This window comes from Bufo gargarizans, chromosome 3 (genome assembly GCF_014858855.1).
Source record: "Bufo gargarizans isolate SCDJY-AF-19 chromosome 3, ASM1485885v1, whole genome shotgun sequence".
Lineage (NCBI taxonomy): Eukaryota > Metazoa > Chordata > Amphibia > Anura > Bufonidae > Bufo > Bufo gargarizans.
The window spans coordinates 548,584,530-548,656,618 of NC_058082.1; the positions used below are offsets into that span (position 1 = coordinate 548,584,530).

Here is a 72,089-nt window from a genome sequence, read left to right on the forward strand (position 1 = left end):
GTGAGGACGTGGAGATTAGGGAAGATAGGGTCATTGTGCGGATTCGCAGGTCTAAGACGGATCAGGAGGGCAGAGGTCGACAGGTTACTTTGTTTTCTGTTACGGGTTGTGGTATGTGCCCTGTTCAGTGTTTAGGGAGGTACTGGTCAGGCAGGGAGACGGATGCGTTGCCGTTTTTTCGTCATGAGGACGGTTCGTTTCTGTCGAGATTTCAGTTCTTAGCAGTGTTTAAGAAATGTTTGAGGAGTTTGGGGGTGCATGATAAGGATTATTCTGGTCATTCGTTCCGGATTGGTGCTGCGACTGAGGCGGCAAGATTGGGGGTCAGTGATGAGGTAATTATGAGGATTGGGCGTTGGGAGTCGGCGCGATTTAGGTCCTATATTAGGCTGGGTCTTCTGTAGTTGTTGATCAGTAGTTGGGGGGCTGTGTTAATTTTGTTTTTGTTTGTTTGCAGGTTTTCCGGATGGCCTTGGTCTGGATTTTAGGACATTCATATGTGTTCTGGGGGGCGATTAGAGCGGATGTTAGGCCGAATGGCCGCCAGCTGGGGTTGAGCTCGGCGGTTGCTACGGTCAGGTGGTTAGGGGTCAGAGGAATGTTGTGGGGAGGGGTTTTGCGGGAGGTGCAGCGGTTTGCGCGGTTGGACAGGCCTCCGGATGTGTTGGTACTTCATGTGGGGGGCAACGACTTAGGGAGGCGGCCATTTAGGGAGTTGGTGCGAGATGTGAAGTTCGACCTGCTGAGGATTTGGGCGTTATTTCCGGGTGTTGTTACAGTGTGGTCTGACATTGTACCGCGTAAGTCATGGAGGGAGGCTAGGTCGGTGGAGAGCATTAATAAAGCCCGGATCAAGGTGAATAGGGCAGTGGGCAGGTTTATGGCACGGAATGGGGCTGTGGCGGTACGTCATGAGGAGTTGGAGAAAGGAGTTGGTGCATTTTGGAGAACGGATGGGGTGCATTTGAATGCGGTGGGGACTGATCTGTGGTCTTTGGGGATCCAAAATGGAGTGGAGATAGTGTTACGGATGTGGAGGGACGCGCAGTCTTGAGGAGGTCAAGCTGCGCGTTTTTGGAGGCGGGGGAGGTCCCGAAAGTGGAAAATATGGTGGTATCTGAGGATGGGAGGGCCCCGCGGTAGGGGCTGGACTCTCATGGAGGAGCCGTACTAACGAACTAGGCGTCCATCAGTTGCTGCCTCCGAGCTGGGTTCAACGGCTGGGGGCAAGATGGAGTCGCAGGTTTGTTACGGTGTTTATGAGGTCATTGGGGCTTCTAGGACCTCCCTCGTCATTGGTTAATTTATTAAGTTATGTTATGTATTTATTTAATAAACGGCTGCTGTGGCCGATTAAATCCAAGCAGTTGTGTTGTGTGGTCATTTATATGGGGCTGGGAGGGAGTTACGTATTATGTGGGGATAAGGGACTGAGCATATAGCCAATTCCCTCTTCAAGTGCATCATGAAGCAGTGTTAACGGGAATAAAAGCCAGTGAATATCAGATCAGTGAAAAAAACTGTAATTAATTAAAAACACTATACAGATGCCAGATTCCTATAAACGTCACTAGGATCTTCTACAAATTCCCCACATGGAAATCAAGATTTATTCCAAAGGGCTGGAGTGCCCTCGATTCGAAGATCCACTGCAGTTCCTTTTTCCGCAGCATCCGATCCCTGTCACCCCCACGTCTCAATCTATGATTCGGAACCGAAGCTGGTTGACCGAGTGTCCACGCTCCAAAAAATGTTTTGCCACAGCCTTGTCTACTTGGGTCCTTCTAATATTACTTTTGTGGGAATTGAAATAAAGGGTGAAATAAATAGTGCGGATTTATGTGCAGTTTTTATGCCGTTTTTATCAAGGATTTCATGCTGATTTTCTACATACAAATCTGCACCGTGTGCTAATACCTTCAGGCTACAGGAGCAGAAAAGCTGCAGGTATTTCCATGTGGATTTCTGTGTTTCCACACACAATCTGCGCCAAATAATGCATGTGTTACTTGTGGTTCTTGGTGCAAATTTGATGCGGGTTTTCTTTGCAGATCTCTCTCCTCATTTGAAAGTGTGAAATACACACAAAAAATCTGACACAGAATGGACGTAATGCAGATATCCCCACAGCAGATCAATGTCTGCACGGAAGAAACAAGAAAAGCGTCCGTGACGTTTGTGTGATCTCATACACTCTGCCGGCGCTGTACAAGAATCTGCAAGGAAAAAATATGCTGCGCCCATAACATGTGATTTATCCGCAGTGCTTTCCTCTAATCAATCGCTTTTTGCAGGTTTTTTTTTGCATTTTTACCACTTTTCTTGCAAAATACAATAAAGAGGACGCTCTCCAGGATTATCTGATGAATCTCATGTTGTGGGCCCTTGGGCGATAAGGTCTCAGTGGGCCCCCTTACACAGTGATAACTCGCTGAGTACAGATAATATTGCAGATATCACCTGCAGTCCTATGTAACAGCACAGATAACACAGTCATGGCTATCTGAGTACAGAAAAGGTAGTAATGTTACCTGCAGTCCTATGTAAAACCACAGATGACACTAGTGTAGATTATGTGGTAGTGTTACCTAGGTCCTTAGTGTGCCTCCCTATGTCTCTCCCACGGACTCCATGCTGGCGGCGCTGCCTCCTCCTTTTCTTCTTGCCCTGCACAGAACGTCCTGATGCAGCTGCGTCAGGAGAAAGGAACACTGTGGGCATGGTGATGGTGACAGACAGCGAGACACACACAGGGAGACACACACAGGGAGAGACACACACACAGGGAGAGACACACAGAGGGAGAGACACACAGGGAGAGACACACACATGGAGAGAGACACACACACAGGGAGAGAGACACACACACAGGGAGAAAGACACACACACACAGGGAGAAAGACACACACACACAGGGAGAAAGACACACACACACAGGGAGAGAGACACACACACATGGAGAGAGACACACACACAGGGAGAAAGACACACACACACAGGGAGAAAGACACACACACACAGGGAGAGAGAGACATACACACAGGGAGAGAGAGACATACACACAGGGAGAGAGAGACATACACACAGGGAGAAAGACACACACACACAGGGAGAAAGACACACACAGGGAGAGAGAGACACACACACAGGGAGAGAGAGACATACACACAGGGAGAGAGAGACATACACACAGGGAGAAAGACACACACACACAGGGAGAAAGACACACACACACAGGGAGAAAGACACACACACACAGGGAGAGAGATACACACACATGGAGAGAGACACACACACAGGGAGAAAGACACACACACACAGGGAGAAAGACACACACACACAGGGAGAGAGAGACATACACACAGGGAGAGAGAGACATACACACAGGGAGAGAGAGACATACACACAGGGAGAAAGACACACACACACAGGGAGAAAGACACACACAGGGAGAGAGAGACACACACACAGGGAGAGAGAGACATACACACAGGGAGAGAGAGACATACACACAGGGAGAAAGACACACACACACAGGGAGAAAGACACACACACACAGGGAGAAAGACACACACACACACAGGGAGAGAGAGACACACACACAGGGAGAGAGAGACACACACACAGGGAGAAAGACACACACACACAGGGAGAGAGAGACACACACAGGGAGAAAGACATGCACACAGAGGGAGAGACGCACACCGAGGGAGACACACACACAGGGAGAGACACACAGGGAGAGACACACACATGGAGAGAGACACACACACAGGGAGAGAGACACACACAGAGGGAGAAAGACACACACACAGGGAGAGAGAGACACACACAGGGAGAGAGAGACACACACAGGGAGAAAGACACGCACACAGAGGGAGAGACGCACACACAGGGAGAGACACACACAGGGAGAGACACACACACAGGGAGAGACACACACAGGGAGAGACACACACACAGGGAGAAAGACACACACACAGAGGGAGAGACGCACACAGGGAGAGACACACACAGGGAGAGACACACACAGCTGGTTCAATTTGCCATTAACAGTGAAGTTTATTTTTCACAACTTATTTTATGTTGCATACATGATCCAGTGGATGCCCATATATAAGAGTCACACTACATAAGTACCCAACGTTTCGCCCTATCTCGGGCTTCCTCAGCGGCATATGATCTGTGGTAACATAAACATTTTGTAAGTGACACGAAACATGGACTGGATACTCAAAACATCTCTGAATTCACACAGGGGAGAAGCCATTTTCATGTTCTGAATGTGGGAAGTGTTTTAGCAGCAAATCAAGTTTTGAGGAACATCAGAGAATTCATACAGGAGAGAAGCGATTTTCATATCCTGAATGTAGGAAGTCATTTAAATGTAAGCATCATCTTGAGACCCATCTAAGAACTCACACAGGAGAGAAGCCATTTCAATGTCCTGAATGTGAGAAGTGTTTTATTGAGAAATCAAGTCTTGTGAGACATCTGAGAACTCACACAGGGGAGAAGCCATTTTCATGTACTGAATGTGGAAAATGTTTTACTGAGAAATCAAGCCTTGTGAGACACCTAAAAAGTCACACAGTATAAAAGACATTTTAATATACAGAATGTAGGAAATGTTTTAGCTATGGATCAAGTCTTGTAAAACATTTGAAATTTTTTATGAGGGAATACCCATTCCCTTAACAGTAATCTCCACAGTACCCCACTCCCTGAACAATGACCTCCAGAGTACCCCGCTGCCTTAACAGTGACCTCCAAAGTCCCCTGCCCCCTTAACTGTAACCTCCACAGTTCCCACCTCTTTAACAGTGACCTCCACAGTGGATCGCCCTCTTAACCACTTCCAGACCAGGCCATTTACCCCCCTTTCTGACCAGCCCTAATTTAGCAAATCTGACATGTGTCACTTTATGTGGTAAAAACTTTGGAACGCTTTTAGTTATCTAAGCCATTCAGAGACTTTTTTCCCGTGACACATTGTACTTCATGTTAATGGTAAATTTGAGTCGATAAGTTTTACCTTTATTTATAAAAAATTCAAAAGTTAACAAGTTAATTTTAAAAAATGCACTGTTTTCTAAATTTGAATCTCTCTGCTTTTAAGACAGATAGTGATGCCTCATAAAATATTCATTAATTAACATTCCCCATATATCTACTTTATGTGGGCATCATTTTGGTAATGTAATTTTTTTTTACGACGTTAGAAGGTTTAGAATTTTTAAAGCAATTTTTGAAATTTTTAAGAATTTCCAAAGTCGAATTTTTTAAGTACTAATTCAGTTCTGTAGTCACTTTGTGGGGCTTACATAGTGGAAACCCCCCATAAATTACCCCATTGTAGAAACTATACCCCTCAAGTTACTCAAAACTGATTTTACAAACTTTGTTAACCCTTTTTTTACTTTCAAATATAAACTTTATTACATAATATCAAAATCAACATACAGTGAATTAATAAAATCAATTACAAATTGCAGTACAGATAAGCGCTATGTATGGTAGTGCCCCAACCAGACACAGAGTCTGCACTGCCCCATCATCTAGGATCCCCTTACATACATAAATGGGGTAGTGTTATGTATAAGCAGTGAGTTATCCAGATAAAAGTGTATCTCTAAAAACACCTGATGCAGAATCTTATGTACATCCCCTGTTATAGCTGAATCCCAAAATATTATATAGTCTACAGTGCAAAAAATTTTCACATAATAATAAGCATCAAAATATGGTCCAACAGAGGCATAGACATGCTAAATCAAGGTATAACTACCAAACACAGGTGGACTTTTTACCGTCTTTCCTCATGAGGCATATCCGTTTAAACCATTCCCACACTTTTATACATCCTGAAAATTTTGTTAACCCTTTAGGTGTTCCACAAGAATTAAAGGAAAATGGAGATAAAATTTCTAAATTTCATTTTTTTGTCAGATTTTCCATTTAATCAATTTTTTTCTTTAACATATCGAGGGTTTACAGCCAAACAAAACTTTATATTTATTACCCTGACTCCGTGGTTTATATAAACATCCCACATGTGGTCGTAAACTGATGTAAGGGCACACGGCAGGGCGCAGAAAAAAAGCAGCGCCATATGGTTTTTGAAAGGCAGATTTTGCTGGACTGGTTTTTAGATGCCATGTCCCTTTTGAAGCCCCACTGATGCACCATTACAATAGAAACTCCCAAAAAGTGGCCCCATTTTGAAAACTAGTGGATAAGGTGCCAGATTTATTGATACTATTTTGGGGTACATATGATTTTTAATTGCTCTATATAAATTTTTTTGTCAGGCAAGGTAACCAAAAAATGCCTGTTTTGGCACTGTTTTATTTTTTATTTTTTACAACATTCATCTGGTATATTATCTGCTATTTTTATAGATCAGGTTGTTACAGATGCAATTATGTAAAATATATCTACTTTCTGTTTGTTTGTTTCAGTTTTACATAACAAAGCATTTTTGGGAAAAAAATTATGTTTTTGAGTCTCTATTTTCTGAACGCCATATTTTTTTTCTGCTGATTGTCTTTTGCAGGGGCTTGTTTTTTTAAGGAAGAGTTGACATTCTGATTGGTACCATGTTTTGGTACATATGATTTTTTGATCATTCATTATTACACTTGGTGACCAGAAAATTGGTTGTTTTAGCACAGTTTTTATTTATTTATTTTTACAGCATTCACCTGAGGGGTTAGGTCATGTGACATTTTATAGAGCAGATCATTACGGATGTGGCAATACCTATTATGCATACTTTTTCGTATTCATTTGAGTTTTACACAATAATAGCATTTTTTAAACAAAAAAAATGATGTTTTAGTGTCTACATAGTCTGAGAGCCATAGCTTTTTAATTTTTTTGACCAATTGTCTTAGTTAGGCTCTTATTTTTTGTAGGATGAGGTGACGGCTTGACTGGTACTATTTTGGGGAGCATACGCCTTTTTGATTGCCTTTTTTTGGCAATGGTTTTATTTAATAATTTTTTACGAAGTTCATCTAAGGGGTTAGGTCATGTGACATTTTTATAGAGCAGATCATTACGGATATAGAAATACCTAATATAATAATGTATACTTTATATTATTTATTTAAGTTTTACACAGTAATAGTATTTTCGAAACTAAGAAAATTATATTTTAGTGTCTCCATAGTCTAAGAGCCATAGCTTTTATAATTTTTGACCGATTGTCTTAGTTAGGGGCTCATTTTTTGTGGGATGAAGTGACAGTTTCATAGGTACCAAACTGCGGGACATACCCCTTTCTAATCACTTGGTGTTGCACCTTTTGTGATGTAAGGTGACAAAAATTGCTTTTTTTGACACAGTTTTTATTTATTGTATTTTATGGTGTTTATCGGACAGGTGGCTCACGTGATATATTTATAGAGCCGTCCGTCACGGACGCTGTGATACCTCAGATGAGTTATTAAGAGTAAAATATTTGTGCAGAGAGATGCTGAATAGAGAGAAGTATCAAGTGTTATTCAAAATTGATATATTTAATCTCCACGGAGCTCGCGAGGGAGAATATTGTAGGTTAATGAGTATAGAGTTAGGGGCAAGGCATTTATCTAACAGCGGATGTCCAACAACCACCGCCAAGACATGACCTATTGGATGTCCCAACAGGCAACCAACAGCTCGTACATGGGGGAGTCTCCGAAGGACTATAACATTTGTGTGTTTGTAGATATATAGATGGGTCAAGAGTGGAGGAAAGCAGACCCAATGTGAAATGGTGTAGGCAGGTAACCTACCTTACATGGTTGGCGCCTATGGAGGTTATCATTTTGCAGATTTTATCACTGTCCATCCATGGGTCAGAGTGCGTGGCTTATGTTTCCCTGGAGATCTAGCCCCCTCTCGTGGCTGGAGTAAGGACCACCTCTCCAGAAGCTTGAGATGGAAAAAGTTAAATAACGTTAGCGCCATTTCTACTGACAATACGTTTCACTGGCAATCCACAGTGATATGGGATTCAATTCTTTCTCAGGATTGTGGTATATTTAGCAAACTCCCTCCTCCTGGCTAGAGTTGCTGGAGAGAGATAAGCATGGAAAGAAACTTGTTTAAAACGTTTAGGAATTATTGCCTACATAAGCCACCTTGCCTATGCTCTTCGGTTTACACCGATCTTGATATGTATCTATTGCCTGTATATGTGATTATTAACTAGTTATCCTTATTTGATACTATGCAATATATGGCTACTTTTAATTTAATTTCTTGACAAAACAATAAAAATTGTCAATTAATAAAAAATAAAAAATAAATGTTTAGGAAAGTCTTTCTTTCTTTATGCTTTCCTAAAAAGCTTGTTTTTAAAATGGAAGAAGTGAAGGCGGCTAGTACATCCCTTGGCGTGCTGGCCGACATAGATTTAGGATTAGGGACACTGTGCGCCCTATCTATAAGTAAATCCCTCTCTGGGGTGTCCGGCATAAATTGACATAAAGAGATCTATCAGATAATCCTGGAGAGAGTCCTCTTTAATGTCTTCAGGGATATTTCTGAGTCTGATATTATTCCTTCTAGACCTATCCTCAAAGTCTACTAATTGCAGTTTCATGGCAGCAGCCTCATACTGTGTCTCATTATAGGAATCCACTAGGGCAGTGATGGTGAACCTTTTACAGACCGAGTGCCCAAACTGCAACATAAACCCACTTATTTATCGCAAAGTGCCAACACATCAATTTACCTTGAATACTACAGTCTAATATAGTATATATTCCATGTACTTTATCATTTATCTACAATATCCTGCTACATTCAGTGCGCTGCCTGTGCTGTTCATGGTGCACCCTGTGCTAATGACTGACAGGAGAAGTCTAAGGCATATTGGTACAACATAGACGTTTTCCAGGGTGTGGGTGCCCACAGAGAGGGCTCTGAGTGCCACCTCTGGCACCCGTGCCATAGGTTCGCCATCACTGCACTAGGGAGTTGTGTGTTTCCTTAAATTCCTCCATCTTTTCCTCAAGGTGATCAGAGCGATCCCTAATGGCCGTGATGTCTGCCCTTATAGTGTTTAAGGCTGACTGCATATCTGAGTGTATAGAACTTTTCAGGTCTGCCATTAAATCTTGCATAGCAGACAGGGTGATCCTATCATGTTCAGAGCTTGTATTAGGACTCATGTTAAAGTCAGACTTTGCCCCTGCTGGAGAGCTTTGGGCAGACCACCCACTCACATTACTAGTTTTACTTGCAAGGAAAATATGTCCTACCAGCTCCTCATGGACCTGCTGCCTCGTGGTGTGCTTGTTGCTGGAGTTCATTGGTGCCTGTGCTGCCTCCTGCATGTGCCGGGGGCCATCTTGGATCGGTGTGAAGAAAAAGGTAAGTTTTGTGGGGGCGCTTTATAATGCTGCACTTGGCTGTGGCTGCTGGAGCTCAGCTATGCTGCTTCTGATTAGCTCTGCCCTGAATTTCTCTATATTTTTGAGTCGCATTAAATTATATGATTTCTAGCTGAAAAGTATCAGCCTGACACCCCTATAAACAAGAAATGTAAAATCAAAGAGGGTTCGTTATTTTAAGCCTCATGCACACAGCTGTTGCCCGGCCGTGGCCGTATTGTGGCCAGCAAAAAGCGGGTCTGCAATATGTGGATACCGGCCGTGTGCTCCCCGCATCACGGATGCAGACCTATTTCCTTGAATGGGTCCGCATTCTGGAGCTGCGGTGCGGAACAGAGGCACATAACCTCACGGAAGCACTACGGAGTGCTTCCTTGGTGTTTCTGTCCATGCTTCAGCACCGTAAAAAAAATAGAGCATGAACTACTTTTTTTGTAGTGCGGACGGATGACTGCCCCATTCAAGTTGAATGGCTCTCGATCCGTCCTGTCCGCCGTACGGACGTTGCGCGTGCATTAGGGACTGCAAATTGCGGTCTCCAATGCATGGAACGGCCACACAACGGCCATATGCATGAGGCCTTAGTGTAGATCATCCTCTAGGTGACATCTGTAAGGATTAAGGATTTGAATAATGACAGTCTTATAATCTGTTCTACTGGATATAATAAGGAGTATGTCATATATTTGAATTATAGATGGAGAGTCATGTGGTTATATGTCTGGATGGAATGTATCTCATCAGGATGTAAAATGCTCATTGTTTACACTGATTCTCATATGAAAAGGTCTCGGAGTCTCCCAGGAATCTCTTACAGATGCTAAATAGAAGTGTGAACAATAGGTCTCTACCCTGCAAATACAATGTGTAAATGAAGGACCATCTCAGGAGCCAGAAAATGCTAAACTGGTTGATGAGAAAGTGGGGACAGTATTTTTCCATTGTATATGGTAATGAGGGAAGTCAGATCTGATGATGAAAGTTTTCAATGATTAATTATGAAGGTGCAACTGGGCGTCTCCTGGGGGAAGAGGAGGAGCAGATAGTTATAGCCACCAAAGGGGTATAAAAGACCCAAGCATGGCTCAGAAAGCTAGAATTCACCAAGGGAATTCACTTGGATCACTGACTTGCTGAGGAGAAGACACTGACAGGAGATCAAATCCTGAGTGTGTGGAGGGTCCATGTCTGGTAAGTGTCACTGAACTGACTGTAAGTGGATGGAATTATAAGATATTGTAATATGTGCTGTGTATAAGGACAATGTGTCTCTGTCTGTAATCTCTCCTGTGTACAGTAAAGGCCAAAAGTTTTGAGAATGACACAAATATTAGTTTTCACAAAGTCTGCTGCTAAACTGCTTTTAGATCTTTGTTTCAGTTGTTTCTGTGATGTAGTGAAATATAATTACACGCACTTCATACTTTTCAAAGGCTTTTATCGACAATTACATGACATTTATGCAAAGAGTCAGTATTTGCAGTGTTGGCCCTTCTTTTTCAGGACCTCTGCAATCCGACTGGACACGCTCTCAATCAACTTCTGGGCCCATTCCTGACTGATAGCAACCTATTCTTTCATAATCACTTCTTGGAGTTTGTCAGAATTAGTGGGTTTTTGTTTGTCCACCCGCCTCTTAAGGATTAACCACAAGTTCTCAATGGGATTAAGATTTGGGGAGTTTCCAGGCCATGGACCCAAAATGTCAACGTTTTGGTCCCCGAGCCACTTAGTTGTCACTTTTGCCTTATGGCACGGTGCTCCATCGTGCTGGAAACTGCATTGTTCTTCACCAAACTGTTGTTGGATTGTTGGAAGAAGTTGCTGTTGGAGGGTGTTTTGGTGCCATTCTTTATTCATGGCTGTGTTTTTGGGCAAAATTGTAAGTGAGCCCACTCCCTTGGATGAGAAGCAACCCCACACATGAATGGTCTCTGGATGCTTTACTGTTGGCATGACACAGGACTGATGGTAGCGCTCACCTTTTTTTCTCCGGACAAGCCTTTTTCCTGATGCCCCAAACAATCGGAAAGAGGCTTCATCAGAGAATATGACTTTGCCCCAGTCCTCAGCAGTCCATTCACCATATTTTCTGCAGAAGATCAATCTGTCCCTGATGTTTTTTTTGGAGAGAAGTGGCTTCTTTGCTGCCCTTCTTGACACCAGGCCATCTTCCAAAAGTCTTCGCCTCACTGTGCGTGCAGATGCGCTCACACCTGCCTGCTGCCATTTCTGAGCAAGCTCTGCACTGGTCGCACTCCGATCCCGCAGCTGAATCATCTTTAGGAGACCATCCTGGCGCTTGCTGGACTTTCTTGGACGCCCTGAAGCCTTCTTAACAAGAATTGAACCTCTTTCCTTGAAGTTCTTGATGATCCTATAAATTTTTGATTGAGGTGCAATCTTAGTAGCCACAATATCCTTGCCTGTGAAGCCATTTTTATGCAACGCAATGATGGCTGCACGCGTTTCTTTGCAGGTCACCATGGTTAACAATGGAAGAACAATGATTTCAAGCATCACCCTCTTTTTAACAGGTCAAGTCTGCCATTTTAACCCAATCAGCCTGACATAATGATCTCCCGCCTTGTGCTCGTCAACATTCTCATCTGAGTTAACAAGACGATTACTGAAATGATCACAGCAGGTCCTTTAATGACAGCAATGAAATGCAGTGGAAAGTTTTTTTGGGGATTAAGTTAATTTTCATGGCAAAGAAGGACTATGCAATTCATCTGATCCCTCTTCATAACATTCTGGAGTATATGCAAATTGCTATTATAAAAACTTAAGCAGCAACTTTTCCAATTTCCAATATTTATGTAATTCTCAAAACTTTTGGCCACGACTGTATGTCTCCATGTAGATCTCCATATAACTGCCATCATAACTGGACACTGATTTTACACCTTTTACAATACACATTTTCTACACTTCTTCTTGTATTTTATTTCTTGAACTGAACCTTAGAATCAGACCCAGTAAGAGGGAGGAAATTCTTACAATGGTTATAACTCTTTCCTGGAGGTTCAGTGATGGCAGCAGTGACTGGTGATTGTCCGCACAGTAGTGTGTAAGTGATTGTACACGCAGTGTCCATACATGTGATAGTACATACCTGTAACTGTGCAGGAAACACGGGCAATCGCCGATCCTGACTGCCATCACTGGATCACACCAAATTACCAATAATAGATGGAAAGAGGCTTAGTGATAGGGATAATCTATAATATATTGTCTGGTTTGTTCACATGTTATTTTTACAGTAGATACTTTTATTTCCAGCATCTCTGAAGGTATCTGTATATAGTTTTATAATGAAGGTCTCTATACAGAAAGCACCCATAACAGTGTATATACTGCAGTCCTAAAATCAACAATTGGATATTATATTTAAAAATGACCAGAAAGCAGCCCAGAATGTTGCCTTTTCATTTAAACAAATTATTAAGAACAGGAGCTACTGAAGACTACCGTATTTTTCGCTTTATAAGACGCACCTGATGATAAGACGCACCTAGGTTTTTGAGGAGGAAAATAAGAAAAAATATATTTTCAACCAAAAGGTGTGCTTTTGGTGGGGTTTGAACTATTGGTGGTCTGTGGATGACACTATTATAGGGGATCTGTGGATGACACTGTTATGGAGGGGATCTGTGGATGACACACTTATGGGGTATCTGTGGATGACACACTTATGGGGGGATCTGTGGATGACACTCTGTTATGAGGGATCTGTGGATGACACTTATGTGATTATAATACCCATCATCCTAAGGATGAGGGGAGTTATAGTCAGATTAAATATAAACTCTATCCAGGGACTGTTCTGTAATTGGCATGTGTTTATATTAAATATGACTATAACCCCCCTCATCTGCAGTACATGGGTGGATTCCTATGGATGAGGGGGGTTATAGTCATATTTAATATAAACACATGCCAATTACAGAACAGTCTCTGGACAGTGTTTATATTAAATACTATAACCCCCCTCATCCATGGAAATCCACTCATACACTGCAGTACATGTGGGATGTATGAGCAGAGAGCAGCAGGGCTAGCAGGCACAATAACAGAGGCGCTGGAGCGCACAGTGTGACAGGCATCCAGCACATAGACGAGAAGACCGGGACCCTGGAGCTCAGGTCAGTGCCGGGGTCCCCTGGCAGCAGCTGGAGGGGACAGGGGGGAGAAGATTATACTTACTGGAGCTTCAGGCTCCGGTCCCGGGTGCGCACCAGAAGTGCGAGCTGGCGGCCGAAGGAGGGGGAAAAATTTTCACTTACAGGAGCTGAAGACTCCGATGCCGGGAGCGCACCGGATGTGCAGGCTGGCGGATGGGGGAGGGGACAGGGGGAAAACATTTTTACTTACTGGAGCTGAGGACTCCGGTGCCCGGTGCGCACCAGACGTGCAGGCTGGCGGCTGGGGGAGGGGACAGGGGGAAAACATTTTCACTCACTGGAGCTGCGGGCCCCCGTCCCTGGCGGCAGCGGAGCATAATAAGCGAAGCCGCCAGCCTGCGCATCCCTGGTGCGGTCTTGTTAAGGAAGCGCGGGCTGGAGGCAGAAGCCTTCAGTGAAGCCGCCAGCCCACCCAACAGTTGAATGGCCACCTAATTTGCATCGCATTCGTTTTATAAGACGCAGTGACTTTTTCCCTCCCCTTTGGAGGGAAAAAAAGTGCGTCTTATAAAACGAAAAATACGGTAATCTCCCAATTTGGAATTATATAAAACTAAGGTAAAAAGTAAATGACGAAATGGGCTTCATGGTGATTATTATTACTATTATTATTATTATTAATAATTGATTTAGATTCCATCCTGACACTAGACCAATCTGATAGAAAACATATATAAAATGGCGTACATAACCAAATTAAATCAGAAAACAGCTTGTAGTGATTTTCTAGTACAACATTATATTTCAAAGCCTCATTTCTCCACCTATAGTAGTTGTCCCTATTGGGTCCATGTACCAGTCTCTAGGGGCTGTTGGGATCCTCATCGTCCAAAATTAATAAAATAAAATGATTGAGAATACTGAAATATTACTTTATTATAAATCCATTACCAGATCCCTCTCATTATTTATAATAGCAGTGTGTGATCTGGGTTCCTCTCTTCATCTCTTCATGAGCTCCATTCCTAGCTCAGATCTCACCAGTTGTATCGAGGATGTAGATTACTAAGGCCCCTTTCACACGGGCGAGTTTTCCACGCGGGTGCGATGCGCGAGTTGAACGCATTGCACCCGCACTAAATCCTGACCCATTCATTTCTATGGGGCTGTGCACATGAGCGTTGTTTTTCCCGCATCACTTCTGCATTGCGTGAAAATCGCAGCAGGGTCTATATTCTGCGTTTTTCACGCAACGCAGGCCCTATAGAAGTGAATGGGGCTGCGTGAAAAACGCATTGCATCCGGATGTACTGCGTTGCGTTTTTCACACAAGTAACTTAGCAACACTCATGGGATTTGAAGACAGGAAGTAGGCGTTTCTCAGCGTCCGGCTGTGTCTGTTTTGAGCCTGAACAAGAGGGAGAAAGTTGGCAGCATCAACTTTTCAGCCCTTGTGGAGCCCAAAAGAGAGAAAAATGCCCAAAACACCACACGTCATTGAGGTTGAAAAGCTCATTGTCCTGGTGCAGGAGAGGCCCTGCATCTGGGATCTTCGGTCTGGGGAGTACCAGGACCGTTATAAAAAGGACGCCGCCTGGGTGGAGGTTACCCAGGATATTTTTGCCCCAATCTGGGAAAAGACAAAATGCCAAAGTCGAAAGAATTTAAGTAAGTACACAATGTATACATGTTTGAGCCTTTCGGTACTCCCTAGTATATAGTCGTAGTTATACGTTAGTGTTCCTAGTATATAGTCGTAGTTATACGTTAGTATTCCTAGTATATAGTCGTAGTTATACGTTAGTGTTCCTAGTATATAGTCGTAGTTATACGTTAGTGTTCCTAGTATATAGTCGTAGTTATACGTTAGTGTTCCTAGTATATAGTCGTAGTTATACGTTAGTGTTCCTAGTATATAGTCGTAGTTATACGTTAGTGTTCCTAGTATATAGTCGTAGTTATACGTTAGTATTCCTAGTATATAGTCGTAGTTATACGTTAGTATTCCTAGTATATAGTCGTAGTTATACGTTAGTGTTCCTAGTATATAGTCGTAGTTATACGTTAGTATTCCTAGTATATAGTCGTAGTTATACGTTAGTATTCCTAGTATATAGTCGTAGTTATACGTTAGTGTTCCTAGTATATAGTCGTAGTTATACGTTAGTGTTCCTAGTATATAGTCGTAGTTATACGTTAGTGTTCCTAGTATATAGTCGTAGTTATACGTTAGTGTTCCTAGTATATAGTCGTAGTTATACGTTAGTATTCCTAGTATATAGTCGTAGTTATACGTTAGTGTTCCTAGTATATGGTCGTAGTTATACGTTAGTGTTCCTAGTATATGGTCGTAGTTATACGTTAGTGTTCCTAGTATATAGTCGTAGTTATACGTTAGTATTCCTAGTATATAGTCGTAGTTATACGTTAGTGTTCCTAGTATATAGTCGTAGTTATACGTTAGTGTTCCTAGTATATAGTCGTAGTTATACGTTAGTATTCCTAGTATATAGGCGTAGTTATACGTTAGTATTCCTAGTATATAGTCGTAGTTATATGTTAGTGTTCCTAGTATATAGTCGCAGTTATACGTTAGTGTTCCTAGTATATAGTCGTAGTTATACGTTAGTGTTCCTAGTATATAGGCCTTCTTTTACAATTTTTTATGTCTAGATTTTGAAATTTATACATGTTCCTTTCATGTCTTTGTATTACCAGTTGAAGAGGTCAAGAATCGTTGGCCGAGCTGCCGTGACCAGTTCCACAAAGAAATTAAACAGCGTGGGCGGAGCGGGGCTGGTCCCCCCAAGAAAAGGCCCTATCTTTTCCGGGAGCAGCTGATGTTCCTGCGCGATGTCATGGATCTGCGTCCGTAAGTCCATTTTACTGAGACTGAAATGGTCATTGGAGTTGTATTTATGGTATGGACATATAGGTTACAGATGTAGCAGGGTAAACACACATGCTTTATGAGACGTGTGATGTTAACTAAATGCTAATAAATGCATTATGCAATAGCTTTTCTAGGCATTTTACTTAAAGATAACATGATGATTATAGACATTCAAGTTAAAGAGTGTGTGTGTTATTCCTGCTATATCTGTACTTATAATATAAATAAAGTAGTGAAATTACAACATATGTTTTTTAATTTTATTATTTTTTTAGAACTGAGGACAACCTAGAGGATGAAGGTGAGGAGTGGGCCCCACACCATTCAAGTGCATGTGAGGAGGACACGACATCAGCACAGCATGATAGTGGACCTGGACCAAGCATAGCACCATCAAGGCCTCCTGCAGCATCTGGTGCCGATTCCCCCCCCCTGGCTCTACCCAGCAGGGCCAGACGACGGGCAATGCCTCCTGCCGACTCCAACATTAATATGCAAGTTCTAGATTATTTATCTAGAGCACGGCAGGAGGATCATCATGACATGTTTGCCCGTAGTCTGGCCCATTTTATGCATCAGCTACATCCAGATCGAGTTTTGAGAACGCAAACTGCTCTTGAAATCGTTCTGGAGGTAGCAAATCGCCCACAAGAGCCAACAGAAATGTATGATGCGCTTGAAAGCCTGTGCTGTCATGGGAACATGTTTATCCCCCACCACCCCCCAGGTAGTCAGCCCTCACAGGGCTCCCAACACTTTCCTCCCCAAAGGGATCAGTATGGGCCACCAATTGCGCCATATGTGCCCCAGTATCAGGGGGAACCCAGCTATAGTCAGCAGGGCCCATCGTCCAGTCAACCTGGTCCAAGCCAATACTCTGGTCCCCCTTCCCAGCAACAATTCACTGGACCTCCTTATCAGGGCCCATCGTCCAGTCAACCTGGGCCTAGCCAATACTCTGGGCCCCCTTCCCAGCAACAATTTTCAGGACCTCATTATCAGGGACCCTCGTCCAGTCAACCTGGGCCTAGCCAATACTCTGGGCCCCCTTCCCAGCAACAATTTTCAGGACCTCATTATCAGGGACCCTCGTCGCCATCACGGCGTTATGTTAATTTATAATTTATTGGTTTACTGAGTATTTTATTTTGAAAACCCAGAGTATATTTGAATATAGTGTGCAATAAACCACTTTTATTTTTCAAGTTCATAATTGTTCACATTTGTGTTTATGTTGCAGCAACACACACAATACAATATAAATTTATGCTTTGTGTAAAACATCATTAGCCACAAAAGAGCCATAAATGTAAAAAATTTTAATCACAATCAGTAAACACACATTAATGTATCGGATTTTCAGGTCCTAGATTAAAATGTTTAGAAAAATTTATGGACATCATGCTTTATTACACATATATACATAACATGTTAGACATACCAAAATTTACTCAAAGTACACAATATAAACAATTTTTCTAATGAATTTTATTCGCTATTACACATATACTCATATTTGGTTACTAATGAGAATGAGACCCACCTATTATACTTGACAAATTTTGAAAATTAAAAACATGCATTCCTTTGGTAAACTAATTTCCGATACATATAAAAATGAGGTATTGGTACATATTTCACATACTGTGTTGAATAAACTATGTGTACGCAAAATATGTAAGCTCGCAACCCACGTCAAGGGTCCTCATTATCTTACGAGTTCCTAACTAAAAAATGAAAAAAGTAACTAAACTCAAACCATCCAGGTTAGGAAAATATAATGGCAAACACAAAAGTCCATGAATAGAGGACTACTGCTGAAAAGGAAAAGAACCGATAGGGGACATAAAATAATCAGATCCAGATCGTCCAAGTAGTAAAGCGTCTCTTGCTGATGGTGTACTGTAGACTTGGGCGTCTTCATCAGGTGTGGCCTCATAGGTGCGTATGTAGTTATGCAGCACTACACACATGCCTTGATGACCACATTGACATTTTGTGGTGCCAGCTGTATTGCCGACTGGAAAACCCGCCATTTATTAGAAAAAATACAGAATGTGCACTCCACAAACCTTCTGGCTCTACTTAACCAATAATTTAAATTGCGCCTCTTGGCATCCAAACCGCTTCGAGGAAAAGGACACATCAGGTGGCTAGAAAGGGCAAATCCCTCGTCCCCTACAACCACATAAGGCGCTGGTGGCCCAGTAGAGCCAGGAAGGTTTGCTGGCTGTGGTACGTCAAGTTGGTTGGACTTAAGCCAGCGACCCATTCTGGAAGCCCTGAAGATGCGAGCATCTGCAGAACTTCCATAGGAGCCAATATCTACAATTATAAACCTGTAGTTTGTGTCAGCCAAGGCCAACAAACTACAGAGAAAAACTGCTTATAATTATAGTATTGGGACCCTGAGTTCGATGGCTTCTTAACCCGTATGTGCTTCCCGTCAAGGGCACCAATACAATTTGGAAATTGAGCCCTCTCCTGGAAGCCATGGGCTTTATCAAGCCACTGCTGCCTGGTTGGTTGTGGCAGCACTGAAGCCTCCAGTGTCAACCAAATGGCGGCACATGTAGCCCGTACCACGCCAGCAATTGTGGAGGTGCCCATTCGAAAATCAAAATGTAAAGACGAAAAAGAATTTCCAGTCGCCAGATATCTGAAAAGAAAAATGAATTATAATTATACACTTTCATAAAATATGTTTATAAATCTAGCACATTACTTGACATTATTTAATGGCAATGTGGCTGGTGGGTATAAATGAAACGAGCACATAGTGGTAGATTTGTTAAACCTATGCTTTATATTCTTAGATAAAACTAAATAAGGAATAAAGCTTCATAAAGTTCTAGACAATTAACATATACACACAGGTGAAGTGTCCTCATCATTACAGGCTACATTTTAATTATTAACCCCTGCGGAACTGGATTCTGGTGTGACTAATCTAACCACACACAGTTTATCAATAAAAATAAAGGAGTTTAAATACAGGTCTACTAAATTTACGTACTTAGGCATATAAGATGAAAAGTTTCGAAGACATAGGCCATTGACCTAACAACGATGTATTTGAAAACAGGGTGTCATTCAAGTATTAGTCAGAGAATATATATAGTCTTACCTTAAATTATTAATAAGCCGTTCTTCAGGTGACACAATCCGCCACATATTGGTGTCCTGGAAAGTTAGGGAAGGCCTTAACTCCTCCAACAGCAGATCAAACGTAGACACCGACATGCGGCAATGATTGAAGAACTTTGGAGGGTGCGCACGGAGGTCAGCGTACAAGCCAACAAAGAGACCTTTGCTGGCCCGCTGCGAAAGTATAGGATGCACCCACATGCGCTTCCTCCGCGGCTCCTCCTCAATCATTTCTGGCTGCTCTCCAAAACAGTGGGAGACCAGCCAGTGCAAAAAGACATGGTCAGTTGATGACAGGGTGAAAGTGGACATCCTGCAAAGGATAACAAACACACACACACACACCAACCACACAAAAACCACTCCACAAAAAAATGGAGCTGTCCAACAAAACACTGCATGCTGGGGGTATTTATATTTTGTTTGCAGTTACAAAAACTGCGTGTTTTTTCTCTGTAATCTAATTGCAGTTGCCTGCCAGCGTGTGTGTCAGGCTCACAGCGTATACTGTGCCCACTTGCCCAGTGCCAACACTCATATCTGGTGTCACACACAGTAGCTTGCATTTAAGAAAAACAACAATTTTGACTGTAATATAATAGCAGTTAGTTGTCTGCAAGCGTGTGTGTCAGGCCTACAGCGTCTACTCTGCCAACTTCTGCCAGTGCACAGTGCCACTCATATCTGGTGTCACAGTAGCTTGCACGCATAGTACAACTAAACTAAACTAAAAAAATGACAGGCAGAGGCAGGCCACCCCGCAGGGGCCGTCGTTGTCGTGGTGCTGTGATTCCCTTTGGCCCTAGAATAATGCCCAGTGTTCAGAGGCCACGTACCCTGAACTCGAAAAGTTCTGAGGACATAGTTGACTGGCTAACACAGGACACCCAATCTTCCACAGCTTCCGCTCGGAACCTTGACGCACTATCCTCCTCCAGCTCAGCTTCAGGCACCTCTCAAGTTACCACTCGCCCGCCTGCCGCCACCACCAACACTAGCACCACAGCTGTTTCACTTGATCTGGTCTGTCAGAGGAGTTATTTACACATCAGTTGGAAGAAATGAGTGATGCACAACCATTATTGCCAGAGGATGTAGATAACAGGGATATGTCTCAGTCAGGCAGCATTACACACATGGACGTACGGTGTGATGATGATGATGATGATGTTGTACCCGCTGCTTCCTTTACTGAGTTGTCAGATACAAGTGAAGCGGTTGATGATGACTATGTGTCCGTGGATGTCACGTGGGTGCCCACTCGAAGAGAAGAAGAAGAGGGGGAAAGTTCAGATGGGGAGACAGAGAGGAGGAGGAGACGAGTTGGAAGCAGGGGGAGGTCGTCGCAAGGAGCTAGTGGCACAGTCAGACAGCATGTATCGGCACCCGGGGTCAGCCAGACAGCACGCCAATCAACGCATGCTGTTGCCACCACCAGAATGCAGTCATTGCAAAGCTCAGCAGTGTGGCATTATTTGTGTGTGTCTGCCTCTGATAACAGCGATGCCATTTGCAACCTGTGCCAAAAGAAACTGAGTCGTGGGAAGTCCAACACCCACCTAGGTACAACTGCTTTGCGAAGGCACATGATCTCACATCACAAACGCCTATGGGATCAACACATGAGTACAAGCAGCACACAAACTCAAAGCCACCATCCTCCTCCTGGTCCAGCATCTTCAGCCACATCAACCACTGCTGTCCTCCTTGCCCCCTCTCAACCACCCGCCACTCCGCCTCTCGCAGTTCCTGCTCATCTGCCCACAGTCAGGTGTCTGTCAAGGACATGTTTGAGCGTAATAAACCAGTGTCAGAGTCACCCCCTTGCTTGGCGTCTGACAGCTGGCTTGTCGGAACTCTTAGCCCACCAGATTTTACCATACAAGCTGGTGGAATCTGAGTCCTTCTAAAAATTAGTAGCTATTGGGACACCGCAGTGGAAGGTACCCGGCTGAAATTTATTTTCACAAAAGGCAATCCCCAACCTGTACTCTATTGTGCAAAAGGAAGTCATGGCATGTCTGGCACACAGTGTTGGGGCAAGGGTCCATCTGACCACTGATACCTGGTCTGCAAAGCACGGTCAGGGCAGGTATATCACCTACACTGCGCATTGGGTAAACCTGCTGACGGCTGCCAAGCATGGAATGCATAGCTCTGCAGAGGAGTTGGTGACACCGCCACGACTTGCAGGCAGGCCTGCTGCCACCTCCTCTACTCCTTCTACTCCATCCTCTTCGCTAACCTCCTCGGCTGAGTCCTCTTCTGCTGCTACCTCTTGCTCCACATCAACTGTACACCCCCAGCTCCCCAGGGGCTATTCCACATCCCGGATACAACAGTGTCACGCCGTCTTGGGGTTGACTTGCCTGAAAGCAGAAAATCACACTGGACCAGCACTCCTTTCCACCCTGAACGCACAGGTGGATCAGTGGATGACTCCGCACCAACTGGAGATCGGCAAAGTGGTGTGTGACAATGGAAGCAATTTGCTGGCAGCATTGAATTTGGGCAAGTTGACACGTGCCGTGCATGGCACATGTGTGTAATCTGATCGTACAACGCTTTGTGCATAAGTACCCAGGCTTACAGGACGTCCTCAAGCAGGCCAGGAAGGTGTGTGGCCATTTCAGGCGTTCCTACACGGCCATGGCGCACTTTTCAGATATTCAGCGGCGAAACAACATGCCAGTGAGGCGCTTGATTTGCGACAGCCCGACACATTGGAATTCAACACTCCTAGTGTTCGACCACCTGCTCCAACAAGAAAAAGCCATTAATGAGTATTTGTATGACCGGGGTGCTAGGACAGCCTCTGCGGAGCTGGGAATTTTTTTGCCATGTTACTGGACGCTCATACGCAATGCCTGTAGGCTCATGCGTCCTTTTGAGGAGGTGACAAAGCTAGTCAGTCGCAACAAAGGCACCATCAGCGACATCATGCCATTTGTTTTCTTCCTGGAGCGTGCCCTGCGAAGAGTGCTGGATCAGGCCGTAGATGAGCGTGAAGAGGAAGAGTTGTGGTCACCATCACCACCAGAAACAGCTTTATCAGCATCGCTTGCTGGACCTGCGACAACGCAGAGAGAGGAGTCTGAAGAAGAGGAGTCAGATGAGGAAGGTGGCTTTGAGGAGGTGGAAGACCAACCACAGCAGGCATCCCAGGGGGCTTGTTGTCACCTTTCGGGGACCCTTGGTGTTGTACGTGGCTTGGTGGAGGAAGAGACCTTCAATGACGTCAGTGAGGACAAGGAACGGGACATAGCTAGCTTGGTATCCAACCTTGTGCAAATGGGGAGTTTGCGGTTGTGCAAAAGGACTGTTTGCGGTTCTTTGCGGTGCGTTAAACGGGGAGTTTGGTCTGTCAGAGTTTGGTCTGTCACTGTAAAGCGGGCATAACCCTTGCACTACCTGATCGATACAACATCATACCTGATAGTATACACAAACTGGATGTTTTAAAGCACGTTTTTCCAAATAATTTAGGAATGTTAGGTGATTTATGCCCTTTATAGATTAAAACCCGACTCTGCGTCAACTATGTAATTTTCCATGGGAGTTTTGCCATGGATCCCCCTCCGGCATGCCACAGTCCAGGTGTTAGTCCCCTTGAAACAACTTTTCCATCACTATTGTGGCCAGAAAGAGTCCCTGTGGGTTTTAAAATTCGCCTGCCTATTGAAGTCAATGGCGGTTCGCCTGGTGCGCCCGTTCGCGAACATTTGTGAAAATTCGCGTTCGCGAACTGAAAATTTTCTCTCTACCAGTGAAGTCCAGTGACTATCTTCAGAATTAGATCACGGTGATCTATTGCATTATGAATATACAGTACAGCTATGTTTATAACTATGCCTCTATCTTTCAGTGGCTGTATGTGATTCACTGCACTGTGCTCTCAGCTAGCTTTTAGTGCATTGTATATACACAGCCTGGCTTATACATGGATAGTGGTGTTGCCACCCACTAAAAAGAAATTTTGTGGCTGATTGAGGCCTGACACTTAATATCACGTTATGACTCACAGGAGATTTGGTACGCTACCCTGTGTATTAGTGTAATGATTATCTATAAGCTTGATTAATGAAACTGGACAACCCCCAAAAAATTCGAACTGTGTAGAAAAATAAATAAATGGAAACGGATGATTGAGACATGATGTTTAATATCATGTTTTCACTCAAAGATAATTTGGTGCGCTACCATGTGTATTTGTGTAATGATCACCAATGTGCTTGTTTAATGAACAAAAAAAATAAATAAAATTTGAACCATTAGGAGATAGAAATAAATGGAAACAGATTATTGAGGCCTAACGCTTAATATCACATTATCACCCACATATAATTTGGTGCGCTACCCTGTGTATTGGTGTAGTGATCACCTATATGCTGTGTGGTAAGGTGTATGGTAAAGTGCTAGAAGGGCTGTATATTTCATCCCGAAACCTCAGCTGGGTGAGATAAATGAAATCCAGAAAGCTGCACTGGTTTCAGCAGTGTAGTTTGTTGAGACAGGTTTGCTTAGATTCTGTTCTGGGCTAAATTTTTTGACTGGTGGGTAGGTTTGGAAGAGAGACCTGTCTGTCCACACCCTTCCAGCATGCCTATTTCCCCTAACCTGAGGTGATCCCAGGTGTGGCTGCTGGGATCATTACTGGTGAATAAAAAGAGGTCTCAGACTGTCAGTCAAGGTCAGAAAGCCTGGGAAGCTAGCTGACCTGTTAGATCCTGAATCCCCCTGTGTGAACTGCACAGTAACCGTGACACAGAGACGACTTGTCTAGGTAGTGCCAAGTCGGGCAGGAGTTTATTTTGTTGTTTATTTTATGTTGGTGCCATAGCTTCACCCCACCAAGTGAAGTTATAACTTGGATGCTGCTTTGTATCTGTGCTACGTACCAGAAAATAAACAGTTTGGACTTTTTAACCTACTGTCTCTGTTAAAGTCTGCCACTGCCGACTCACCACTTGTCCATTTTTTCCAGTAATAAAGCAAGGGTTGACAGCCAAACAAAACTTAATATTTATTACCCTGATTCTGCAGTTTACAGAAACACCCCATTTGTGATCGTAAACTGCTGTATGGCCACACGGCAGGGCGCAGGAGGAAAGGAACGCCATATGGTTTTTGGAGGGCAGATTTCACTGGGATAATTTTAAGTTGCCATGTCACATTTGAAGACCCCCTTATGCACCCCTAGAGTATAAACTCCAAAAAAGTGATCCCATTTTGTAAACATCGGGATAAGGGGGCAGTTTTATTGGTACTATTTTAGGTACGTATGATTTTTGGTTGCTCTATATTAAACTTTTTGTCAGGCAAGGTAAGAAAAAATTGCTGTTTTGGCACTGTTTTTATTTTTTGTTATTTACAATGTTCATCTGACAGGTTAGATCATGTGCTATTTTTATAGAGAAGGTTGTTACGGACCCGACAATACCAAATATTAAATTTTTGGGGGTTGGTTGTTTCTGTTTTACATAATAAAGCATTTTTTTTTTTTTTTTGTGTCTCCATATTCTGAAAGCCATAGATTTTTGTTTTTTTGGGCGACTGTCTCATGTAGGGGCTAATTTTTTTCAGGATGAGATGACGGTTTGATTTGTACTATTTTCGGGTGTATATGACTTTTTGATCACTTTAGCATCTCCATAGTCTGAGAGTAATATTTTTTTTTTATTTTTTGGGACATTGTCTTAGGTAGAGTATAATTTTTGCGGGATGAGATGAGATGCATATGACTTTATGATCGCTTGCTATTACACTTTTTGTGATGTAAGGTGACAAAAAATTACTTTTTTGACACCGTTTTTATTTTTTTATTTTGTTCACCTGAGGAGTTAGATCATGTGGTATTTTTATAGAGCAGGTTGTTACGGACGCAGCGATACCTAATATGCCTACTTTTTAATTTTTTTACATTTAACCCAATAAAAGCATTTTTGAAACAAAAAGAAAAAAATCATGTTTTAGTGTCTACATAGTCTGAGAGCCATAGTTTTTTATTTTTTGGGTGATTGTCTTAGGTAGGGGCTCATTATTTCTGGGGTGAGGTTACTGTTATATTGGTACTATTTTGGGGGGCATACGTCTTTTTGATCGCTTGATGTAAGGTGACAAATAATGTTTTTTTTTAGCACAGTTTTTATTTTATTTTTTTGACAGTGTTTATCTAAGGGGTTAGGTCATGTAATATTCATTACGGATGTGGCGATACCAAATATCTCTGTTTGTCTTTTTACAATTTTATGTGTTTTATTTTGGGAAAGGGACAAATTTTTTTTTACTTGAAACTTTTATTATGGAAAACAGTTTTTTTACTTTTTATTTTTGTCCCACTCTGGGACTTCAACCTCTGGGGTCTGATCCCCTCTACAATGCATTACAATACATTGTGTATTGTAATGCATTGCATGTACCTGCCTGCAAGACACAGCCTAAGGGCTGGATCACACAGGCTTCCGTAGAAGGCAAGCCCCGATGCCTATGGAAGGCATCGGTCTGCGTTCTCTGCTATCGGGTCCCCGCCACTGCAGTACCCTCCGCATACCTCATGCATGCTGCGGTCAGCTTTGACCGCGGCATAGAAGGGGTTAAAACGCTGGCATCTGTGTTTTCACCGATGCTGGCGTATGCAGCAGGGGTCCGGCTGTGACTGTCGGACACCTAACGCGGATCGTACATGCATTTTGCTGCTTGCCCTGTAGCTGTTGGGGACCCACAAGGAGGAATTGCCATGGAGGAGGTGGAGGAGGAAGATGAGGGCTGATGGAGTCAGAGTGGAGGATGATGATCAGGACATTGACTATGTCTACAACACCCAATTGTCTCAATGAGGCAAAGTTGGAAAGAACTGGTTCCTCAGGCACTCTGGCCAGAATGGTGACTTGTAAGGTCACTTTCTTACTTAGTGGAAGGCGGATTAGTGACATCATGCAGTCTGGTGATTACTCCATAGCCATGCTTTTAGACTCTCACTATCAAACCAAACCTACACTCTGGCCAGTCTCTGGCGCATACCCTGTTTTCTGACCCCATGGATCTCTGGGCAGGCAGACTGGAACAGTGGCCCGAATTGCCAAAGAGCTCTTTCTTTTTTCTTTCTTGCCTAGCCTCTAGTGTAATTTCAGAGAGGGTTTTCAGCGCTGCAGAGGGTGTGGTGACACCAAAATGGACCAAGTTTTCCTCTGCCAGTATCAAAACATCACTTTTGTCAAAATTAACCAAGCCTGGATTCTAGAGGATTTTTACACTCCTTCTGCTGAGGCCAAATCTTGGCTTTGATGACGGTGCCCCATCTTGCCACTATGGTTGCCTGCCTATCATGTTTCCTACCTTCTATTATGTTCCATATGGTTGCTGCTGCTGCCTCCATCATGCCACTGCTGCCTTCATACCACTGCCTAACTACCATGATGTTTTGTATGGCTGCTGTCTCCATCATGCAACTCCTGCCTTTATGCAACTACTGCTGCCTAACTACCCTCCTGTTTCGTGTGGCTGCTGCCTCCATCATGCCACTGCTGCTGCTTGTCTACCAACATGTTCCGTATGGCTGCTGCCTCTGTTGTGCCACTGCAGTTGCCTACCTACCATAATATTCTGTAAGGTTGCTGCTGCCTCAAGGCATTGCTGCCATCATACCACTGCTGCTGCCTGCCTACCATAATGTTTCATATGGCTGCTGCTACCTCCCTCATTCTGCTGCCTGCCAACATGTACCATATTGCTGCTGCTGCTGCCTTAGCTTTTGCTGCTTTCTGCTAATCACCTACTGCCACCACTATTAACGCAAAGCATCTGACCCTACTACTACAACCCATAGACAGCCATCCTACTGGCTTGTATATTTCATGCTATGCTGTTTCTGCTTCCACATGCCACTATATTCGTACCCTTTCCACATCCACACTGCAATGCTGCTGCTCCCAATTAAAAGGGAGATTTTTTTATAGGCTCGTTCACAATGAGCTACTTTTTCTTCTGACAATCAACACTTGTGCGTGTCATATAGGCAGACATACTGACCCTTTGAAGGCATAATGTTTGGATGTTTGGTCCTCCAGCAATTTTTGGGTATGCTATAACACTGTGTTTAAACACCATCTGTCGTCGATAAGGGACAATGATTGGAAGCTTTGGAATATGTAAAAGCAGAACACATGTACCAGCACTGTGTGTTATTAAACATGCTGTATGTTAATGGCGTCAAACGTGCATTTACCCATATCTATATATGTCAGTGTCACTCAGACATGATTAATTATTGCTGCTATTGCGATCAAGAGCTTAGGGAGGAGGGTGGGGGTGGAGAAAAAGCAAAAATTCATAAAAATAAACTAAACGAGATAGCATGTTTTCTTACAAGTTCTGAGTCCTAAGAGACTAATGGGTGTTGTATACCAATTTCCAGGGCAATTGGAGCCAATCTGATTTGGGCAAACCAAACTTTTAGAAGAATTTGATGAACTTGAACTGAACCGAACCTTGATAGTTAAAATAAATGTGTTAAAGGGAGTTTCCCACAGTTTTGAAATTCAATTTTGTAGTTTATATTGTTTTCTATGAACATTTCAGCCAAGAGATGTTACTCTGACAGTATTCACTTTTTGTAAAATGTATTATCAAAGAAGTTGAAAGAAAAAATTAAGAACACATCATAAAGGTAGCAAGTCCTACTATGGAGCTCCAAACATTCGACATTTCATACAATCTGTACATTACAATGGCTTCTGACTTGTCAGCTCTGACAAGCTCCAATTTTATGCCACTGTTTCCTGATATTATGAATACTCATGGCTACTTCTATATGTGAACCTTTAGATGATTCAAAAGACCTGTTTTGTGAGTAAAACATTTCCCACATTCTGTACATGAAAATGGCTTCTCTCCTGTGTGAGTTTTCTGATGTTCAACGAGATTTGACTTCTTACTAAAGCACTTTTTACATTCAGGACAGAAAAATGGCTTCTCTCCTGTGTGAATTCTCTGATGTTCAATGAGATTAGATTTCTGACTAAAACACTTCTCACATTCAGAACATGAATATGGCTTCTCTCCTGTGTGAATTCGCTGATGTCCAACAAATGTTGATTTCTGACTAAAACACTTCTCACATTGAGGACATGTAAACAGCTTCTCTCCTGTGTGAGTTTTTTGATGTTTAACAAGATTTGATTTCTGACTAAAACACTTCTCGCATTCAGGACATGAAAATGGCTTCTCTCCTGTGTGAATTCTCTGATGTTTCACAAGATGCGATCTGCATTTGAAACAATTTCCACATTCTGGGCATGAATATGGCTTCTCCCCTGTATGAATTCTCTGATGCTCAACAAGAATTGATTTCTGAAAAAAAGACTTCTCACATTCAGGACATGAAAACGGCTTCTCTCCTGTGTGAATTTTCTGATGTTTAACAAGATTTGCTTTTCTAGTAAATGATTTTCCACATTCAGAACATGTAAAAAGCCTTTCATCTTTGCCAATTTTCTTAGATTTCTTTTCAAAATGTGTCCTACATTTAGAACTTGCAGACATTTCACCCAGTCTATGTCCAGTTTTATTATTGACAAGTCGTACTTTATTATCTTCTACTTCATAAGACGAAGAGAAAAAATATCTCTGGTAGCCTCTTATCCCGTCCTCACCTGGAGAAAGAAGAACATATAAGATAAAAGGTCCTTATTTTCTTTGGTACTAATTAATTAATGCTACAAATACATAAATATATGTAACCTGCTTCCCCACACTTATCACTCTGACATCCCCCGACAAAGCTCCACGTTTCATCAGTCATACACATGGATAAGAGCTCCATGCTACACCAGGTCATTACACACCTCTTCTTGAATGGTCTTGTATGGAGATTTTCTCTCATTGAATGTCACATTCAGAGACTTATGTTCCTCTATTTATTTTTGCACTTTACCTCTTTAGCACTTTGGTTGATTATAAAGCCTGCAGTCCAGTCTATACCATTATGTTCACATAAAGGTGTTTGTTGCCCTGTAACATTATTTGTATATGAACTTTACACTTTGGCCCATGTGCTATGCAGTGTTATCCAGGACTAGTACCATGATACAGACCTTGATTCTATTTTTTATGAGATGGCTTATTTAAAAAATCATGTTCTTCGGTATAACATGAGCAATCAGGACAGGTCACAGGATAGTTCATGGCTAAAAAGTGAATTAAAATGATCCAGGAAAAAGGAAGAAATAGAAGAAAGAAAAGGGACAGCAAAGCATACACCATAAGCACCTCCTGGACAACGTGAAGTCCAAGCACCATACAAAAGCCTTAGACAACAGTGTGATAAGCATCATACCATATTCTCAAATATTAACCTTGACACCCTGAGGTAGGTAACTCATTGTACACCCCTAACCCTTTCTGTAAAGCTCTTATAGGACTGATAGTCCCATATCCAAATATCCTAGCTAAGGATTTCTCAGGTACCGTATCATACTTTTGTTAATGGCTATGCCTAATATTACAACTCAGTCCCAGCCACAGCCACCACTACAAGTAGTCCCTTCAATCAGCTGATCAACAGGAGTGTTGAGATTGAGATCCCCACCAATCTGATGGCCAATTTTCAGGACAGTCCAGCAATTTTGTAGTCCCGGAGAGCTGTCTTAATGTAAAAGGTCATTAGCTATATTTGAGCAGTGTTTTGGTGTCCGTCTCAAAAGCGAAACGGAGGTCAAACGCAGCCAAACGTATGCATTCTGAACGGATCCTTATCCATTCAGAATACATTGGGGCTAAACTGATCCGCTTGGGGCCGCTTGTGAGAGGCCTGAAACGGATCTCACAAGTGGACCCAGAAACGCCAGTGTGAAAGTAGCCTAATTTAGATTACTGCCCCCTACTGTTACCACAAAGGCACCACCATAAGTAGCAATGTTAAAATGAAACACTTGCCAAAATTGAGTTATTTCCTTATCTTCTCTGTAGAACTGCTAAAAGTATAATAGCTTACCTTTAGTAAATACTTGTATTCTCAATAACACTTTTATAAAATATTGAACCTTCGACACTCACTAACAAAAAAAAATCTTTATTGAATAAATGTAAATTATAAATTATGTACACGGTAGTGGAAAAGACACAAGTTTCTGATATATGAGAGGGAAAGCCCAGTATACACGAGATTCTCAGCAATATATATGCGTTGTCTAACAGGTACTCTTTCTAATTATAGGCAGCCTCTAGTATGTGGAGTACAAAAGTGCATTATTGTAGGCTAGGTGATGCCCCTCTGTACTTCTGGTAAATATGCCAAGAGATGTTAGACATGACAATTTGCATATATTTTCCCTAGATATCAAGAGGAGCATTGTCAAGCCTACAATACACGTATATCAATTGGTCTACGTAATAGAAATAGTACCTGTATACTTTTATACCAATGCCTTAAAGGGGTTGTCTCACTTCAGTAAGTGGCATTTATCATGTAGAGAAAGTAAATACAAGCCACTTACTAATGTATTGTTATTATCCATATTGCTTCCTTTGCTGGCTGGATTCATTTTTGCATCACATTATACACTGCTCATTTCCATGGTCACAGACCATCCTGTAATCCATCAGTGGTGGTCGTGCTTGCACAATATAGGAAAAAACACTAGCCTATGTGAGCTCCCATGGTCCCGGCCAACAGAGAGGCTGACGCTTTTTCCTATAGTGTGCAAGCACGATCACCACTGATGGATTGCAGGGTGGTCTGTAACCATGGAAACGAGCAGTGTATAATGTGATGGAAAAATGAATCCAGCCAGCAGAGGAAGCACTATGGATAATCACAATACATTAGTAAGTGGCTTGTATTGACTTTCTCTACATGATAAATGCAATTTACTGAAGTGAGACAACCCCTTTAAGCTTTCTGCCAACTAAGATAAAGGTAATGAGCAACCTGATAGAACTTGTGCTCCTCTACTGAGGTTGCGCAGCCAGCACACTTTCTCTTCAGCCTTAAATGTTATGCACACACCTTTTTTTGTTTGAAGAGGTATAAAAGCTTTACCCATTTATGAGGGATTCCAGTATTTGTGACTTTGTGTATCTGGCAAGAAACGTCTGTCCCACTTAACAAGATGGAAGGAGGGAAAAGTGTGTGTGAAAAATAACCAGAAGGAAATTTCCATGCTGAAAAAGTATGCTGGGGATGTGGAAAAGTCTTTGGAAACTGATAAGGGAACCTTCCATGAAGAAGGGTGCCAAAAGGGGCTTTATCCCGAACACACCATAGACTCATCACGCGATACAAGAGTGAATGAATCCCATCATAAGTTAGGGACCACCCGAGTGACTCTATAGTGCTCTATGTAGTGAGTCTATTTGGCTGTGTTTCAAAATCAAGAAAGAGCCACTAAGGAGGGATCCATTGTTGTGGTTGCCATAGACTTAGTGTTTGATCGGGGTGGTCTGTGTAAAAGGTGAAGATCCAACGGGAGTAGCAAAAAGGTCAGTGCTGAGACACTATTGAGGAGGTGTCCTGTCCCGGTCTACCCAAACACGAGCTGTACCAGAAGGGTAGGGTAATAAAGTGCCCCATGAACTAGATCTAACTGAGTGAGGAAGAGCTAGAGAGCTGAACCAGAAGAGTAGGGTAATAAAGTGCCCCATCAACTAGACCTAACCGAGGGAGGAAGAGCTAGAGAGCTGAACCAGAAGGGTAGTGTGTTAAAGTGCCCCACAAGCCAAACCTATCTGAGGCAGGAGGAGCAAGGAAACGTGTGCCCAGGTTCTTAGGGTGTTCAAGTGCCCAAGAGCCAGACCTAGGGATTGTGGGTCACACGGAGCAGATTATGGGGAATCTGTTGGGTGGACTGGGAAGAATCCCGAAAGGGAAACCTGCCTGACAGATTGTGATGGAAAGAGAAAGTAGAGATACAGTGAATAGGATATGGCAAGTTGTTGAAAAAGGCTGGAAAGCCAAAAGATGGAAGTTTGGATGTTGAATAAAATGAATGACACAGTTAGGGATACATCGTATTAAGGTTTCCCTGAACTAAGAAGCTCATTGCAAGTGCCATGTGCCTGAGGAGACTTAGGTCTGTCTCAATAAGTGAGACTCAAGTAGATAAAGATTCGGGCAGACTTTGTATATCCGATTTTGTCCCAGCATGTAACTTGGTTGAGCGCTGTCACGAGGGTGTCACAACCTATCGCTGACCCTGTTGTGCCTGGGGTCAGAAGGTGGCAGCGGATGGCTACGTGCTTAGTTTCTCTAGGGATCGCTCCATGACATAATGATGAGAATGAATTCCGGTCCAGGTTTTCCTGCTTAGGTTTGCGATCCATTTTGTCCCATTTAGGAATCTGTAGCTTTTCCTTTCAGCTGTTCTCTGTCAGCCGCTCCCAGCTACTATATATTCTCCCTTTCTGATTCCCTTGTTGCCAGATACAGACCTTCCTTCCAGATCTTCTATTCTGACCTCAAATGGACAACTGTTGCTGTGGAGCCGTTGGAACTGGAGCTGTTGGATCTCCTTTTCACTCCTGTTGTTGTTGTCTCCCTTCGGGGTTTGTTGATTGTGTTGTTTGTCCTTTCCCTGTTGTTACCCTAGGTGTCAGTGGTGAGGACTACTGCTCCCACCGCCCTATTTACTACCTAGGGCTTATTTCAGGGTAAGCCAGGGACGAGGCACGTGATCAGCATACGGGTTAGCAGCCCATCTAGGGCCATCAGGGCAGCCAGGTGCCAGTGCCAGGTGAGCTAGGAGTCACCACTCCTCCCTTTCCCTAGTGGCAGGGTACTCCTCTTCCCTCTCCTCTGCGCCGCACGTCTGTTACCTGCCATCTCAGACGTGATAAGCTCACGATAGGAAAACAGCAGTGGAAGGTTGTGAAACAATGATGGGAAAGTAGGTGAATACGTAGTGATGAAGTAAGTGATTAAACGAAGATTAAATCATTAGGTCACGTGGCATTGTATTGATCTTGTTATTCTGTTCTATGCATTTTTAATGTCCTGTCTGGATTTGCAACTTTTTGTTTGTAGGAGAGAAGATAAGAAGAATGTGCATTATTGGCCAAAAACGGGCAATTTGTTAATAAGATGTCTCTCGCTGTGGGTGAATACGTTGTTGAGTTACAGGAAAGCTAGGTACTTGTATGAAGGCGGAAAATCGGGGCAAGGAGTGATATCACAGCGGGGGAACGTGATAACAAGCGGAGTGTGTGCAATACTAAGAGATAACAGGGCAATTTAACAGCAAGTGAAATTTATAAAATTGAGGTTCTGAGTGTCTGGAGAGAAATCACATGTTTTATGTGTTTTTATATTAAGCATAAGGAGCTCCAGGAGAACTTCTTTGGTTATGAGTTCAAAGGACTTGTGTGTGTGTTTATGTATTGGAAACATTTCTGTTATATCTGTCTGTTTCTATAACAGTACTTTATACACAAATCCCCCCATAACAGTGCATCATCCAGAGATCCCCCATAACAGTGCATCATCCACAGATCCCCCATAACAGTTCATCATCCAGAGATCCCCCCATAACAGTGCATCATCCACAGATCCCCCCATAACAGTGCATCATCCACAGATCCCCCATAACAGTGCATCATCCACAGATCCTCCATAACAGTTCATCATCCAGAGATTCCCCCCATAACAGTGCCTCAACCACAGATCCCCCATAACAATGTGTGCCCAAGTACTTTGGCTTGTAAGTGTTCCAGCTTTCCCGAGATTCATTATATTTCTCTTGCTTATGTGGGCCCCTCCATATGCTTGACCATAGTTGATCTCCACCAAACCCTGCATACAGCCGACCACAGTGGATCTCTGCCAAACCTTGCATGTGGGTGATCCCAGTGCTGGAGTTACAGACACGCTGCTCATTACTGCTCTATAAAGTAATCCATGCGGTTGCTGCTTATGAGGGTGTGCTGCACAGAGACAGGGCAGCAAGATCTTCTGCTTTCTATGTGGGCTATGTATAGGAGATATCACAGCAGCTAGTCCTTGCCTATTTCAATCACTTATATAGCACTGACATATTCCGCAGCGCTTTACAGACATTAGTATCTTATTGTCTCCAGTGGGGCTCACAATCTGTATGTCCCTATCTGTATGTCTATATGTCCCTATCTGTATGTATTTGGAGTGTGGGAGGAACCAGAGAACTCGGAGGACACCCACTAAATATGTGGAGAACATACAAACTCCATGTAGACAGCACTGGAGTTTGCTGTCTACATGGTGAACAGAGTTATCATCGAAGACTCTAATAACTTCCGCCATTGATTTTTAAACTTTAAAAGCATTTTAAAACAGATCCGAAATCGGTTTTTGTACCGGCTGTTACCTAGGTACTGAAGCGGACTTTGGATACATGTTTTAAAAAACACTTTTTTTTACTTTTTATTTTTGTCAATAGCTTGTATGCTGACAGCCTGCCTGTGAGACCCAGCCTAAGGGCTTCCATAGAAGGCAAGCCCCGATGCCTATGGAAGGCATTAGGCTGCCTTCTCTACCATCGGGTCCCCGTCACTGCAGCACGGGGAACCAATAGAGATGCGAAGGGCACCCATACCCTCTGCAAACCCTCTGCATGCCGCGGCCAGCTTTGACCGTGGCATACAAGGGGTTAATACGCCGGCATCAGTGTTTTCAGTGTTTTTCCCCTGTGAGAATTCTCTGATGTTTAACAAGATCTGACTTCAGAGTGAAAAATTTTCCATATTCTGAACACGAATACGGCTTCTCTCCTGTGTGTGTTCTCTGATGCTCAACAAGATGTGATTTCAGAGTAAAACACTTCCCACATTCTGCACATAAAAATGGCTTCTCTCCTGTGTGAATTCTCTGATGTTCAACCAGATGCGATTTTCTAGTAAAAGATTTCCCACATTCTGAACATGAAAATGGCCTTTCATCTTTATGGATTCTCTCGTGCTTCAAAAGATACGATTTCTTTTTAAAATGTTTCCCACATTCTGAACATGCAATCATTTTACCCAGTCTATGTCCAAGTCTTTTTTTGTCAATCTGTGACTTTCACTTTATAAATAGGAAATAAAAGGAGATATCCATGCGAGTTTCTCATCCAGTCTTCACCTGGAAAAGTAAACAATTCTTTTCCCAAAAAGACCTCAACATTTTTTTTTCTTTATTTGAAATTGATAAAATGCTGTGGAAAATCCATACAATGAGCAAGACATGTTTCCTAGTTATACAAAAAAAAATAAATTAACAAATCATACACTAGCATGCAGATTTATATAAAAACAAAAAGTTTAATGAAAATGGGGCATATACAGTAACCAGTTCAAGACCAGGCCATTTTCATTATTTTTTTTAGTACATGTGTCTTTGAACGCCAAAACTTTTTTTCAGTTTGGTTAAGTATCATATTTTTCGCTTTATAAGATGCACCTGATTATAAGACACACCTAGGTTTTTGAGGAGGAAAATAAGAAAAAAAAAAAATTTTGAACCAAAAGGTGTGCTATTGGTGGATTTTTGAACTAATGGTCTGGGGATGACACTGTTATGCGGGGGGGGGGGGGGAATCTGTGGATGATGCACTGTTATGGGGGGGGATCTGTGGATGATGCACTGTTATGGGGGATGTGTGCTGTGACACATAGGGCCATGAGGGGGGCCAGCATAAGATGCTATATGTGTGGGTGACACACATATAGCATCTTATGCTGGTCCCCCTTATGGCCTTATGTGTCACAGCATTACAGTACTTTATTCTTTGTATGTAAAATCTTTCTTTAATCCTGAATCAATCGCTCTCCTTTTGATAAACTAGCTGACACGGATATATCGCCGGCCGCTATGCTGCACAGTGTGGCCGGCGATACATCAGTCACAGTGCGGGGAGGGAGGAGGGACTGGAGGCAACTCAAAGCGGGGCCCGATGCAGTCACTGTATTACAGCGGGCCCCGCGCACAGAAGTCTCTTTGTATGTAAAATCTTTCATTAATCCTTTATAAATTGCTCTCCTTTTGATAAACTAGCCTAATCGCCTGCATCAGTACTCACTATGAATGTAGCGTGCGGTCCCTCCGGCGCATGACTTCATCCTGCTCCTGCTTCATTAATGAAGTGGGAGGAGCGTGACGTCAGTCACATGCCGGCCGGACCGCACGCTGCATTCATAGTGAGTACTGATGCAGGCGATTAGGCTAGTTTATCAAAAGGAGAGCGATTTATAAAGGATTAATGAAAGATTTTACATACAAAGAGACTTCTGTGCGCAGGGCCCGGTGTAATACAGTGACTGCACCTGAATACAGAGGGTTCACCACAAGATGTAAACCATTGGTGAGCCTCAAACACAGGAAGGCCAGATTAGAGTTTGCCAAACAACATCTAAAAAAAGCCTTCACAGTTCTGGAACAACATCCTATGGACAGATGAGACCAAGATCAACTTGTACCAGAGTGATGGGAAGAGAAGAGTATGGAGAAGGAAAGGAACTGCTCATGATCCTAAGCATACCACCTCATCAGTGAAGCATGGTGGTGACAGTGTCATGGCGCGGACATGTATGGCTGCCAATGGAACTGCTTCTCTTGTATTTATTGATGATGTGACTGCTGACAAAAGCAGAAGGATGAATTCCGAAGTGTTTCGGGCAATATTATCTGCTCATATTCGGCCAAATGCTTCAGAACTCATTGGACGGCGCTTCACAGTGCAGATGGACAATGACCAAAGCATACTGCAAAAGCAACCAAATAGTTTTTTAAGGGAAAGAAGTGGAATGTTCTGCAATGGCCGAGTCAATCACCGGACCTGAATCCGATTGAGCATTTCACTTGCTGAAGACAAAACTGAAGGGAAAATGCCCCAAGAACAAGCAGGAACTGAAGACAGTTGCAGTAGAGGCCGGGCAGAGCATCACCAGGGATGAAACCCAGCGTCTGGTGATGTCTATGCGTTCCAGACTTCAGGCTGTAATTGACTGCAAAGGATTTGCAACCAAGTATTCAAAAGTGAAAGTTTGATTTATGAGTATTATTATGTCCCATTACTTTTGGTCCCTTAACAAGTGGGAGGCACATATGCAAACTGTTGTAATTCCTACACCGTTCACCTGATTTGGATGTAAATACCCTCAGATTACAGCTGACAGTCTGCAGTTAAAGTACATAATGTTAGTTTCATTTCAAATCTATTGTGGTGGTGTATAGAGCCCAAAATGTTAGAGTTGTGTCGATGTCCCAATATTTATGGACCTGACTGTATATGTGTGTGTGTGTATATATATATATATATATATATTATGGAATAATGTAGGTGCTGTCATGGGCTCATGGAAAACTGATTACCAGTAGAGTAATCAATGTATTTCCATTACCACCCATGACAGCACCTGTGAGAGATTAGACTAGATAAATCTTAGGCTGGGACCACCGCCTGCAAGACTTTCCTCCCGAAGGCCAAGTCTTGAGCAGATGAGAGATCCAATCTGTAATTTTTGTAAAAGGTGTGCGGAGAGCTCCAGGTAGCAGCTCTACAACTTTGGTCAATGGTGGCACAGCCTTTCTCTGCCCAGGAAGAAGCTACAGCCCTCGTGGAACCCTGTTGGAACCTACAGACCTGCTGAAGAATAGGCTAAACCTATTGTTCTCATTATCCACCTAGCTATATATGACTTGTAACTTTTAGACCCCTGTTTGGACCCTGAAATTGAATAAACAACTGAGGGGCTTTCTTTCATTCCTTGGTTGATTCTAAGTACCTACACACACACATTCTCCTTACATCTAGTGTATGGGATGTTTCCTTCCCTTCATTTTTGGGATTTTGGCAGAAGGAGGGCAAAATGATTTCCTGAGATCTATGAAAAACGGAGACCACCTTTGGAAGAAAGGCAGGATCTGGTCTAAATACAATCATGTCTTCCAAAACCATGGTATAAGGGGGGGGTTCAGACAAGGCAGGATGACTAAGGGACCCTTGGAACAACAAAGCCTTTTAGGTGCACCGCTGAAAGAGAAAGCACTCTCCTTTCTAGTAATTGGAAAATCTCGAACGTCAGACCAGGTAACTGAGGTGATCTTGTCCCCCCTGCTGTCACTACCAGAGCTTTGAGACGTTCTCAAAGCTCTGTGTCTCCACCCCTGTGATGATGTCACTTAGGGTTGGAGGTTTTCTCACTGTTCTGTTTCTCCGCCCCTGTGATGAGGTCTTACTCTCAGCTGTCTCTCCTGCATTTGATTTCTCTGCCTTTAAATCACCCCTCCTCCTATTGCAGGGCGTGGATTATATTTCTCCTTTCAGTTGTAGCTCTGCCTTGAGTATCTTCACTCCTTTAGCTACTAGTTCTCTGGACCTGTGTTCTGCTGCTGCAAGCACTCCGGATATTGCCAGCGGTCCTTGGATCCGTCTTCTCTACGGCTGCAGCTCCATCAGCTAAGTGTGCAGATTTTGTTATGTACCTGGTGATTTCCTGACTGGATCTGAGGTGGCCCCGGTTCCCTCCTTATTCTGTGCAGGGCATCGGAGGCCGTGCCCCTTCCACTATTGTAGGGGTTACAGGGCTCATCAGTCTAAGGTACGCGGGCATGCCTCGTTCCACCATTTGGATCCGGGCATGTGCTTTAGCAGCATAGGGAGAGTGTTGAGGGTCTGACAGGGGTCACCCTTTCTCTTCCCTAGTTTGGGTCCGGTCAGTAGCTCTTTTTACTGTGTATACTCTTGTTACCCTTAAACAGCCGTGACATTATAATCCACCAAAACCGTCCTTGTTGACATGGATCCGCTTTCTGACCTGGTTGACCGCATGCAGGGTCTTTCTTTGGAAGTAGCGGATCTCCGTCAATCTCTGACTCAGCTACAAGCATTGGGCTCTGCTCCGGCTCATGGAGTCTGTTGCGAGCCAAAGGTCTCACTTCCGGAAACGTTCTCCGGGGGCAGTGAGAATTTTGTTCGCTTCAGAGAGGCATGTAAACTCCATTTTTGTTTGTGTCCCCACTCCTCTGGTAATGAAGAACAGAGGGTGAGGATTGTCATCTCCCTGCTCAGAGGTAATGCTCAGACTTGGGCTTTTTCGCTGCCATCAGGGGATCCTTCCCTGCGATCCGTGGAGAGGTTTTTTGTGGCCCTGGGGCAGATATATGATGACCCGGATCGTGTTGCTCTGGCAGAATCGAACTTACGTGTTCTATGCCAGAACAAACTGTCTGCGGAGCTTTATTGTTCTGAATTTCGGAGATGGGCAGCTGATTCAGGCTGGAATGATGCTGCACTCCGAAGTCAGTTCTGTCATGGTCTCTCAGAGGGTTTGAAAGATGCCTTTGCTTTCCATGAGAGACCAACATCCTTAGAGTCTGCCATGTCATTGGCGGTACGCCTTGACAGGCGTCTAAGGGAAAGAAACAAGACCTCTCCGTCCAGCCATTGTCAGTCTAGGGGCAATGGTGCGGACTCATTCAGTATGCAGGGGTCTCATCCTGTCTCGCTCCCCTCTGAGGAGGAGCCCATGCAGCTAGGCCGACTTGCCCCTGATAAAAGAGGATTTAGTCCTCAGAATATGGTGTGTTTTTGTTGTGGGGGCATAGGTCATTTGGCAAATGTTTGTCCGTCTAGGAGATTCCTGAACTGTACTAAGAGCGATAATAAGAGAAAAACCTCAAGAGGTGGATCATCAAGTTCTGCTTCATCTGCTACTTTGGGCAAAGTTGATGTGGGAATTGATGCTTTTCCTCTGACCTGCAGTTCCCGTTTTCTCCTGTCTGCCAGGGTGGCGCTAGAGAGCAAGGTCATTCCTTGTGAGATTTTTGTCGATAGTGGAGCGGCCGTCAATCTTATTGACACTCAATTTGTAGCTTTGCATGGGTTTCAGGTTTGTACATTAGAAAAGGATATACCTGTTTTTGCTATTGACTCTGCCCCACTCTCGCAGAGATCTCTGAAAGGCATTGTTCACAATATCCGGCTAGCTGTAGGTGACACTCATGTGGAGGAGATATCTTGTTTTGTCCTTAACGGATTGCCTTCTCCTCTAGTTTTGGGGCTACCCTGGCTCACTAGACATAACCCCACTATTGATTGGCAAGGAAGGCAAATAAATGAGTGGAGTGACTTTTGTAGAGAGAATTGTCTCACAGCCACTCTTGCTGAGGTGTCTACTAAAACTCTGCCATCATTTCTCTCTGATTTCTCGGATGTGTTTTCCGAGAGCGGTGTTCAGGAGCTACCTCCTCACCGGGAGTTTGACTGTCCCATTAACCTCATTCCCGGCGCCAAGCTGCCAAAGGCACGCCTCTACAATCTCTCACAACCGGAGAGACTCGCAATGCGAACCTATATCTCTGAGAGTCTCGAGAAGGGGCATATTCGTCCCTCAAAGTCGCCTGTTGCCGCGGGTTTTTTTTTTGTTAAAAAAAAGATGGCTCTCTGAGACCTTGCTTAGATTTTAGGGAGCTGAACCGTATCACGATTCGCGATCCCTATCCCCTTCCTCTGATCCCGGACCTCTTCAACCAAATTGTTGGGGCCAAGGTGTTTTCCAAATTGGATCTGAGAGGCGCGTACAACCTGGTCAGGGTCAGAGAGGGGGATGAATGGAAAACGGCCTTTAATACCCCTAACGGGCATTTCGAGAATCTCGTTATGCCTTTCGGCCTGATGAATGCTCCGGCCGTCTTTCAGCATTTTGTTAATAGTATTTTCTATCATTTAATGGGGAAATTTGTATTGGTGTATCTTGATGATATTTTGATTTTTTCCCCTGATGTTCAGACTCATCAGGATCATCTTTTTCAGGTCCTGCAGATACTGCGGGAAAATAAACTGTATGCCAAGCTGGAGAAATGTCTTTTTATGGTATCAGAGATTCAATTTCTGGGTTTTCTCCTCTCTGCTTCTGGTTTTCGCATGGATCCGGAGAAGGTCCGTGCTGTGCTGGAGTGGGAGCTTCCTGAAAATCAGAAGGCATTGATGCGCTTTCTGGGTTTTGCTAACTACTACAGAAAGTTCATTTTGAATTATTCCTCTATTGTCAAACCCCTTACTGACATGACAAAAAAGGGGACGGATTTTTCCTCTTGGTCGGAGGAGGCGCTTGCAGCCTTTTCTAAGATTAAAGAGAGTTTTGCGTCTGCTCCCATCTTGCTGCATCCCGATGTTTCCTTACCTTTTATTGTTGAGGTGGATGCTTCCGAGGTGGGTGTGGGTGCAGTTTTGTCCCAGGGCCCCTCTCCTGCCAAATGGCGACCTTGTGCCTTTTTCTCTAGAAAACTCTCCCCGGCAGAGAGAAACTATGATGTGGGAGATAGGGAGTTGTTGGCCATCAAGTTGGCTTTCGAGGAATGGCGCCATTGGTTGGAGGGGGCCAGGCACCCTATCACCGTTTTTACCGACCATAAGAATCTGGCGTACCTGGAGTCGGCCAGGCGTATGAATCCGAGACAGGCCAGATGGTCTCTGTTCTTCTCCAGATTTAATTTTGTTGTTACTTTCCGCCCTGGGATCAAGAATGTGAAGGCTGATGCTCTCTCTCGCTGTTTTCCGGGAGGAGGAAACTCCGAGGACCCGGGTCCCATTTTGGCGGAGGGGGTAGTTGTTTCTGCTCTATATTCCGATTTGGAGGCCGAGGTCCAGGCTGCCCAGTCTGAGGCACCTGCCCGTTGTCCCTCCGGGAAGTTGTTCGTGCCTCCTGAGCTACGTCACAAACTCTTTAAGGAACATCATGATACAGTTCTTGCTGGTCACCCCGGGAGTAGAGCCACGGTAGATCTCATTGCTCGGAGATTTTGGTGGCCGGCTCTTCGTAAGTCTGTGGAGGGTTTTGTGGCGGCTTGTGAGACGTGCGCTCGCGCTAAGGTCCCTCGTTCACGACCTTCAGGTTCCCTTCTCCCGTTACCCATACCTTCCCGTCCTTGGACACACCTGTCCATGGACTTTATCACGGATCTTCCTCGTTCCTCGGGGAAGTCGGTGATCCTGGTGGTCGTGGACCGTTTTAGCAAGATGGCTCATTTCGTTCCTTTCCCTGGTTTACCCAATGCTAAAACGTTGGCGCAAGCTTTTGTCGATCATATTGTTAAATTGCACGGCATTCCCTCTGAGATTGTTTCCGATAGAGGCACGCAGTTTGTGTCCAGGTTCTGGAAGGCTTTCTGTTCTCGCCTGGGGGTTCGGCTGTCCTTCTCTTCTGCTTTTCACCCGCAGTCGAATGGTCAGACTGAGCGCCTCAATCAGAATCTGGAGACATATTTGCGCTGTTTTGTGGCAGAGAACCAGGAGGATTGGTGTTCATTTCTCCCTCTTGCTGAGTTTGCTTTGAACAACCGTCGTCAGGAATCTTCTGATAAGTCACCATTTTTTGGTGCATATGGGTTCCATCCGCAGTTTGGGACATTCTCGGGAGGGGCTCTTTCTGGTTTACCTGAGGAGGAGAGATTTTCCTCGTCTTTGTCTACCATTTGGCAAAAGATTCAGAGTAATCTCAGAAAGATGAGTGAGAAGTATAAGCGTGTGGCTGATAAGAGACGTGTGCCTGGTCCGGACCTGAATGTGGGTGATCTGGTGTGGTTGTCTACAAGAAATATTAAACTGAAGGTTCCCTCCTGGAAATTGGGCCCCAAGTTTATTGGGCCTTATAAAATTTTGTCAGTCATCAATCCTGTTGCCTTCCGCCTTGATCTTCCACGGGTTTGGAAGATACATAATGTTTTTCACAGATCTCTCTTAAAACCATATGTCCAGCCCACGGTACCCTCCTCTTTGCCTCCTCCTCCGATTTTGGTTGATGGCAATCTGGAGTTTGAGGTTTCCATAATTGTGGACTCTCGCATTGTCCGCGGTTCTCTTCAGTACCTCGTTCATTGGAAGGGTTATGGTCCTGAGGAGAGGATGTGGGTTCCGATGTCGGACATTAAAGCCACTCGCCTTATCAGGGCATTTCATAGGGCTCATCCTGGGAAGGTGGGTCCTGGGTGTCCGGAGTCCACCCGTAGAAGGGGGGGTACTGTCACTACCAGAGCTTTGAGACGTTCTCAAAGCTCTGTGTCTCCACCCCTGTGATGATGTCACTTAGGGTTGGAGGTTTTCTCACTGTTCTGTTTCTCCGCCCCTGTGATGAGGTCTTACTCTCAGCTGTCTCTCCTGCATTTGATTTCTCTGCCTTTAAATCACCCCTCCTCCTATTGCAGGGCGTGGATTATATTTCTCCTTTCAGTTGTAGCTCTGCCTTGAGTATCTTCACTCCTTTAGCTACTAGTTCTCTGGACCTGTGTTCTGCTGCTGCAAGCACTCCGGATATTGCCAGCGGTCCTTGGATCCGTCTTCTCTACGGCTGCAGCTCCATCAGCTAAGTGTGCAGATTTTGTTATGTACCTGGTGATTTCCTGACTGGATCTGAGGTGGCCCCGGTTCCCTCCTTATTCTGTGCAGGGCATCGGAGGCCGTGCCCCTTCCACTATTGTAGGGGTTACAGGGCTCATCAGTCTAAGGTACGCGGGCATGCCTCGTTCCACCATTTGGATCCGGGCATGTGCTTTAGCAGCATAGGGAGAGTGTTGAGGGTCTGACAGGGGTCACCCTTTCTCTTCCCTAGTTTGGGTCCGGTCAGTAGCTCTTTTTACTGTGTATACTCTTGTTACCCTTAAACAGCCGTGACACCTGCCTGTTGACATAGGCTACCGCTGTCGCACTGTCTGACAGAATCCTGACATGTCGGTCTATTAGGGAGGGAAGGTATTTTAAAAAAAAACACAATATATTACCCTCAGCTCTCTGTCATTTTGGCACTGTTGACCTTGTAACACTGACCACTGACTATGGGAAACCCCCAAAACTGAGTGAGCCCCCCAATTCCTGTGGGCTTGCGTCTGTTGTGATTATTAAAGGATTGTCCTTTATCCATTCCACTCCCTGACTCAGGTTCTTTGTCTTTGCCGACCAGGAAAGAGAATCCCTCACTGACTTGGGAATTGGACATTTGTAATCTAGGGATGGCACCTCCTTGTTCCAAAGTAATAGAATGTGCACCTGAAGACTCCTGGACCTGAATTGCGCCCATTTTACCGCCGGTATACATGATGTCATTAAACCTAGAACTGACATGGCCTCCCTTAGAGTCGTCACCCTGGTTTTGCTGAATTCCTTTATCCTTTGCTGTACTGAAAGGCACTTCCCCTCCGGGAGGTAGGACTTTTGGGATAAGGTATCTAGTTGAATACCTTGTACCTTGGAAGGTACAGCGGTAACTCTGCGTCAGACACGATTTTTCCCAGTTTACAAGCCAACCCAAGCCCATGAATATCTTTAACACTTCCTGAATTTGGGCTGCAAGGGAACTTGGAGACTGTCCTACTACAAGAAGGTCATCTAGATGCGGTATAATTATAAAGTCTGATTATTATTTGTGCCATCACCTCTGCCATCAGCTTTGTGAAGATTCTCGTGCCTGAGATATTCCAAGGGGGAGAGATCTGAACAGTAGGTGAAGAACTGACTCCTTTACTCGCACTGAGAAATTTCTGAGACGAAGGATGTATGGGCACGTGGTAATAGGCGTCCTTGGTATCTAGTGAAGCCATGACGCAATTGGGAAATAAATGAAGAATTGTTGATGATATTGATTCCATCCGAGTTACCGGGGTAGATATAAATTGAGGTCCTTCAGGTTTATTATTGTCCGATAGGACCCGTCCGGCTTGGGGAAAAGAAAGAGGGTTGAATAAAACCTTTCTCCTATTTCTTCTGTAGGAACTGGGACTAGAACTGACTTGTCCAGGGGCTGTCTTATTTCTCCTAATTACGCTGTTTTGGAGAATGTTGATCTAAAGCCGTAATTTTTCATCTTCTCGGTGGGGGTCTTTTGAAATCTATAGGTATCCTTCTTTTATTATATTTTTCACCCAGGTACTTGTTGTGATATTTTCCCAAGCTTGAAAGAACAAAGACAGTTGACCCCCCACCTGAGACCTGGCGTCATTGCTGAGAAACACTGGAAGACTGGGGCTTGGTCTTAAACAAAAGGCCCCTTGATTTGTCTTTTCTCCACTCATTGCCTTTCTTTTTATTTCTAAATCAAAATGGCTTTCTCTGCTTAGGAAAGGATGGCACAGGGAACCCCTTCTTCTTATCAGATGCTTTGTCCAATATGTCATCTAGTGTTGGGCTGAATGAAAAATTTCCCTGGCAAGGAAGGGCACATAATTTGGATTTAGAAGCAACATCCCCCTTCCATCCCTTCAGCTAAAGGGATCTTCTGGCCGAGTTAGACAATGCCGCTGCTCTGGCCAATAACCTTAGAGCGTTAGCTGACGCATCAGAAATGAAGTCTACTGATTTCAGCATTGTAGGCATTGCTTCCAGTAGCTGCTCCCTCGGGTTCTGTTAGCAATGTGTGATTCTAATTCCCCTAACCAGACTTTAAATGACCTTGAACCAATGTTGTAGCAAAATTAGGCTTAAAAGAGGAGGTAGATGCTTCCCAATTTTTGTCTAAGATAGGATGGATAAAAGAGCTGACACCTGTCTTTAAGGGAACCCAGATCTTCAAACGGGAGGGCTTATTTCTTATTAACTTTTTCAACTGGAGCATCTACCCTAGGAGCATCCTGCCAGGCCGAGACATCCTGATCATTAAATGGGTATTTCCTTTTGACTGATCTAGGAATAAAAAACTTTTTATCATGCTTGTTCCATTCTCGCTTTATCAACTCCTTAACACAGTCCTGAATAGGAAACATTCTCGCCTTTCTTGGCCTCAGACATTCAAACATTAGCTCCTGTCTTGATCTAGTCTCTCTTCTTCTACCTCCATAGTGGACCTCACCACTTTTAATAAAAGGTCCGTATCCTCCACTTTAAATAGTAGTCTTCCCGTAAGATTTTCAGAGGAAGAATCTGAACTTTCTATTACTCCCTCCTCCTCCAAATCTGACTCAGTAAAGTCCGATTCTATCACTTGAGCCTTGCTCTGCCTAGAAGAACTAGGAAGCGATTTCTTAAACTGTTCCACCGAGGAATATATTCTGGAAAAAGGATGGGGATTCCTCCGCTAACACTCAATCCAGGCAGCGCTGACAAAAGGCTTTGGGGTAAGATGGACCTACCTTTTTTCTACAAATCCCACACTCTCTGCCTTTCATCTTGTGGACACCTTTCCTTGGGGCCTCCTTAACCTGTATCAATACATAGCCCACAATAAATCACCAGGAAATAGATAAAATAGTCTCCCATATAGGAGACCGTGGGGTAAAACCCCTCTTACCACCCAGGAGTACCATACCGGGTTCGGAGTGTTGCCCCTGTCTTTCAGTGCGATGTGGTGTCTCCCCTTCCTCCTGCATGTCGATAGTGCACAAAAGGGGAATCCAGAAAGAAAAATGGCTGTTCTCCCGAACTTGTCACACTGGTGCTTCTGCTGCTTTTTTCCCTCCATGATGGTTGGCCGGCATCCCCTTTTTACAGGCCGCGCACAGGCCACCATGTGTCCTCGGCCCCTTCGCTTCCTTTCCCGGCGTGGAATGCACACATCACATCCGCTCAATGCACCCCGGAAACAGGGTCTGCAAGAACAACCAGGAGAGGACGCATCCCCCCTCCCCACCGGAACTTAGCCCAGCCGCATGTATGAAGGGAACGAGGTCGCCCCCATGGCAAAAGGGGACAAAAACCGGACTTCCACAGTGGCTCCTAGTGGAGCCTTACGCCGTCAGGGACCTCCACTAGGTATGTTACAAAAACCCTAGAGGCCATGCAGCCCCCTAACAGACCCGGGAAAGATTCATCCCCCTGTCCTATGGACAGGAAACAGGAAGAAACTGATGAATGGAGTATGGAGGACCCTTTTAAAGATCTGGGAAGATCTCTCACAGGTGCTGTCATGGGGCGTAATGGAAAGTTAGGATTTTGTTGCCAAAGGAAAGATGTGCTCATTAGTCTGGAAACAGCCATTCCGATAACAAACCCAATCCTTGGCCGGTGTGAAAGGGCCCATTTCTTCCTATGGTTTGTTGAAAATTGGTACGATTCTGGCTTCTATGTTGGCTACAGACACCACGATAACCGCACAGGATTCTGTTCTGGCAATGACCTGTGCGTCTCAGTCACCGTAACAAACCGGCTTACTACTATTCTGACAGCACTCATGGTCATTCTTTTGGAAAAGTACGTTCCTCATAGTGTTTTGCCTCCCCAGCTTCCGCCCTCATCACGGGCACCATGGAAAACATTTAAGCAAAGAAGGTTCTATACGAGGATTTATTTCACTTAGCCTTAGGAGCCTGGCATGTTTAACAATAAGACTTTTTTTTTATGTCTCAACCCATTTTTCTGCCTCGATTCATGTCTGTGCTTTTATGTTTCATCCTCTTGATGATGAGAATTCACTTGGATCGCACTTTGATGGTATGCTGATACGCCCACGGTTTTATCTTTGTACGTATTTATCAAGGTGTGATGTCTATTACTGGTTGAGTTTTTTGTGTGCCCTGTCCAGATATGCAGATACAGAAAATCCACTGTACTTCCCTGGTTTGGTCAGATGCCTCCATGTGGGCTCCTCTACTTTACACTCCCTTCCTCGGGGCATCACTGTCCTCTGGAAGTCCCTACCAAACCCATCCATCAAAAGATTCCCGTCTTCAGATAAAACACCTGTAAACCAACCCTGGTGTTCTGTTCCTTACTTTTACTTCCTTAGATTTTACAGTGTTAACCACCTAATCCAATCACCTTCTACTCAAACGATTCACATGTATCCCCCAAGGCTATTAAATTCCCAGCATGAGGACAGTGCACGTACCCCCTAATAAGTGGGATGGGCACACAAATATCCTATAGAGACTGGGACATTGACGCCAATCACTCCTGGAGACTGGGACATTGACCCCAATACCTCCTGGAGACTGGGACATTGACCCCAATACCTCCTAGAGACTGGGACATTGACCCTAATAATCTGGAGACTGGTGGATTGACCTCAATACCTCCTGGAGACTGGGACATTGACCCCAAAACATCCTAGAGATTACGCCATTAACCCATGGAGACAGGGACATTGACCTCAATACCTCCTAGAAACTGGTACATTTACATCATTACCCTGTGGAGAATGGTACAAGGACATAAGACTTATGAAAGGCTCTTACCGTTCACCGACATGGGGTTTTTAAGTCCACTCGTTGTTCCACCAAAATGTCCTGGGAAGGATCCCACATGAAGGACCTGAAATAAAATTAATGATTCTACTTTATTCTGTATATCTAGGAGAAGATCAAAAACATGAAAGCAATCTGCCCTAAATGGAGACTAATCTCCTCAGCACAAGCATTTTACACATTCATATGCTTCGTTTTATGTTGTATGACTTTTAAACAGTTCTTTTTTTTTTTTCTTTAGGAAAACAGACTGCTTTGTGTCATCATATTCTGACACCAGAGATCTGTGAAGGCAAGTTTTTTGTGGGGTTAGCCACAGATTTCATTTACACAATTTCAGGATATGTGGGAACCTTTTATAAGTTTTTATTCTTTTTCTTTTTTTGGGGGGGAAAAAAAGAGTAAATCTGGTAGTGGTGATTTTTTTTTTTTTACAGGTTAAATTAAAGGGTCATTTGATGAGTCGTGTTGTTATGGATGCAGAGAAAACAATTACCATGTTTTTTTGCTCTATAAGATGCACCCAAAGTGGGGGGAAAACATCAGTGCATCTTACGGGGTGAATAATAACGAGCTCTTCCATTAAAAGGGAGCGTTGAATGCGGCTCTCCCTGTGATGGCTCGGTACTCACCGCTTACTGGTCTTCTCCTGCAGGGAAGAGCGCTGGATCTCAGGAACAGCAGCGGTAAGTTGATTTATATATATATTTTTTTTTGTCTGATCTGAGGTCTGAATTGGGTCTTATTAACATTGGGGGGTCTGATCTGAGGTCTGTTTGGGGGTCTTTTTAACATGGGGTCTGTTCTAAGGTCTGAATGGGGTCTTATTAAAGGGGTTGTCCAGGTTCATGCTCTGATGCTCTCCCTTGGCCCATGCTGGGTCGTGCAAGGCAAGGACTTGTTTGTTTATATTTTCACACTGCTAGGCAGAGGCTTCCGCCTAGCAGTGCTGCCGGTGACGTCACCGGCACTGACGGCCAGGCTTTAGCCTAGCAGTCCCCATGGAGAGCCAATACATCACTGGATCTCCCAAAAAAGCCTTTGCCCTGTGTAGTTCTGATTGGAGGTCTCATTAACATGTGATCTGATCTGAGGTCTGAATGGGATCCGATTAACATTGGGGGTCTGAGCTGAGGTCAGATTGGGGATCTTCCTAACACAGGGTCTGATCTGTGGTCTGAATGGGGTCTTTTAACATGGGGTCTGATCTGAGGTCTGAATGGGATCCAATTAACATTAGGGGTCTGATCTGAGGTCTGATTGGGGATCCCATTAACACTGGGGGTCTGATTAACATTGGGGGTCTGATTTGGGCTCTATAGATATTTGTTTTTAAACATTTTTAAAACTTTATTCAACTATTTTTCACATTTTAAAGGACCTGAACCTGCGTCTAATCTCTCGCACTGCACACTGTCACACTCCTGTATTACAGTGCACAATCAGTCTTAAAGGCAGGATGTAATAGCGGCCAGGATAAGGCAGGCCTCGGGCCTTCATAAGACTCCCGACTGCCGTGACAACTACTCGGCACCGCCATTGTGTTCAGTAATGCGTTAGTAGCCCACGGCTTGCCTGTCCCCTCCCTCCCACCAGCCCATTGTATAGAACAGTGAAAAGTCGCAAATTTCTGTGCTAAATGGGACTTGCGCAAACATAGAATTTGTGACTTTTTTACATTACACAACACCCCCCCCCCCTCATGAATCTTACAATATATTGTACAGTATATTGCTAGCCTTAGAAGCAGCTGACTGACATTGTGCTATCATTCAGTCAATGATTTACGCGGCAGAACTTTATATCAATCTGCACTGCATCTTAAAGGGGTTGTCCGGGTTCAGAGCTGATGCTCATGCTCCGGTGCTCTCCTTTGCCCTGCGTTAAATCACACAGGACAAAGGCATTTTCATGAGTTCCGGTGACGAACCAAGCTCTCCATGGGGCTGCCAGAAAGACGGCTAGGGCAGCGCTAAAGCACGCCCATCAGAGCCGGTGACGTTACATCAGGGGGGCTGCCTGGGTGAAAATAAGGGTATGTCCGGGTTCAGCTCTGAACCCTGACAACCCCTTTAATAATGGGGGAATTTTAATGCAATCTTTTATAAATCTTGAATTAGTAACCACTACCTACTGATTAGGCACACACATCCTAACGGTTAGGATGTGTGTGCCTAATCAGTAGGTAGTCCCATAGGATGTAAAAGTAAACTAGATTCCTCAGACCAGGCCACCTTTCTTCCATTGCTCCGTGCTCCAGTTCAGACACTCACAAGCCCATTGTAGGCACGTTCGCCAGTTGATAGGGGTCAGCATGGGCGCTCTGACTGGTTCGTGGCTACACAGCCCTATGCACAGCAAGCTGACACCTTTCCATCATGAACAGCAGGAACATTGTCAGCAATTTAACAACAGTAGGTCTTCTGTGGGATTGGGCCAGACGGCTCCCTGGGTGCATTAGTGAGCCCTGAACATTGTATGCTAATGAAAGGTCACACACTGTAGAGATTTTGCTCCCATCTACATTTATTCCTTCAGCCACAAACTGTGCATCACGAGAACTTTCTGGGCTATCAATCTGAGACATTTTTTCAAGCTGGGACAGGAGCACATTCCTCCACCGGTGAGTTAGCCCTGGTCACCCATGACCCTGTCGTAGGTTCGTCCGTTGTCCTTCCTTGGACCACTTCTGGTAGGTACTAACCACAACATACCAGGGTAACCCAACAAGAACAGCCATTTTGGAGATGTTCTGACCCCCAGTCATCTAGTCTTCACAATTTGGACCCCTGTCAATCTCTCTCAGATACTCATGCTTGCCCATTTTCCAGCTTCCAACACAACAACCTCAAGAACTATCTGTGCACTTACTGTCTAACATGTCCCACCCTGAAAGGTGCCATCATCACCAGGCCATCAACAATAGCCACTTCTCTCAGCGGTTTTCATGGTATGACCGATAGTGTATGCTTCATTACAACTGCTGGAGACATTTACAAGAAGGTGTCACTACGTCCATCTGTAGAGGATTTGCAGAAATCTCACCTGATGATCCAGTTGGACATTTTGCTTTTCCTCTGGACCATCCCTGGAATATAGAGGACTGGGACATCTATTTGATGGATTTCTTCTACTGGATTCATCTACAGGGGGGGAAAAAGAACTAGTGACTGAATAAAGTTAGGCCACAAACACCCAAAATTGCACTGAAAAGTCATCTTCTAGGTAAGTGGTCTTCTCAAAGAAGATGGCAGGATACATAATACATGGTGAAACTGAAAATCTGTCAAAGCAAATCTAGCCTGAATAAGGGAGTGATCTTCTCAAAGAGGTGTTACTATAGATTGTTTATATCATGATCTGAAGATGGGTAAATCTAGGAGATTCTCAAACCTGGTCTTCTCTATAATGAAGGAAGGTCTCTTCTTACCTGGTGATGTGAAGGGCTGGTGATCCTTCATCATGAAGTCCTTGTACAGATCTTTGTGTCCTTCTAAATACTCCCACTCCTCCATGGAGAAATACACAGAGACATCCTGACACCTTATAGGAACCTGACAACACAATCATACAGTCATCCTCCAGAGACCTCCTTGACGTTATTGTATAATGTCCCAGCATTCCCAGCAGTGCTCACTTCTCCACTCAGCAGCTCAGTGATCATGTTGGTAAGTTCTAGGATCTTCTGCTCATGTATCAGGGAATGAGGTGGACGCTCAGTGATGGCTCCCGCGGTCCTGCTCCGTCCTCCTGACACACGGGGTGTCACACACTCACCAGACGACTTCTTCACTACTGTGTAATCCTGTGTATGGGGAGACGCCGATCACTACATATATTCTAAGAGTCCTTCACCTTTCCAGTCATTTCCCTGTATTATTAATAGAGATACGAGTGATATCATGTGAGGCTCTCACCTCTCCAGTTATCAAGTAGATGATCTCCAGGGTGAGGTCTAACATCCTCACAGCCATGAGGTTTCTGTCCTTGTCCATCACTGGTGGGTCACTGATTGGAAAGGACCATCATCTTCCCAAAGAAAACCAGCTGAACCTGGTGGACAACGAGGAGGATTTAGTACGAGCTCACATTTGGAAATTGGGAAATAAAAGGACTATTTATGAGGGGAGATTTCTTAAGTACGGGTTGCTGTACGTTGGTCTTAAGGTTTCCTGCGCTCGAGATTTACTACAATTCACAAGGCGCATGTCAGACTGCACCATGTGCCAGAGCTGAAATCTACTTCAGCCTGGAGCCGGAGAAGACGTCTGGTGTCATGTGTGCCACGTTATTAAAGGAGTCAGGATGCAGAGGTCCTGCTGTGGTCCTCCTCCTTTTCTGAGTGGTGAGGGTGTCAGAGAGAGGTAACATGTCATAGTAAATCTCTCCTATAGGATACAATGGAGGTGACTCGGCCATCCCATCAAGTACCCCCTTCATTAGGCTGGTGCCCCCTAATGGCAGTGGCCTCATTCAGCCGAATAATGCCCCCACCACACTGCCAAATCTCTCCAGGAATCACACATTTTTGTGGAGGGTCAGAAGGAAAAGAAATACATGTTAATATGTTACTGATCGAATCGATATTGTAAAAGCCACAATTACCAGAAGACATACAAGACTTTACAGATAATCATTACTTCCAAAAATAGTAAAAATAATACAAAATATATCACATTAATAATAATCCCGAAGGAACAGTCCCTGGGTATTTTTACTCCAGGATGTAAATAGTTAAACAGAAAACATAACTAATATAGGGCCCTTGGTGGAACATAAACTGCAGCCCTGGCACAGAGAAACCCCACAGGCCCTATAAAATATGGGGAAGCAGTACACTGATCCTTATGAGACCATTATATTAATTATAAATGGAATGTAGAAATAATAAGATTAATTTCTCCATAAAGAGTATATAAATAATGAAAAATAAATATGTATCATAAAAAGGGGATACCTGAATATGCATTACTAACAGTAGTAATAGTAATGTAATAGCCATTCTCCTATGCTCCAGCCCAGGGGGTGCGTGTCCCTTGCTGAATATCAAAATACTGTACATTACTTCGATAGTATTAGTCTAGGCTACTCTGATGTTTTATATAGTTTTTTTCTTTAGCACAGCTATGTGTATTACCCTCCTTTTACCACTAGGTGTCAGTGACGTGCAGACTCTGCTCTTTCCAGGGGGATCAAGGTTTCAAATTCATTAATTTTCCTTTTAATATACAGGGTGATGGCGACAGGAGCCTGAACTTCACAAGGTTAAAGGGGGTTTCTCCGGGAATTAAGAAAATGAAAATACTTAAATATTACTTTAGTATAAATAGATGTCATTACCTATAATGGTTCATTTTGTCTAGGGAACAAATATTAGACAAAATAAAATGGCCGCCGTCCTATTAGTGCACACAAAACCTGTCCTAATCACACAGGAGGACAAGTTACTTTACCCTGAACTAAAGAGCTGCCTCATCCTCCTCTCTGCTCTGCTTGTCAGGGATTATGATCCTGAATACAGATGATAAGATCTTCAGCTGAATCTCTGTAGGAATGGAGGAGACATGAAGTACAGAGAGGACGGACAGGACCGACCGTGGTAATGGAGACTGCATACAAGTGCTGCTGCTCATTACCCCCACCTCCTCTCTGTACTTCATGTCTCCTCATGAACTCCATTCCGACAGAGATTCATCTGAAGATCGTATCATCTGTATTCAGGATCATAATCCCCGACAAGCAGAGCAGAGAGGAGGATGAGGCAGCTCTTTAGTTCAGGGTAAAGTAACTTGTCCTCCTGTGTGATTAGGACAGTTTTTGTGTGGACTAGTAGGATGGCGGCCATTTTTTTTTTCCTAACGATCGCTCCCCGGACAAAACGAGCCTTTATAACTAATGAAAGGTATTTGGTAATATATTTATAATAAAGTAATATTTAAGCATTTTCATTTTCTTAATTCCCAGAGAACCCCTTTAAAAAAAAAATTAAAAAAAGTTTTTTTTAGGCTAAGTTTACATGTGCGCTCGCTTTTCCGTTCTTCTGCTCTGTTATAGGACCAGAAGAACGGAAAGGACTGATTTGTCACAAAACTGAGCCTACGGGCGCCACAGCGTGCAGCGGTTGGTGTCCGGCCGATTTTCTACATTTTTGCCGGAATGCGCCTGAATTATACTTAACGGGGCCGGCAGGCATCCAGAGAACAGCCCGCGGGATCTGTTCCGGCACAGAGATAAACTGCTATATTATATATATATTTTGTTCTGGCCAGAAACCGCCATTAGTGTCGTAAATCGGCTGGATCACCGCCGGACCCTCGTTCCGTAGGAATTAAAGCAAAATGGAGGTGAAATTTAAAAAGTTAATTTTTTGTGTGCAGGTTTTCCATTAAGTCTATTTTTCCTGTAACACAGCAAGGGTTAACAGCAAAACAAACCTCAATATTTATTACCCCGATTCTGCAGTTTACAGAAACTCCCCACATGTGGTCGTAACCTGCTGTATGGGCACACGGCAGAGCTCAGAAAGGAAGGAGCGCCATATTGTTAATGGAGGGGGCAGATAGTTTTTGGGTGCCATGTCACATTTGAAAAGACCCTGAGGTACCCCAACAGTGAAAACTCCCAAAAAAGTGACCCCATTTTGGAAACTACACCCCTCAAGGAATTTATCGAGAGGTGAATGATTTGACCCAAAAAGCGTTTCACAGAATTTAGAAAAAAAAAAACACTTGCCTGTGAAAATGAAAAATTTAATTTAATTTCCAATAAAATGTTGCTTTAGCCCCAAATTTTTCATTTTCACAAGAAATAACTGGAGACATTGCACCCCACAATTTGTTAGGCATTTTTTTCCTCAATACGGCAACACCCCATTTGTGATCATTAACCCCTGTTTGGGGGCACGGCCGCGTTCAGAAGGGAAAGAGGAGCGTCGGGATTTTCTAACATGGAATTTGCTGAAATTGTTTTAGGGACCATAACATTTTTATTTTTTGACCTATGCAGGACGGGCTGAAGTTTTTATTTTGATTACTTTTTTGGGAGGTGAAGTAGGCAAAAATTGCAATTGTCAATGTTTTTAACTTTTTACGCTGTTGCTCATTTTTTTTGTGGCTTGATATGGTCATGGCGATACCAAATTTATATAGTTTTATGTTTTACTACTTTTCCAGCATGAAATCAGTGTTGTATTAAAAATATATCTTGCATCACCACATACTGACATCCATAACATTTGTATTTTTTCACCCAAGTAGCTGTGTGAGGGGATTTTGGGATACATATGACTTTTTTGGGAGGTGAGCTAGGCAAAAATTGCAATTCTGTCAGTGTTTTTTGATTTTTGTTTTACTACTTCTTCAGCATAAAATCACTTTTGTATTAAAAATATATTTTCCATCGCCATACACTAACATCCATAACATGTTTTCACCAATGTAGCTGTGGGGGGGCTTGTTTTTTGTGGGAAGGGCTGTAGTTTTTATTGGTATCATTCTGGGGTACATATGTCTTTTTGATCACTTTTTATACAATTTTTTGGGAGGTGAAGTAGTTAAAAATTGCAATTCTGTCAGTGTTTTTTATTTTTATGGGGTTCCTCATGCGGTTAATATGATATGATAAAAACAGCAATTCCGTCATTGTTTCTTAATTTTTTTCACACGCTATTAGCAACATAATCTTTTTATAGATAAGGGCGTTACGGACGCGGCGATACCAATTATGTGTAGTTTATTTTATTTATTTTTTCATCAATTATAAATAAGTGGATATGGGAAAAGGCCATTTATTTTGAAATTTTTATTTTATTACTTATTTTTACACTTTTTTTTAATCAAGTCCCACTTAGATCTTGAAGATCCAATGGGCCTGATTTCTGTACAGTGCACTGCAATAGTGTCAGTATTACACTGACACTAAGGGCTTGTTCACACGAACGTGCCGTGTTTTGCGGTCCGCAAATTGCGGATCCACAAAACACGGATGCCGTCCGTGTGCCTTTTGCAATTTGCAGAACGGAACAGACGGCAACACGGACAAGAATAGGACATGATCTGGAATTTTTGCGAGGCCACGGAACGGAGCAACAGATGCAGACAGCACCCTGAGTGCTGTCCGCATATTTTGCGGCCCCACTGAAGTAAATGGGTCTGCACCCAAGCCGCAAAAAATGAGGCTCAGATGTGGATCCAAACCACGGTCGTGTGAATGAGCCCTAAGATACATGGCAAGCATGGATGCAGCGTCCCGAGGAGAGAGAGGGAGCCCCCTCCCACTGTTACCCTATGGATGCTGCGGGTGTCTACTGCCCGCGGCATCTAAGGGGTTAAACGTCCGGAATCAGTGGCAGCACCGATCTTGGCTGTTGCAGCAGAGTGTCAGCTGTATGTTACAGCTGACACTCGCTGCTGATGGTGGCGGCTCAGGAACACAGTGGAGATCAGAGCCTGAAACCTGAAGCCTTTTTTCAATGCCGCACTCTGATTGGTTAGACTGCGCAGACTAACCAATCAGAGCGATAGCCAGCAATGGACCACTCTGATTGGTTTCTTGCCGGCGTCTTCCGTGTCTCTGCTCTCAGACTTTAAAGTGACAGAGCCCCAGTTAACAGATTGCTGGAAATGACATGCAATCCGGATGTACGTCCAAATGCGGAAGGGGTTAAAGCCTCATTCACGCATCCGTGTTCCACATACGTGTGCTGTACGTGTTCTTCACGGACAGCACCCTCAGCCTTATAGTCTATGGGTCCATGAAAACCATAGATCATTAGGAAGCCATGCTTTGATAATTACCGTATATTTTTCAGCTGCGGTGTCTGTTTAACACGGATGACACGCGGACCCAACACGGACCCATCACGGACATCTTCACGGAGGCATCCCTGACCGCCTGTTCACGGATTTGGACACGGACGTGTGAATGAGGCTTAAAGCTCCGGCAATCTAGGAGGAGCGGGTGGGGTGTCAGAGACGGACCTGCACCCCGAGGAGAAATCAAAAGCTGATTTTAACCCCTTCAGTCTTAGTGTCCGGTCACGTGGGCCGAGCCGGCGCTGGGACGAGTCCACGGTGCAGCAGAGAACCGCGTGACCGCAGGGGCCACACCAGGGCCATATTAACAAACGGGAACCAAATTGGTAATCCAGTCTTCACCGTTCAGCGCGTCCACAAAAAACGGATTGCATTCCACATTTGTGCAGACCCATAGACTTCAACGGAGCCACGTCCTGATTTTCACTAGAGGACACCTTTCATCTGTTTTGCGGAGCCATGCAACGGAAGAAAAGGGCCCCATAGAAGTGAATGGGTCTGCATCTAATCCACAAAAAACGGATCCGCATTTTTGCGGACAGCATACGGCCATCTGAAGGGTTCGGTTACACTGCGACAGTCTAAAAAATCCAGATTTGCGGATTTTGTGTCTGGACTTTACCTCCATTGACTTTAATGTTATTCGGGCTGAACACGCGACCCGTCTGTGACTTACATGTGTTTTCACGGCGACTCGTATAGCCGTACCCTTCATCCCTGCGGCCGGGCGTTCCCTCTGCGGCACCCTTATACTGCCATACCTTGCTGGATTTTTGGTCACTTGCGACCGGTCTGCGATTCGGCGTCTGGACAAGAAACGTCACGGATGTTTCCGGGTCGCACAACTCGTCTGACACTTGCCGTCCTGCGATTGAAGTCAAGAGAAAGCTGACGTCTCCCACAGAAGCATCGCCGCCCCGAACACCCGAGACATCACATATTATGCATCAAGTAAGAATCCGCCGACCTGTGGGAGGTAAAGGACAGTGCTGCATATCACCCACTCTATGCACCAGATGAAATCATGATGGGAGTTGTAGTCACAAGCTGATCCTCCACACTCATCCTCCTGATTGAATGAGTCTAGCCCCGCCCCCAAACCATTATAAGAACTAATGATCCCCCCCTCACAGGACACTGGAGAAAAGCCCCCGGAACAGAGCTCTTACCTGAGGACTACCTGTCACCACAGCCTACCTCACAGTCACATGACCAGAGCCACGTGACCTCAGCCTCCCGACAGCTCATACATTCTAGGCACCACTCTCGCTCCCTGCGGCTGGAAAGTATGACGTCACGGAAAGGGGCGGGGCTTCCCAGGACTCTAGGACTGAGCTCAGGATGGGAAGGGGTAGCGTGCGAGTCCTAGGAGGACTGTGTGCTGGAGGGGGACGTGGTTTACATGGGACTGTAGGCTGGAGGGGTGAGGTGGTTTACATAGGACTGTATGCTGGAGGTGTGAGGTGGTTTACATGGGACTGTGTGCTGGAGGGGGAGGTGGTTTACATAGGACTGTGTGCTGGAGGGGTGAGGTGGTTTACATAGGACTGTATGCTGGAGGGGGGAGGTGCTTTACACGGGACTGTATGCTGCAGGGGGTGAGGTGCTTTACATGGGACTGTATGCTGGAGGGGTGAGGTGCCTTACATGGGACTGTGTGCTGGAGGGGTGAGGTGCTTTACATGGGACTGTGTGCTGGAGGTGTGAGGTGGTTTACATGGGACTGTGTGCTGGAGGTGTGAGGTGGTTTACATGGGACTGTGTGCTGGAGGGGGACGTGGTTTACATGGGACTGTGTGCTGGAGGGGTGGTGTGATTTACATGGGACTGTGTGCTGGAGGGGTGAGGTGATTTACATGGGACTGTGTGCTGGAGGGGGAGGTGGTTTACATAGGACTGTATGCTGGAGGTGTGAGGTGCTCTACATGGGACTGTGTGCTGGAGGGGGAGGTGCTTTACATGGGACTGTATGCTGGAGGGGTGAGGTGCTTTACATGGGACTGTATGCTGGAGGGGTGAGGTGCTTTACATGGGACTGTATGCTGGAGGGGTGAGGTGCTTTACATGGGACTGTATGCTGGAGGGGTGAGGTGCTTTACACGGGACTGTATGCTGCAGGGGGTGAGGTGCTTTACATGGGACTGTATGCTGGAGGGGTGAGGTGCATTACATGGGACTGTGTGCTGGAGGGGTGAGGTGCTTAACATGGGACTGTGTGCTGGAGGTGTGAGGTGGTTTACATGGGACTGTGTGCTGGAGGTGTGAGGTGGTTTACATGGGACTGTGTGCTGGAGGGGGACGTGGTTTACATGGGACTGTGTGCTGGAGGGGTGGTGTGATTTACATGGGACTGTGTGCTGGAGGGGTGGGGTGATTTACATGGGACTGTGTGCTGGAGGGGGAGGTGGTTTACATAGGACTGTATGCTGGAGGTGTGAGGTGCTCTACATGGGACTGTGTGCTGGAGGGGGAGGTGCTTTACATGGGACTGTATGCTGGAGGGGTGAGGTGCTTTACATGGGACTGTATGCTGGAGGGGTGAGGTGCTTTACATGGGACTGTATGCTGGAGGGGTGAGGTGCTTTACATGGGACTGTATGCTGGAGGGGTGAGGTGCTTTACATGGGACTGTATGCCGGAGGGGTGAGGTGCTTTACATGGGACTGTATGCTGGAGGGGTGAGGTGCTTTACATGGGACTGTGTGCTGGAGGGGTGAGGTGCTTTACATGGGACTGTGTGCTGGAGGGGTGAGGTGCTTTACATGGGACTGTGTGCTGGAGGGGTGAGGTGCTTTACATGGGACTGTGCTGCAGGGGGTGAGGTGCTTTACATGGGACTGTGTGCTGGAGGGGTGAGGTGCTTTACATGGGACTGTATGGTGCAGGTGGTGATGTACTTTACATGGGACTGTATGCTGCAGGGGGTGAGGTGCTTTACATGGGACTGAGGTACTTTACAGGGATTCTGCAGAACGACCCTTTCAAGTGGAATTCCTATTGAAGCAAACATATCTGCAGACACTGCTTTGACGCTGCAGCGATTCTCCTGTCTGTGCCGCGGTCACTTTATTCCCTGAATCCTGTTTTTGACTCTTCCGCTGATCTGCGCCCCCCCCCCCGATACAGAAACTTCTTTTTCTGCCAAGTACAGACCGTGCAAAAGTGGCCTTAGTAAGGAGGGGGGCATTTAGGTAAAACAGATGGTGCGAGCAGCAGGGGGCACGCTTCAGGGTTTGGGGTTAAAGAAAATCTAATGACCACTCCCGGCCCAGGTCCTATAGGCGCCACCGGTTACACCCTATAGGCGCCACCGGTTACACCCTATAGGCGCTCGCTCTGTATCACGGTTTTTAGAATCGTAGATCTTAAAGCAATACCTGGCTCATGTCTCTAGCCGCTGTGCAGCATGAGATAGTGAAATTGGGAAAAAATTTCAAACAGGGTGAAATTGGAAAAGAAAAACCTAATTCTGCCACAGTTTTATGGGTTTTGTTTTTATGGCGTTCCCTAGACACTGACCAGTTACTTTCATTCTCCAGGTCAGTACGATTGCGGCGAAACAACGTATAGGTTTTCTTAAATTTTAGCGCCTTGAAAAAAAACATTTTTTCTTTTCCTCGCCGTATTCTGACCCTTATAACTTCTTTGTAGTTATGTTTAGGGCTGAAACAATTGCTCGATTAAATTGAGTAACTGGACACAAAAAAAATTCTAGATGGAAATGCATCGAGGATTTAATTTGTGTCATGTGACCACGGAGTGTGAGTGAAGCGCTTGCTATTACTCGCGCTCCGTGATCACCCGCCGGCATATGTCAGTGTCATTCATAGTACTGCGATGCTGATGATATCCACTGCTGCCACTAGAAGCTCCTTCTTACCCAGCAGGTTCTGTCAGCTACTGCAGCAGGTACCACACCCGTCACTTACCCGTCCTGTACCAAAAAGCAGCTGAGCACATTCCCAGCTATCCGCCATTACTTTACCGAGAAATGCATTTTGGGAAATGTAGTTTGTGTCTACCAGGAGCTATTGCCTCTCGCTCGGAAAGACTACATTGTCCCAAATGTAAAGGCGTCTGTGAGAGCGCTGTGATTGTGCAGAGGTGTGTAAGTTGTATGTGAGCGCTGCTGTACAGAGCAACCCAGATAACACAGCGCGGTCTGCGCCTAGAACGCGGCTATACAGCGCGGTCTGCGCCTAGAACGCGGCTATACAGCGCGGTCTGCGCCTAGAACGCGGCTATACAGCGCGGTCTGCGCCTAGAACGCGGCTATACAGCGCGGTCTGCGCCTAGAACGCCGATGACGTCGCATCTACACCCAGCGCAGGCGCACTGAGGAAGGAGTGGCCGAGTGAGGTCCCCCTCTCAGTGCGCCTGCGCCGACTGAAGACCAGTACGGCGCAGGCGCAAGATTTGGAACGCAGACAGGGCCAGCCTTAGGAGGAGAGCGCTCGCTGGCCCTGTCAATCAGCAGGAGGAGGGGGCGTTTTTTTTAAAGGAGGATGCGGCGGCGGCTACCAGCAAGTAACCACCCTACCTACTGGTAGACAGGTAATTAACATATTATAAAAGTGCGGTTTTTAAAGAAACTAAACAGAAAAAAGGTAAGAGCGCTATATATTGAATAATCGCACTATAAAGAATACAAAAATAGTCGATAGCTGCTGCCCTAGTTTGCGGTGCGGAAGCACGGAACGGAACCCCAGAAAGCACTCCGTAGTGTTCCGTTCCGCCTCTCCGGATTTGCGGACCAATTGAAATAACTGGGTCCGCCTCCGTGAAGCGGAATGCACACGGAACGTGGCCGTGTATTGCGGATCCGCAAATGCGGTCTGCAATACGGCAACGGGAAACACATGTTCGTGTGAACGATCCCTTATTCCGTTTTTTTTGTGGGAAGTGAAGCGACAAAAAAACAAATCGTCCATTTTGACCTTTTCCTTCCATTTCACTGTTTACCGTATGGGATAAATATTTTTGTATTTTAATAGCACGGGCATTTTTTGCAAGCGGTGATGCCCTTGATCTTTATTGTTTATGTATTTTGGTTTATATTTTTTATATCTTCAAAAACATTTAGCATTGAAGTTTACGAGGCTTATATTATGTTTCTATGGAGACCCTGGCAGGACCCCACAGGCCCATGTATGGTAAATTACACTTTTGTGACAAAAATACACATTTTTTCATCCTGGCTTTACACAGCAAGATGGCACTAGGCGCCAGTTTCTGGGGACACTCGGGTGGGCCGGCGCGCTTCTGTTTCTGTCCGGTTGTAGTACGTCGGAGCTATGAGAACAGCATAGAACAAGCCGCGCAGCTTCCGTAACGCGCCTGATCTGCTGCGCTGTTTGCATCTAATCTCATTCACTTCAGCGGAGAACCAGCCCGGGTGCTTCCATAAGCCTGGCCACCCCGTGCCCCGGGGCTTAGTCCCATCATGCCATAGGGGTTCTCCGGGATGTACATATTGATGACCTATCCTCCGTATGATCATCTACATGAGATTGTCAGGGGAATTGAAGTTCTGCACCTTGGCCATGTGACTGTCCGATGAACGTGACGTCACAGCGGTCGCTTGGCTCTGCAGCCTCTTCCTACAGCTGATCGGCGGCGATACCGGGTTTCGGACCTTCCGCTGATGTCCTACTGATGACTTATCCTGATGATAGACAATCAATATGAAAATCCCAGGAAACCCTTGTAATTTCTGCAAGTAAATGTGGGCACTAGGCGCAAATTACTGCTTTCACCCTTAGGGTACCTTCACACTAGCGTTAGAGGAATCCGGCAGGCAGTTCCGTTGCCGGAACTGCCTGCCGGATCTGGAAATCCGTATGCAAACGGATACCATTTGTTTCCGGATCCGTTTGACAAAGGAATTGAAATATTAGATCCGGCTCCCCGGTGTCATCCGGAAAAACAGATCCGGTATTTTATTTATTCTTACATTTTTAAGGGTGTGCGCAGACCGGAAAACTGGATCCGTTTTTCCAGAACACTTGGTACCGGATCTGGCATTAATACATTTCAATGGAAAATAATGCTGGATCCGGCATTCCGGCAAGTGTTCCGGAATTTTGGCAGGAGAAAATACTGTAAAAGGTACTGAACCGAAGACATCCTGATTAGGACAAAACTGAGGCGCTTTTTTTCCGGTATTGAACCCCTAGGACGGAACTCAATACCGGAAATCTTTAACGCTCGTGTGAAAGGACCCTAAGATAAATATATTTTAAATTTCCAAATGAGTTGACTTCTCAGGGTTTACACCTTTCTTCCAGCTCAAATCCTTTGCAGGGCTGGAGCAGGACCGATAAGTAATTTAAGCGAAAATTACCGTACCAGGCCCTACCGTGTGGCCAAGGAATAAATTGCCGCCTAGGTGGAGGTTTTTCTGAACACACGAGGGACGTGGCAACGCATGTCGGGGACATTTCCTTAATTTCATGTAAATGACTCCTTTATGGGGAAAAAAAAAAGTCATTTTTAGGCCTCATGCACACAAACGTATTTTCTTTTCTGTTTTTTTTGCGGACCAGTTCATTTTAATGTGTCCGCAAAAACAAATGGAAGGTCCGCCGTGTGCATTATGTTTCCATATGTCCGTATTTCTGTTCCGCAAAAAAATAGAGCATGTCCTATTATTGTCCGCATTACGGACAAGGATAGTACTGCTCTATTAGGGGGCAGCTGTTCCGTTCCGGAATGCACACGGACGTCATCCGTATTTTTTGCAGACCGCAAAATGCATACGGTCGTGTGCATGAGGCCTTATGCTGGCTTGCTGTTCATTCCTGTGACAGAATATTGGATAAAATACTTATTGCACCCCTTAATTAATAAATTTAGGGGGTAGTTTTCAAAATGGGGTCAATTCTGGGGCAGTTACATTATTCTGCAGCTCAGATCCTTTGCAGATGAGGAGCGAGGCGAACAAGTCATATAATGTCCTGAAAGCCCATGGAGTGCTGCTCTGTCGCCACGCGGTGGCGAAAAAGTAGATTGCAGCTTAAGGCCCCATGCACACGGCCGTGTTTCACAGCCGTGTGCGGGCCGTGGAACCGCGGCCTGAATTCCTCCTGAGAGCAGGAGCGCACGGCGTCACTGGTTGCTATGACGCCGTGCGCTCCCTGCTGCCGCCGCAATACAGTAATACACTGGTATGATCTATACCAGTGTATTACTGTACTGTGCCGGCAGCAGGGAGCGCACGGCGTCATAGCAACCAGTGACGCCGTGCGCTCCTGCTCTCAGGAGGAATTCAGGCCGCGGTTCCACGGCCCGCACACGGCTGTGAAACACGGCCGTGTGCATGGGGCCTAAGTGGAAGAACTTTCGAACAAAACAAAGACCTGTCAGTACATAAAGGCATGAATTTCCTCAGTGGCAGGTGCTGTGTTTGAAAGAAACATGTTCTATCCTGAAAAATTGACGGGGAAAAAAAATTAAATATCAGTCATTACACCTAGGTTCTATTAATTCCTACAATTGAATATCAATAATTCCCTGTTGAATACCTTGTGGGTGTAGTTTTTGAAATTGGGTTCTTTTTGGGGGGGTTAATTGTTCAGGCGCTGCAAATGTTGCCTTAGTAATCCTTAGTTGATGCCTGTTAAAGGGGATTTCCAAGATATTTTTACCGATCTATCCTCTGGATAGGTCATCAGTATCTGGTCGGTAGGGGTCCGACACCCGGGATCAGCTGTTTGAGTAGCCACCAGCGCACACCGCAATCTCCTTGCAGCTTTCCCTAGACAATGTGACATCACATTCATCGGTCACATTGTCTAGGCCAGTGTTTCCCAACCAGTGTGCCTCCAGCTGTTGCAAAACTACAACTCCCAGCATGCCTGCACAGCCAAAGGCTGTCCAGGCATGCTGGGAGTTGTAGTTTTTCAACAGCTGGAGGCACACTGGTTGGGAAACACTGGTCTAGGCGCAGCTCAGTCCCTGCAATACCAAGCACAGCCACTATACAATGTTCGGCGCTGTGCTTGGTGGAGAAGGCCATGGCACTACTGTGAGCACCGGTGCCTTCTCCCACCGATCAGATACTGATGACCTATCCAGAGTATAGGTCATTAGTGTAAAACTCCCGGAAAGCCCCTTTAATGGCTAACCGAAAAGATGAGAACAAGAAATATCCGTCAAATCTTCAATGAAAACTGTAAAGATGTGCAGAATATTTGCATATGTACTCTATATATGTACTATATGGAGAAAAGTATCGGACGGCTGCCCATCCATACAAGCTTATATAACCTTCCATTCCACAGCCATAGGCATTAACATGGAGTTTGTACCCCCTCTGCTCTTCTGGGAAAGTTTTTCTGGGACTTTGGTGATTCATACAGAAGATCATTTGTGGGGTCAGGCTCACAATCTCCGTTCTGGTGCTGGTGTCTGAGGTGAACCAGCTATTTTTGTTAATGGACACATGTACCTTAATCTTGTGTCCTCACACCGTTCCTAAACATTTATAGTGCACCTTGTGCCATCTGTTTCTCCAGGTGACACGCACTCACCCAACCATTCACTGTAAAACATGATTCCCCAGACCAGGCCACCTTCTTCCCATAGTGCACCTGGTGCCATCTCTTCTCCAGGTGATGCACATGCACCCGGCGGTCCACATTATGTAACGTGATTCATCAGACCAGGCCACCTTCTTTCCATAGTGCACCTGGTGACATCTCTTCTCCAGGTGATGCACATGCAGCCGGCCGTCCACATTATTTAACGTGATTCATCAGACCAGGCCACCTTCTTTCCATAGTGCACCTGGTGCCATCTCTTCTCCAGGTGATGCACATGCACCCGGCCGTCCACATTATGTAACGTGATTCATCAGACCAGGCCACCTTCTTTCCATAGTGCACCTGGTGACATCTCTTCTCCAGGTGATGCACATACACCCGGCCGTCCACATGATGTAACGTGATTCATCAGACCATGCCACCTTCTTTCATTGCTCCAGTTCTGATGCTCAGATGCTGTGGGTGAGATTTATCAAAAATGGTATAAAGGAAAACGGTCCTAGTTGTCTATAGCAATCAACCAGATGCCACCTTTCATTTTTGAAAGGAGCTCTGAAAAAATGAAAGGTGAAATCTGGTTGGTTGTTATAGAAAACTAAGCATTTTCCTTTGCACCAGTTTTGATAAATCTCCCCATTGGTGATGATGCATGGACATTCTGACCGGTCTGTGGGTACACAGCGAGCTGTAAAGTTCTGTGTGTCCTGGCGACTTATAGCAAGCAGAAACTTTTTCAACAACCTGTGCTCCAGTTGCTCTTCTGTGGAGTCATACCCGACAAGCTCACTTTCATTTATCATGTACATCAATGAGCCCATTGTGCCCATGACTCTGTCACTGGTTGTCCTTTCTTGGACTACATTTGAGCATTACTAATCAGCGTCGGACTAAAGTTTCTTGGGCCCACCATATAGGACCTTAAGAACCCTGTTTTATTAGCGGTCCACTACTGTAAGAGCTTGGGCCTACTGGAGGATCCTCTCGTGGCCTCGTCGGACCCTGGTACTAATGACTACATACCAGGAGCATCCACAAGATTGGCTGTTTTAGAGATGTTTAGACCCATTTTGGCCGTTATCCCCGGACCTTCAGATCCTCACGTTTGCCGATTTTTCCTGCTTTTAACACATCAGTTTCAAAAACTAATTTCACTTTCTGCCTTAAAAAAATCCCTCCCCTGACATTTACCATGCAAGTCAGTGAGTTCAAAGCTAGAGTGTTGCTGGGTGAGAGTAGATGTGAGGAGGCCCCCATATTAATACATGTGATGTCTCCATCTGTAGCGTTTCTCCTCTTCGTGTCCTTCCTGCTCTGTTCTGGCACCTCCTCTCTATGGAGACTAACGATTACTACTGCGATTGATTGTCTCATTAAGACTCATTGGTTCTGTGTTGATTTTCCGTGAGGCATCAATAGGGTGGCCACCTGGCACGTAAATGACAGGCCCACCTGTTATTTCCATCAGGACGCTGGTGCGGTTTTTATTTTTACCAGCGCATAGAAGTGGCAGTAATTTTCAGTAGACACGAAGATATAAGATACCTCCTTGCTACTAACATATCTTAGAATGTATAGCACAGGGATGTCAAACTCATGGCCCTCCAGCTGTTGCAAAACTTCAACTCCCATCATGCCTGGATATCCTACAGCTATCCGCGCATGCTGGGAGTTGTAGTTTTGGAACAGCTGGAGGGCCACGAGTTTAACATCTGCGGTGTAGCACCTAGCGATCAGCCCAAGTTATAACTCTTAGAAATCGGGTAAGTGACATCTGCCGACCTCTCACTCGTGACCCGATTACTAAATGCTATATCTCGGGCTGTATGGCAGCTAGCACATCAATCCTGGTCTTCTTTTAAAGCTTAGATTCCCAACTTCCTATCTAGGTGCTAGGCAGCATATACTACAGTTTGAAGCAGCCACCCAGCATGCAGAAAGGTGGGGGTAGTGGGTGAAGCGTTGACAGGCTGTAGAGGTATAGATCCTCCTTCCTGTCCCTGGGTATCTGTACATCACCCCAGGGGAGTCTTCATACACATCTGCATTGTAAGGACTGCCAGGAGCCTCTGTTGCAGGTTTTTGTAAAAAATTAGATCCAAATTAGCACAGCACCATCCATAACCACTACACAGTGTATGGAGCTGTGCTGTTCGGGTTGTGGCAGCCCATTCAAACAGCTTAGTGGGAATTCCAGAAGTTGGTTCCTCATCGATCTTATATTGATGATCTGTCCTAAGAAAAACACCTTTAACGTGGCTTTCACCACCGCTTAACTGTTGGATCAAAAGCTATTCTTCCTGGCTTCCTCATAGACCTACACACACAGCTCAACGGTGAAAGAGGAATAATCCTGTGGGAACAATGGATTGTGCATGTTGAAGTCCACCATGACTGATCCGTCTCTGGATACCCCCTTTATGCATTGGATCAATTCAATACACTGGTTCTGGCCGAATTAGCGGACTTAGATCTAATGTGTATGAGCGCCTACAGTGCTAACAAGACGTTTACTCCATACGTTGATGATGGCCACCAATTGTAGACACTGCAGTTAATGAATCGAGTATAGAAGCCATCATAACCTCCACATGACCATTTTTAGTAGACACTTTGGGGTGGTGTGAAATATGAGTGATCATAACCCCCCAGTTACTCAAAGAACATGTGGACAGTGTGAAGCCGCCATGTCAATAGGTACATATAGTGAAACCTCTTCGAGACCACAGCCAAAAACTATAGTCAAAAATAGTCTTTTGGAGAGGTGGTCTTCTCAAAGAGCCCAAAATACTTTATATATGAGGTCTCAGAAAAAGTCTGAATCGGGGGTGGTCTTCATAACGGGTAGTTTTCTAGAAATGTTTTGCTGAAGTTACAAACATTTCTACAAGCCTTCCACAATTTTCTTTAATAAAGCGCGTGCCCTCAGACTAGGTTCACACCTGGTAGACTGTTGCAGCACAGGAGTAGACTACTGGAATTACCTGGCATAGCCGGATACCGTCAGGGCCCACCAGATCCCCATTGACTATTATGGGATCTGTCGGGCTGAATGTCGACTTTTTACCGGGAAAATAATGCTGCATGCAGTATTGTTTTGCCTGCATAAAGCCGGCATTCGTGCCAGAAACCTGGCTGATCCAATTATAGTGAATGGGGATCCGACGGGCTCCCGCAGTGTCCAGCTATACCAAGTACGGTAATTCAGGTAGTCTACCAGAAGAGAATATCGACACAGATGTAGGCATAGACTCAGGATGTCAATATCATAGTCATCAGTCATAGCCCATCGGTGGGGGTCTAAGTAAATGAGAGCTGTGTTGCAGTTACCCACCATGGCCACTGCACTTTAAATGGCGCTGTGATTCCAACTCTATTCCAAGTGCTTGAAACCGCTGATCGGCAGAGATGCCGGTGTTTGGACCCCCAACCATCTGATATTTATGACCAATCCTGACGATAGGTCATCAATATGTGGCCCCTCGAAGAACCCTTTCATAATGTTTCCATTGCTATTTCATTTGTGGCAGTAACTGGAGGTGCGGATCCTCCGCGCAGTTATTCCTTCGGCATCCACGATCACACGGAGTTAATAATGTGCATATGGTGCAGGCTCAGTCCCCGCTTCCAGCCATTCCCCGGAGAATTACTGATAGCTGATTTGTAATGTGGCCTTGCTCCCGGTGCCTTCCTCGGGATTATTAGAGCCGCTGCGATCATCCTGAGTGACACATCAGATTTGCTTTGTGAAAGGTAAATGGTGCCGTAGGGAGACAGCTACGTTCTACGCTCGGCCTCCGGATTCCTCTGGTGGCTACGCCTTGTTCCGAGCTTTGGCTTGAATTGCTCCTTCAACAACGCCCTGCTGAGTGTGGGGCTGGGGGGCGTTGGCACTTACATTTATACCGCAATAATCTGTTGTTTATTAAACAAATGAATAGAAACAGTAAAACTGTAATAATCACGGCTGCAATTTCCCCAAAAATTTTCACGTTTTGTACTTGTACCTGCGTGCACCGCTCATTCCGACAGAACGCTGGATGTCAGCAGCAATGGTGTTGAATTCCCGACGGGAGCAAGCGAGGCGCGAGACATCACGCTCGACACGCTCTTTTGTTAGCTAATGCTTCCTCAACAATGGTCGCCATGGCAACGCCGTGATGTATACACCAAGCAGCCATTGTCGCCCAACAGCGCTCTGCATGGGCACAGCGTATGGATTCCCATTCATAAAAGAAAGCTCATAGTCTGGTCTGCTCTCGGCTGTCATGTTGGGAGTTGTAGTTTTGCGACACCTTGTCATACTGTTCCAACGGGGATTCGAAAAAACATAACTTCTTTCAGTAACAGCTCCACGCCTGTCCATGGGTTGTGCCTGGTATTGCAGCTCAGTTCCATTAAAGTGAATAGGGCTGAGCTGCAGTACCACTTACAACCTGTGGACCGGGGCGGCTCTGTTTTTCTAACCATACACAACGCCTTTAATGATACAGGTACATCTCCATAAATTAGAATATCATCCAAGAGTCATTACATACAGAGTGATCACTTTCAAGCATTTATTTCCTCTGGATAGATCATCAGCTTCTGATCGGCACCCGGGACCCCCGCCAATCAGCTCTTTGAGAAGGCAGCGGTGCTCCAGGAGCGCCGTGGCCTTCTCACTGTTTACCGCAGGCCCAGTGACGTCACGACTAGTATAAATGGCCTGGGCGGGGCTAAGCTCGGTTCACTTGAATGGAGCTTAGCCCCGCCCAGGCCAGTGATACTAGTCGTGACATCACTGGGCCTTTCGGTAAACAGTGGAAGGCCGCAGCGTTCCTGGAGCACCGCTGCCTTCTCAAACAGCTGATCGGCGGAGGTCCTGGGTGTCCGACCCCCGCCAATCAGATGCTGTAGAACAAACTGTAAAACCCCTTTAACATTCTAGACTCATGGTGTCACACTCTAATCGGCTAATCAACACAAAACACCTGCGAAGGCTTCCTGAGCCTCTAACTGGTCCCTCAGTCTGGTTCAGTAGATTACACAATCATGGGGAAGACTGCTAACATGACAGTTGTCCAGAAGACAGTCATTGACACACTCCACAAGGAGGGGAAGCCACAAAAGGTCATTGCTAAAGAAGTTGGCTGTTCACAGAGTGCTGTATCCAATCATATTAATGGAAAGTTGAGAGGAAGGAAAAAATGTGGAAGAAGAAGGTGCAAAAGACCATTCATGAATTTGGGGGGGACTCACAAGTACTCAACTGGGACATCTTACCCGACCTAAGGAGACAAAGGACAGGACTGTTGCTCAGAGGTGCAAGCAGGCGTAACCAGGCCCGGTGCTATAATAAGGCAGACCAAGCGGCCGCCTTAGGGCACTGAGAAGGGGGGGGGCGGAAAAATAATACTTTTTTTTTTTTCCATTAATTACTGGCTGTTCTCCTCTGTGTGGTGGTCCTCATATCTTCTCTCTGAGCTCCCGAGTCCTGACAAGTTCTTTGAGGACCTTTCCCATTCTGCCAATCAGTGGCCGCAGCTGTGTCACGTGTCAGGGCAGGGATTTCCCGCTGAGCCAATCACTGGTCTGACACATCTGCAGCCACTGATTGGCTGAGTGGGAAAGGTCCTCAAAGTCTTGTCAGGAGCACAGAGAGAAGATACCAGGACCACACAGAGGAGAAGGGGAGCTGCTGCAGACGGGAACAGGCCCAGGTGAGGAGCATAATGTTTATTTTTACATAACATTAATAGAGGGGGGAAATGTGACATGGGGGGGAGAAATGTCACATTTCTCATCCCCCTCCATGTCACATCACGCCCTCCTTTTTACATCATCCCCACCGAGTTGTGGGGGAAGGGGGGGGGGGGGCGGCGCCAAAATGTAGCTTCACTTGTGTGTGCAAAAATCCTTGCACTGGCCCTGGGCGTAACTATAGGGGAAGCGTCTGCTTTGGGGCCCTGACCCAGAAAGGGCCCATCCTCAACAGTATTACACAATGAAATTATACACAGTGACAGTATAGACAGTGTAGGAAACAGATGGAACAGCTGCCGGGCCTGGTCTGAGAGAGCGATCTTTACTAGCC

General features: G+C 44.9%; 1 protein-coding gene across 1 annotated transcript; it reads right to left on the bottom strand.

Annotated features, from left to right (window-relative positions):
• Positions 1-17,670: 17,670 nt before the first annotated feature.
• On the bottom strand, positions 17,671-58,667 carry LOC122931807 (oocyte zinc finger protein XlCOF7.1-like). The gene is made up of 11 exons (XM_044285863.1): positions 58,643-58,667; positions 58,150-58,440; positions 52,578-52,713; positions 52,298-52,465; positions 52,091-52,214; positions 51,706-51,803; positions 48,652-48,727; positions 28,670-29,203; positions 19,132-19,228; positions 18,990-19,065; positions 17,671-17,772 (listed from the first exon to the last, which is right to left on the bottom strand). The coding sequence occupies exons 3-11, from the start codon at positions 52,653-52,655 to the stop codon at positions 17,671-17,673; spliced, it is 1,353 nt and encodes a 450-aa protein (XP_044141798.1). The 5' UTR covers positions 52,656-52,713; positions 58,150-58,440; positions 58,643-58,667.
• Positions 58,668-72,089: the final 13,422 nt, after the last annotated feature.

Excerpts from the sequence above, each read along its gene's own strand:
- LOC122931807 (XM_044285863.1), bottom strand. The coding sequence starts at position 52,655 with ATGGACAAGGACAGAAACCTCATGGCTGTGAGGATGTTAGACCTCACC. Across the intron at positions 29,204-48,651 it reads AAACCCCATGTCGGTGAACG|GTGAGGACGGGATAAGAGGC; the intron begins GTAAGAGCCTTT and ends TTCTTTCTCCAG. Across the intron at positions 19,229-28,669 it reads GCTGTTTACATGTCCTCAAT|TTTTATCTAAGAATATAAAG; the intron begins GTGAGAAGTGTT and ends TTCCTTATTTAG.